This window comes from Thermobia domestica, chromosome 13 (genome assembly GCF_964235325.1).
Source record: "Thermobia domestica chromosome 13, izTheDome1.hap1.1, whole genome shotgun sequence".
Classification (NCBI taxonomy): Eukaryota; Metazoa; Arthropoda; class Insecta; order Zygentoma; family Lepismatidae; genus Thermobia; species Thermobia domestica.
This window is the reverse complement of record NC_137466.1, coordinates 204,268,429-204,340,517: the sequence shown is the minus strand read 5'-3', so window position 1 is coordinate 204,340,517 and position 72,089 is coordinate 204,268,429. Positions and strand designations below refer to the sequence as shown.

General features: G+C 37.4%; 1 protein-coding gene across 1 annotated transcript; it reads left to right on the top strand.

Annotated features, from left to right (window-relative positions):
* Nucleotides 1-15,224: 15,224 nt before the first annotated feature.
* Nucleotides 15,225-48,908, top strand: LOC145667943 (uncharacterized). The gene is made up of 4 exons (XM_081735369.1): nucleotides 15,225-15,269; nucleotides 17,195-17,300; nucleotides 18,153-18,286; nucleotides 48,747-48,908. The coding sequence occupies exons 1-4, from the start codon at nucleotides 15,225-15,227 to the stop codon at nucleotides 48,906-48,908; spliced, it is 447 nt and encodes a 148-aa protein (XP_081591495.1).
* Nucleotides 48,909-72,089: the final 23,181 nt, after the last annotated feature.

Below are 72,089 nucleotides of genomic sequence, written 5' to 3'. Positions count from 1 at the left end.
AATTCAAGGACAGAATTCAAGAAATTGCAGTGGACCATTTAAAGCCATTTTACGAAGACCAAACTGAGGGAACACAAGATTAAGAAGAAAAAGGCACAAATCCAAAATATATATACATAAAACAAATTTTGAATACTTACCTAATAAATGCTAAAGTGAATTACCCTCTTCCCGTTCACAAATTTTTTGTTGACCCACACTGTAATTTCACTTCCCCTCTTCCCACGAGTGGCCCGCTTGTACTCCTTTACAAAATTCACTATTAATTTGTCTAATTTTTGCTCCTTTAACTTTTTAATATAACGTAGACCACTTAAAAATTTTTTTCGATGGATTTTTTTCACTTTATTTTTCTTAGAACCTTAATTACTTTCTTCGTTAAACGAGTATTCACTAGCACCATTGTCACGATACTAAATCAATATAATAACACAGTGCTTTTGGTTTCTTTCATAGGATGAACCGAATAGCCAGATCAGCGATTTACCTTTGCATACTGCTCAGCTCAATAACCTGTGGCAATGAACTGATATTTAGCCAGCTGGGACTTACAGTAGCTCGATATAAACCAATCATCAATTACGACGACACCGAATTTGTACCTTATCGTCTACATTTAGATTTTTCCGCTGTACGACTTAAAAATGAATCATGTTCCGGATATGAAAATTTAATAACTTTACTACATAAGAAAGAGGCACGATTTATTTCTAAAATCAATAATATAACACTGGCTTACAGTGGTTTTGGTGCCGGGTGTTTCTTAGCTGATTTGAAGTAGAATTGGGACGCTGAATCCAAATATGGCGTTAGTTTTCCCCTAACAGCTTTAGTTTTTGAGATATAGGAATTGCAAGACTGACCTGCTACAACGTTGAAAATTGCATAGGTGCTGTTTTACTGTAAGTGAAAAGAAAACTATGACATTTAAATCTGTTATTTGGAACACTTTGAAAATAATGAAAACCATATAAACACAAACATCAAGTACATAATAACTCTGTAACTACATTTTATAATAGTTTTTATGAATAAAAAATCAAATAATTTGTTCAAAACGATCTATTCAACACTTCGGAAGCTTCGTTTTCGTGACATCCTTGAATGTTTCTTTGCACAGTCTCTTTTTAGGTTCCAGCAGTAATCTGCCATCATATGGGCATCCCATCTTCCTTGGTAGCGGTCCTCCATTGTTTTAATATCTTGGTGAAATCTTTCACCTTGTTCTTCACTCAGACTGCCTACGTTGTCTGGGAAACGGTCAAAATGGCTGTGCAGATAATGAATTTTGATACTCATATTACATCCAAGTTTTTGGAATGCATTAAGCATCTGGTTCACTAGCTCAACATAGTTATCAGCTTTATTATTGCCAAGGAAATTCTTGATAACTTCTACAAATGAGGTCCAAGCTCTACGTTCAGTCTCATTCATGGACTCCACGAAAGCCGGATCTTTCATGAGTTGTCTTATTTGGGGACCATCAAATATTCCAGCTTTTAATTTTTCTGTGCTGATCTGAGGTAGCTTGTTTCCCATGTAAGCAAAGCACGGCCCGTCCTTATTTAGCGCCTTTACAAACTGCTTCATCAAACCGAGCTTGAGATGTAGAGGTGGCAAAATGATTTTGTCACACTCAACAATAGGCATGTTAATAATATTTTTCTTACCAACAACCATGTCGTCTCTCTGCGGCCACTCTTTTTTTGACCAATGGTTTGCTTTGTCTCTGCTATCCCACAGACATAGAAAACAAGGATATTTTGTGTAGCCACTTTGCTGTCCAAGAAGAAAGTTCACCATCTTTAAATCCACACAAATCACCCACTGATGGTCCTGATATTTAATTTTTTCCATAACCAAAGCAATTGCTTCATATTCTTCTTTCAGTCGTGTTGAATGAGCGATTGGAATTGAGCCATATTTATTGCCATTGTGTAGAAGGACGCATTTTAAACTTCGCTTGGAGCTATCAATAAACAGGCGCCAATCATCTGGATTGTATTCTGGAAGACCCATGTGTTCTAGGAGACCTCTAACATCGTGACAGAATACGAGATTTGTGTCTTCAGTGAAAAATGGTAAAAACTCCTTTTCCCTTGTTCGGTAGAATGTGATTTTAGTTCCTTGTTCTAGTACGTTTTTCTCCTTCAATCTGGAAGCAAGTAATTCAGACGATTCTTTTGAAAGATTAAGGTCCCTAACTAGATCATTTAGCTCATCTTGATTAAACTATTGAGGAATTGTTGACATTCCCTCATAATCACTGTCACTTCCATCATCCATGTCACAAGAATGTTCACTACGTTCGTTTTCAGTCTCACAAAGCTCTGGCAAGTGGTGAAACGTTGGGATTGGTATTTCATCGGAATGAACAACTGGACGTCTTGCTGAAGGCAGATCAGGATATGTCCACTTGTTCCGGTTATTTCTATTCATACCCGTAACATTTACCAGGCAGAAATAACAGTCATCAACATGGTTTGTGGGTTCCCTCCAAACCATTGGAACACCAAACTTAAGACTTTTTCTTTTTCCAGTTGTCCACTGTCGCAAGTGTTCAGTACACATTTTACACACAATATGTGGAGACCACGTTTTATCTTGGTCCCCTAGGCGTACACCAAAATATGCATGATATGCTTTTTTTTACAAAGTCACTGATATGTTTTCTATTGTCTTTAAATGTGTACTCACCACATATGTAGCAAAACACATCAGGATGGTTAACACAACTTCTTCGACTTGAACTCATTTTATGTTCAGGCCACTAACACGGATGTTAAATATAAAGCCTTAGTATACGCGATACAAGTTATGATTTCAGAACAAAACTCACATGTTCCAACATGTCACTCCACCTGCAAGACAACAACTACGATCCACTAGCCAAGTAGAATACCAATGCAATCTAGTGGACGTTCCTGGAACTACTATATGACTAGTTTCCGTTTAGTACCGACAGATAGCAGCACTAATGAGAAAAGAGCGCCGTTCTTCCAAATAGAAATCTCTATAGAGCACAGTAGGATTTATTTGAGTTGCAGAGTTTATAAGATCATATTCAAACTTGTTATTACGAGAATATTTGTATTTCTTTTGCTTATTTTGTATACTATTGCAAGAAGCATGCAGAAATAGTGGTTACATCATTTATAATTTACATATTTATTTTGGATTGTAATATTTCTTCCACATACATTGTAACGTAAATAACACTACTGGTACAGTAGCCTGTATCTACCAAAGTAGAGCTGATAGAAAAAAACTGCTTACATTATTGGATTCAGCGCCCCACACATAGTTAAAATCAGCTCTAAAATTTTAGGCACCAAGAAAAAATTTTTTTCTGTAGGCCTGTGTAATCCCATGCGATTTTAGGCAGGGATGCTCTCACAGGCCTAAACGGATGATTTTCAGTCTTCTAATCGGGCTTACAAATTTGGCATTCAGTGGCTTCTCGCTGTACGAAGTACACAAGTTAAAAAACCTATAAACCTTCTTAAGGACCAAACAGATTATCTTAACAACCAGATACAGCAAATTAAAGAAAGTCACTTCCAGCTAACCCATATTGTTTCTAACCTCACTGTAACCATTGAGAAACTAGTCTCTCAGACACACCACGAGATTCTACAATTAATGTGCACCACGGCAAAAAATGAACGATTTCTAATAACTCTCTTAAACTTTCAACTCATAGAACAGCACTTCGACTTAATAATAAAAAGTATATTGGATAATAAAATTAACGACGCTCTAATTAAGCCAGCACTTGCTAAAAGTATTATACAGGATAACACAAATCTAAGAGGCACTCTAATGGAACAAAACTTAGGACTTTTCTACCAATGCTCCAAAGCATATCTTGTGTCATTTGATTCCAATAAAGCAAATTTAGATATTATATTACAAATCCCTATTATAAGGGACAATAATTACTATTTTCTTTATAAAGTATTTAATAATGGATTTTTGACAGATTCTTCATATCTCCGCTTACAAACACCTGAATTCGCCATATGGACACCATCAAGAATCTTCTAATTCGACGTTTCACTTTGTCAAACACATCGTATGTTGGAAATTTGTAAATTCCAAACACAAGCTAGATCCCAAAAAACAGATTGCTTATATGATCTTATCTCCCGAAATATAACAACAACATGCCATGCTAAACCTACATTATCTAAAGCAGAAGAATATTATTTGTATACAACAACGGGACTTCTACTTACAACACGAAAAATAGTAAGAATAGCTCATCAAAGAAATCATATAGTTGTTACAGATGAGATGGATTACTCTTTAACTTATTTTTTCCCATATGAAGATTATGAGTACATTAAAACAGAGACCCTCAATTTACCCACTAGACATACGGCAAACGTTACCATAGAATATCGCACACTTCCGACTAACTATAACTTTAATTTCACCTTCAATCTTCAAAACATACAACAAACTGTAACATCCCTTCAAGCTCTAATACAACATGAACGTAGCCATCTACCAAGTCATTTTTCCGAGTTACATTTGCACCATGCTTTTCCATGGACTATTCTTATTATCTCTTGTATCTTATTTTTTCTTCTCCTCGCCATAGGATTAGCTTTACATTTTCTGTATAAACGTTTAAGAACACAACAGCACTAATAACACATTTTCCTTTCCAGAACTATGTTCCAGCTTCTGCTACCGATAATTCTTTTTTCATCGGTCCTAATAACAATAATATCTTATCTGTGCCTACTCTTTTGCAAGTCCCGTTACAAAAACAAAACCTTAGCTAATCGACTCCCTATATCGTTACCATTAGAAAGACTCAATACACCGGAGCCTAAAATCCACACAAAAACTCGAACTAGGCAACCTACACATACAGAGTGCGACATCCATATTAGCACCGAGTTTAATAACCAAAACGTTCAAACGATACCTACAATCAGTGAACTCGTTTACATTTATTAATAACAGTGATGACACTTCTGCCCACTTTGGGGGAAATGATAAACTGTTTTTGATTCTGCTTAGTTGGGATGGAACTACAGTGTTATTACCATTATGTGTATATTTCACAACAAATTTTTCATAAGTGATATTGGTGTATTATAGTGTTTATAGTGTTTTCTTGTGTATAAACAGTATCTCAAGTGTGTCAGCGTTGGTGCAGTTACCTTTTACTAATTACAATTGTGTACTTTCTCAAAATAATCTTCCAGATTATTTTTTTACAGTGTGGGGGATGCAAGGATCCCCACATCACAACAGACGCACGTGTCAACTCAACACGTGCTATTATTTATAAACAACATAGCAGACAGCAAGCCAACGCGGAAGGACACCGAGGAACGCCGAAAGCAGACGGACCTCACGGAAGGACCCGAGGAGGACAAATAAAAGGAGGAACACCGAGGGACCCAGCATCAGTCGTCCAACTGATCAAATCACCTACACCGCCCTGAGGTCGCACTGGACTAGGGGACACCCATCCTTCCCGAGGTCGCACTGGACTAGGGATCCTCTCAACAACAAAGCCTTGCGAAGCTGCCTTGAGCTGAGGGGGCTATCCTTTCAAACTCACCGAACCGGCAGGTGCCTTGGAAACTGCTTTGAGAGAAGGGGCACCGTGCAAAACACCTATACTCCTCTACTTGGACATTAACAAGGAAACAGCATTATTATCTTTGTAATCAAAGACGTTTTGTATTTATCAAATGTTATAATAAATTGGTGAAGGGATAAAAATCTCGGTCCATTATTGACTCTACCAAAACATTACAATATAAACAAAACCCATCCCAGAGTTTGGAGCTCTTAAAAGTAGCTGTAAGTGTCAGTATTACAATCCACCGCCCCCCCCCCCAGAAGTCCGTCCTGGATCCGCCCCTGGTTTCTTATAAGAGAAAAAGTACAGATGAAGTGTAAAAACAAATATTCATGCAACACCAATCATTTTTCTATTCAAGAAGTGTAATTTTATTGGGAAAGATGTATGTTGAGTTAGGAAATTTGGTGGGGGGTGCGGATTCGGTGACTGTGCCTCTGTTTTTAATTATTCAACCCATATATATATAAAGGGTGTAACGGGCGGTAATGCAAATACTGCGGTATGTGATTGTACGTGACTAGTACATGAAAAAAGTTCACATAAACATATATCACGAAATGTCTAGTTTTCGAGTAAATTGGGGAAAACGAGTTACATGTTTTGGCAAATGTCCAGTGGTATGTCCTCAAACGCAGGTGGTAGTGTCTCCAGAAACTGAAGAAAAGTTTGTCCATTCAGGTTATTGTATACGACGATTAAGCCAAAGTGTATGTGCCTCACCATGGCACACTACACATTAACCGAGAATCTGAGCTGAAAATTTATGGAGATGGTGGCATGCGGATAAGCATCACACCAATTACACGCGCATAATTTCGATATACCAATTTCGACTTCTTCTTTTTTTTTTTTAAAAAAAAAAAAAAAAAAAGATACATTCCCGGTGACCCCGTTCAAATTACTTTAGAATCTGAAGGTAATCTTTAGAGCTAAACCGTCAAGTATTTTAAATTAGTACGGTACTGTGTTGAAGTTGGTTAAGATTTCTGTTGAAAAAAATATATATATAATTATTCATATGAAAACTACCTCTAAAAATACTAACATTTCTTCAAACTGTAAGTTTGTATTTTGTTGTTTTAATGTCGGGCGTCTAGGTAGGGCAGTCACATTAGCTTCAATAGAGATACGGTTACTAGAGTACAGTAAGTGTATGTCTGTCGAAATTATTTTGTGTGTGTCCTTTCTAAACTTTCTTACTTTTCCTATGACTTAATGGATCTCCTTTTATCATCTTTAACAGGAGCGTGTAAAAAAGGTTTTATTGTTATTATTATTGTTATTGTTATTGTTATTATTATTATTATTATTATTATTATTATTATTATTATTATTATTATTATTATTATTATTATTAACAATAATTAATAATGGCTTGAATTTTTGGAGCCCCGGTGGCTCAACGGTTGAACGTTTACCTCTGGTGTATGGGTTCCTCAGTTCGATCCTAACTCCTGCCAAGTGAGCTTTGTGGTAGACAAACACCGTGTGCGTGAGTTTCTTCGCGATTCTTCCATTTCCTCCCTCTCTTCATCCCACCATTTCATTCATTTCTCATCATCACCGTGTCCTTTAGCCTAGCCGGCATAAGAGTGTGGCTTAAAACTTCAAGATTTTACTTCGTTTCATTTAAACTTTTGTAACTTAAAATCTTGAAAATACACATGCTTTTATGCCCTAAATATATTCTCAAAACGAAGATATCTTTGGGGTTACAAGAGGGAAGGAAAATACCCTGTCTGAGTTTTCCGGTTACTTGAGGAATAAAATTTTGAAACTCACTTATGTCAGGTTCTATGACAAAAAAAAAAAAAATCTTCTAACGTTTGTCAAATATCTTTCAATCTTTAAAAAAACAATATTCATACGTTCAGTGTAAAGTAAGGAAGAAATAAACACGGTTTTTTATGAGTACTGGAGATGATCTGGTAGCAATCCAGTCTGTATCATAAACTCTATTCATGTTCAATGTGGATTTCAGTATTTTAAGAGTAGACCGGATTTTCATGCAAACGTCCATTGCGTTCGTTGCTTGCGATTTCTATGCGTAGCCAACAGAAAGTTGTGTTACACGTAGAACCATGCTTAAACAACTTTCTCAATTGGGCATTCAGCCATATCGCAAGTAAAGAACACAACAGACGCTTGCATAAAAATCAGCCTTTACTTTCATGTCTCGTGTATTGAAAGTCTCCCCCGGATATGAATGAAAATATTTTCTTCCAATATCCAACTATGAAACTGGACATCATGTATTTTTGCAAGGGAAGAGATAGAGGAGTAGACAGATACAGGCAAAAGCTGAGGTGTCAATTTCTCTTTTCAAAGTGAATGTCAGGGAAACTACTTTGACTCAGGACTGATTGCTTCAAGTCATGTTTATCCAAGGCCAAAATTTTTAAAAGAAAACTGTTCCATATAACCTAGTTGCCAATACTGGCAAATATATTTCTGAGCAATACGTGACATTCCCTTAAAACAATGAACAAAAATATGTTTTTTTAGAATCACTTCAGGCCGAAATACGACCTATTGCTAAAGTAATCCCCATATCCCGTTTTCATATTTTCCTATAATCTCATCTCCTTGATAGCTACCTTTCTACTGAATTTCATACTCACTAAGACCGCAAAACATAAAGTGCCACAAAGAATATAATTATTTGTAATGAAATTCCAGAACTTTCTTGTATATTCACGGTTTGCTTTAAGGAATTTGCACAAAATCCTGGATCATTGTAACCAGTAAAGCAAACTCAAAATTTAAAAATTAGAAAAAGTTTGTAATGCTAACTACACAAATAATGCTAGTTAATTTTGTAGTTTCCGAAAATATTATTCACTGAGATTTAGTAATTACTTTCCTTTCCTCTATTCTTGAAATGATTTTGCCATCTACTGAGAAATAATACAATTATTAAAAAAATATAGCTTTCGAATTTGTATGCAGCAAATCAACTATTCGATGCGAAGGAAGCCAGACGTATACTTTATCCTTCCCCCACTGCACATTCTCCTGTTTGCTCTTTGTTGGGTTATGTTAAGTTTAACAGACACTATAGCATGAGGAGTGATCGGAAAGTAAGCTTACAGTCTGCAGTGAAACATGTATAGGCCTACACCGGGGTATATAATTTCATACAACCAACAGATAGTATCAAGGGCGCCGATTTCTCTGTAAATTTAGGGAGGCCCATTCAGATGCAGAAGGTATATATATATATGAAGATTTTAAGACAAATTGCACTCAAATTATGCCAAATATTGTATACTCATATCTACAATAGGAGGCCTACATGAGCTTTGTGGGGGGACACGGCCCCCTTGGCCCCATAGGAACGGCGCCCTTGGATAGTACATATATTAGGTTATTTTTTGACATAGTCTCCATACTGGTTGAAACATTTGTCGCATCGTGGGTTGAGTTTCAAGAATCCCTCCTGTAAAGATCTTGTCTTTGTGTCTTCAGTCACGTTGCACGTATTGCAGATAATGCAGAATATCGTGCACAATGTAATGAACGCTTCCGAACGACATTTCCAATTCTGCCATCAGATGCTGCACCGTGATCCTCCAGTTGTACTGAATCATCTCCTCCGCACGAGCTATGTTGAAATCTGTTGATGCCGTACTGGGTCGGCCACTGCGCACCTCGTCGATGACGTTTTCTCTACCAGCTGCAAAAGTTTCGGCACTATTTTGCAACACGCTGACGACACATTACACAAGTCTCTCGGCAAACTTCTATCAGTTGACGGTGAATTTCAGCCGCGGTTACATGTTTCGCGCACAGAAATCGAATAACTAAGCGGACTTTTTTGCGAAGCTAGTTTTCCAAACGAGTCGCCATTTGCGTTTACCTACAACTAGCACCGTCGGTGGCTCGTGGCTGAAACCATGAATTAAAATTACGGCACACTCCTCATTCACTATAACAGACGAAATTCTATAAATATCTGCCTTTGTAACCTCAGTTTCTGATCCTTCCTCGTCTTTCACGTTCTATCTCTCTTTTTTTCTTTTTATTTACGGAAATGAATGAAAGAAACTATATGGTAATATAGTAATTCAGCTAGAACAGGAAAATTGTAGTTGGTGTGTTAAACGAAACGTTTTCAAAGAAGGGCAGAATTGTAATTTGTTATAAATGGAGCAAGGTTTAAGTATTCCTTTATTTATTTGCGGGAAAATGGGATAGAGCCGGGTAATCGAGTCGAAACTGAAAACCCTTCTTCAAGGTCTATGCATGCTATCCTCCTTCCACAAGATTTATATTGTAATGATTTTATAGGTCCGGCCTAGTTTTTTCCCCTTCACCAATTTATTATAAAAAATGATAATTACAAATGTCTTTAACTACAAATAGTAAAATAGTGTCTATCTTGTTATTGACCAGATGAGAGGAAATAGGTGTTTTGTACGGTGCCCTTTCTCTCAAGGCAGGCTCCAAGGCACCTGCTGGTTCTTGAAGGATAGCCCCCTCAGCTCAAAGCAGGTTCACGAAGCTTGGTTATAGTAAGGATCCCTAGTCCAATGCGACCTTGGGTTAAGGATAGGTGTACCCCTAGTCCAATGCGACCTCAGGGCAGGTCTTGGTTAGTTGATCAGTTGGTCGACTGATGCCAGGTCCCTCGGTGGTCGGGCTTTTATCTGTCCTCTTCGGGTCCTTTCGTGAGGTCCGTCTTCCTTCGGCTTCCCTTCGGTGTCTTCCGTTTCGGCTTCTTGTCTGCTACACTGTTTACAATCAATAACACGTGTTGTATTGACAGGTGCTTCTGTTATGATATGGGGATCCTCACAATATGTATCTGCAAAATCAAATCTAATCTTTTACTATATACATAAAATCGAACTTTGTATTAGTTCTTTTAAAGATTCTAATGCCTGTGTCTTCAGCCCTCATAATATAAAGCGTGAGACAGGAAAATGTCAGAAAGCGCATCGAATAGAGTGCTATGTTTGTAATACAGGGTCCATTATTATGGGACATTCATAATAATTAAATTGTACGATACATAATTTGGTACCTCATTGAAAATTCCCTGCGAAATCAAATAACGTTTGATGAATAGTCTGTCGTGTAGGACACAGCTTACAAAGTTGCCACCAGTGAGTTCTCAATTCTCTTATAGTCAAATAGAACTCACAGTTACACGGTGACCATTTCGTAAACGGTACCACGCATGAAAAAAGTCCTTATGGTCCTTTCAATGAAGTATCAAATTTCGTACCAGACAATTTAAAATGTTCGAGCAGCAACGGAGCCCATAATAAAAAGTCATGTAGGACAAGCAGAGCAGTTAAATCAATGCACATTCTGACATTTTCTTTTCGTCACTTTTTGTTTGATTCTTTTATATTCTGCCGTTAGTGATACTGCCGGTTTACAACCATTAGATATTTTATTTGACTGTGCAGGGCTTTACAATTGAATGGTGGCTACTTCGTAAACGATACTCACACGATTATTATTATTATTATTATTATTATTATTATTATTATTATTATTATTATTATTATTATTATTATTATTATTATCATTATTACAAAACTTCTTTATTTTACAACGATCTCTTCAATGAATTAAAATATTTCATATGTACCTTGGTATCTAAAAGTTTCGGGAGACTTCTCGGCATCAGGTCATAAGAAACCCTATAATGCCAGAAGAATATTCTATTCGAAAATGAAATGAAATCTTTCAGTTTAACGTACCACGCAGTGGCGGATCCAGGGGGCGATCGGGGCGATCGTCCCCCCCAGAAGAGAATACTTTCTTATTTTATATATAAATAAAACCCATCCCAGAGTTTGGAGATCATAAAAGTAGCTCCAAATAGCAGTATTACAACCCCCCTCCCCCCGCCAGAAATCCGTCCTGGATCCGCCCCTGGTATCACGTTTATGCCTGTTAGGCTAAGAGAGATGATGATTAAAGTACGTGAATGATGATGGAAGTATTGGTGGAATGAGAAAGTGCGAGGAAACTGGAGTTACCCGAGAAAGCCCATGAGCACAATGTTGTTCACCACAAACTTACTTGCTGGGGAGCGAACCAGATACCCCAGGTACCTATTCCATTTGGTATATCCTATTGTTCTCCATCTCACTTTTCGCTCTATCATTTTATCTTCAAATGTTTGGATTTGTAAAGTAATGAGTATTTTATCTGAAACATTGATACATATAAAGAATGTTTTTTTTATGCATATTATGGCTGAACAGATTAAGTAGAAACTAGAAATCGGTTGTAAAATTTGAAACAATAAATACACCGTATGTAATGAAATCGTAAGATTTGAGCAGCAGAAATAATTGATTATATTAGCGAGAGAGTTGGACAAAGTAAGAAAGCGAACTGAATCAAATGGTGTAAGTACTTTAGGATTCTGAAACATGTATTTTTGGATAGCGCACATATTAGTTCTTAAGTGAAGTCTTGACCTGACTATGGTAGGTCCAATAGTTTTGGGGCTATGGACCTTTAAAATTCACTTTCTCATGTTTTCAGCGAACTATAACTTCCAAATGAAGCATTTGTGCACCCAGGTTGGTCTATACATTTTGTCTTATCTTGGTGTCAGGAATCACCTCCCAAACGTTGTCGCTGTTGTTTTGAAACACCATGCATATTTGTGGTACCGTGCCGTAAGATTAAAATCTGTAGGCTACATCAGTCATTACTTTGCTAAACAAGTATAGTTTTACTAAGAAAGTGTACAAATATATGTCGAATAATGACGTTTTTGAGGGGGTCCAGTGAATGTGGCCCGGGCGCCATATTTGAAGGGCGCAAAATTGGGCAAATATTTGAGGGAACGTTTTGGTTTGGTTTGTCAGGGGGCGCTAAGGCGAGTTCTTGCCTCGGCAAACAACTAGCCTAGTTCTTTCACTGAGGAGGTCCGACCCCGGTCAGTGTTTCTTCCAGACATGTTTCTGGGAGCCACTGCCCCCCGTAGCTCTGAGAATGCCCCCCGGATGAAGCCAAAATAATACGTCTATAATATAATAATAAATAGAATAGTACCGTGTGAAAATAGTATGTGCCCCTTCGAATACTAAGTACCCCCCTGAATACTTTTCCTGAAAGAAACACCGGACCCTAGTGGACCCCTCACGTGTGTGAGCCCCTGGTAGTAGTTACAGTACCTAGGTCATTTCACAGCAAGAATTTTATTCATTCAGATGGGAAAATTAAAAAAGAATAACTCAAAATTTCTCTATTCGTTTCGAACTGAATATACTTCTTCCTGATGCTTAAAGAATCATTTCCTTGTCATTTGTCTGCATCAAAAACGAAATCTCAAAAATCAGTAGAATGTGCAAATTTCAAGGGCGCTAATCCTGATGTGGGCCCTCCTTATTGTATTTAAGAATATACAATATTTGGCATCATTTGAATGCAATTTGTCTTAAACTCCTCATATATCCTTCTGCATCTGAATGCCTCCGCCAAAATTTACAGAGAAATCGGCGCCCTTGACAAATTTAAGTGAAGTGCGTACTAGATCAGCTGTTCAATAATGAAATCAGTAAATCTAGTAAGAGTGATATCCCTGGTACACCCCTCGTACTTCGTTTTAAGATTGGCACAACAAAGCACCGGCTTAAAACACCGATAAGTGCTTTTTTGAAAAATAACTATTTTATACAAAGGAGAATACCTTAATGATAAAAGTTACACAGCCGTTTATTATTATCAGTGATTCCTAATTAAATAATTCTGGCAACTTTCAATATACTTGTTGTTGGGCTTTGCATACTACGATATGAGTATAAACAATTCAAAACTATAGTACTACTTAAAATACAATAAAAAGAATGAAAGGGATAGAACACATAGCTTGAAGTTTTTCAGCAAAGATTTCGTATCATTTTTAAAAAGTTGTAATGCCATCTATTGGCAATTGTGCACATACCACTTCATTTCATTTATCCCTTGAATATGCAGGGAATGGGGCTATTAAATGTAATTCATAGCTACATTTTTGTAATTTTCTAACGCAGGCATCCAAGCTTACCTACAATCAGGGGCGGATCCAGGGAAAGTGATCGGGGCGATCGCTCCTCCAAAAGAGAAAACTTTCTTATTTTATATATAAATAAAACTCATCCCAGAGTTTGGAGCTCTTAAAAGTAGCTCTAAGTGGCAGTATTACAATCCACCGCTCCCCCAGGAGTCCGCCCTGGATCCGCCCCTGCCTACAGTTCTTTACATTATTTCCCGGCGTACAAAAAAGCATCATACTCCAACAATATCAGTTTTGCTAAAAATGAAATGAAAATTTTTACTTGAGCGTCTGAGCGTCGAACGTAAAAATTAAATGAAATTTTTCCATTTTACATCCCACGGTTATGCTAACTAACTAACTAACTCTATGGCCTATGGAATCCGGAGGTTCAATGCCGCGTTCACAAAAGCTTTCCACTCACTTCTATCCTTAGCCAATTGGATCCAGTTTCTACTTTGTATTCCTATCTCTGCGAGATCCATCTTAATATTATCCTCCCATCTGCGCCTAGGTCTTCCTAATGGTCGTTTTCCGATTGATCTTCCAGTCAAGACTTTCAAAGCATTTCTACCTCCTTTCATTCTAGCTACATGACCTGCCCACCTAAGACTCCTAGACTTAATGACCCTAACAACGTTGGGTAAACCGCATAAATAAAGTAGTTCCTCGTTATGAAGTTTCCGCCATTCCCCATTCCCATTCCTCTTGGGACCGAATATTCGTCTCAGGATCTTGTTTTCAAATACTTTCAGTCTATGTTCTTCCCTCAGAGTAAGCGACCATGCTTCGCAACCATACAGAACAACAGGCATGATTATCGTTTTGTATATTTTAAGCTTCAAATTCCTCGACAGAATTCGCGACGACAAGAGATTTTGAACCGAACAATAACACGAATTCCCTGCTTTTAGTCGACATTTAATTTCTTCGTGAATATGATTTTCGTCTGTTAATACTGATCCTAGATATTTGAAACTATCCACTTTATCAAAAGTATGATTTAATATTTTAACGCATCTATAATTTGCCGTATTACGGTCCCGACGCACTTCCATGTATTTAGTTTTCTAAATCCATGTCCCTGCAAGCGTTTAATAAGATCTCTGCATTTCTTTCTATTGTTCTCCTATCATCCCCTATTAAATTTACATCATCAGCATATGCCATTTTCCTTATAGCTTATTCCAGCACAAATTAAATAATGATGGCGACAACGTATCTCCTTCACTGTTAAAAATGATTTATTCAAAAATGAATACATTTTACTACTCAAAAAAAATTGAGTAAATTAGTCTCAATTTTGAGGAGAAAATAACTCAAAAAATTAGAATGAGGAAATTTAGTCGCATATTTGAGTCAGAGACTGGTTCTCAAAAACGAGTAATAATGTAGTCTTAAAAAATATTGTTTTATGATATAGATATATCATGGAATATCGTGAGATATAAAAGACAGCTTGCAAATGCAAGATTATGGAAAACAAGTACAAACAAGCTAACATAAGAGCACAAAAGTCCTTTATAATCCTGAACTATATGTTCTCATTTTGGCTGATGGAGGAACTACTTAGCGGATGGATAAAGAGAAAGTTAAAAAGGAAATATGGACGAAAAGTGTTGTTTACTAACAGCATATAGGATTTCGCAGGTAAGTACTGCTAGCAACATGAATTTAGTTTTAAGTGTGAATGCAACATTGCTTGTGTGTGATCATTGTAATCGATTGACGGTTAATCACGACAATCCATTATTTTCCTTCGAAAATCATGAGTAATGCTTCTAGGTACTGGTTCCCAGATAGAATGCCCGGAAGCCTCACTCTATGCTTCTGGGCATTCTATATCTTAGACAAAGTTGTTGTGTTAATGATATGCGACTTTCCAATATATTCAGTAAATGGTTTACTTTTTTTTTTTTTTTTGGGGGGGGGGGTGAATTGGGGCTTGCAGGTTTACTTTTGGCGCTGCACTCTAAATAACTGTTGTTAAAATACAATTCTTTTATTAATTTCCTTCTTATTGTCCCCTAAAAGATTTGTGGCGGGTGACATGAAAAAACTCCCTTGCGGGAAGGTTCTAGATTACTGGTCCCCCATGTAGGTTAGTAGCTGGGTTGGTTTCTTTCTCTACTAAAGTTTATACATTTAATCTACACAGTATTGCCGAGAGAGCGTTAGCGAGTGAAGGCGGTTTAGAGCCCCGCAGGGCACGTTGTTTTCTGTCTTTATTATTGCTCAATGGGAAGGGGGACCAGTAATCTAGAACCTTGCCATCACTTGCAGGCCCGTATCCACGCGGGGGGTCTAGGGGGTCGGGCTCCTAAATTTTTACTGCCGTATCTGTTGCATAAAAGCTACAATGTAAAAAAAAAACACAGGCATTACTCGAGCAGACTGTTTTATCAAGTTTTGACACATTTCTTACATTCTCAGGTTAGGTTAAAGTTTTTTTTTTTTTTTTTAGCAGCACTAAATAACAAGCTCCAGTACTACATACAGATTAACTTCAGAAGGGCTCGATGTAAATACAGTGTGGACGTATGGCATAAACACGAACAAACTTGTGCTAGGTGGCAATAAAAGCATGAATGCTATCTAACCGAGTCAGTGCAGGACGAACCTGGTGGCACTGTTCGTAGGTTTCTTTAAGAAAATTTCCCTCGACTGACACAAACTTTTCACTTTATCAAATTGTCCGTTGTTTGTTGAGTGTCCAATACTTATGACAGAAGTTATGTAATAATTTTAATTTAGCTATATTAAGGGAACTACCACCAGTGGCGTCATTTAGGGGGCAGGGAGGGGTAATTACACCCCCTGATATTGAGATTTATATAGATTTTTTGAGTAGAATAGTAGTCAGTGAAAAACGCAAAATTTTCTTATATCAAGGGGTCTTGCCCTCCCACAAGCAAAATCTCAAATGACGCTTCTGCTACCAACAACATTTGTTTATTCATTTACTTTTTCCTTCTATTTTTACGTTTACGTTTTTTTTTTTTTTTTTTTTTTTTTTTTTTTTTTTTTTTTTTTTTGCAAAAGTATACACACAGCCAACAAAATGAAATATTGTGAAATCTTTCAGTTTAACATCCCATGATTATGCCTTTAGGTTAAGGGAGACGATGATTAAAGCAAGTGAATGATGATGGAAGAATGAGAAAGTGGGAGGAAACGGGTGTACCTCGACAAAATCCACGAACACATTGTTGTTTATCACAAGCTTGCTTGGGTGAAAATCGTACCAAGGAAACCATGCACCTGAGGTAAGCGCTCCCCACTGAGCCACCGTGCACCCCCCCCAGCTAACAATGGGTGCAAATTATGCTACTTGCAGCACACACAAACTATTGCAATTGTATTGGTTTATTTCTGAGTAACAAAGAACAATTTAAGTAGTGATGTTCGTTAACAAGAGTCTAATTGCTACTTCGCATTATTCATGTATGCGCATTTCTAACATTGCAGTAAAACATTATGACAATGAACTACTTTTGAACTTCATGACTAGAAAAAGGTAAAATATATTATTTAATAGAATATATTTGTATAACAATTAAATCTTTATATTTCAGATGGATGCTGAATTTAAAAATTTGTTCGGCGCGACAGAGTCTGTTTTCAATGTCATCTGTTTGGCAGTGATAATTTTCTTTAAGGTTTCGCTAGAGAAAGTTCTTGGTGAGTAAGATCAAGTTTTCGTGTATATTTATCATATTTCAGGTTGCATGTATAAATATGTACACAAGAGTCTATTTGTAATCAACACAACCCTACTTCTGGCAAAGCACCCATTTGTTTTTTTTTCTTTACATTATCTTTTTATAGTGTCTATTCACAAACATCGTTTTATTGTTATAATTCAATCGCAGCAAATAGTAGCTTTTATATGCTTTACTTTGAAAAGTAAAAATAAGTCAGTATTTTGAAACACGTAATACCTTTTAAATAAACGTACATGAACTCAAAATTGCACATCTTTGGCTTATTATCTTCACGTCTTAAGACAGTGATGGGCAAAGCATGGCCCGCGGATTAGATGTAGCTCCTTAAACGTTTCCACCGAGCCCACGACGTGATTCATTACCTGACGAATATAACTTCACTTCTGAGAATCAGTGGATTATACTTCCAGCCAAATTATGAGAAATGTTTAAAAATGCATTCACAATACCATTTATCACATTCCCCTTCATGATCTTTCGAGTATTAATAGAGCTTGGTTTTACAAGTGATACAATCACTATTGTTTTTTTAAAAAATTATATTGGCCCACCTATATTTTTTTTCGTTTTTCTTTAGCCTGCGGCCCAAAATGTTTCCCCATCATTGTGCTAAGGAATATAACAATTGTCTAGGGCTTTAGAAAGCAGTACACTTTACGTAAAACCTTATTTCAACACATGGAAGTAGTTTTTGACTAATTTAGTGTGCTTTACATTGTACTTCAAAAAATATTTTGGCAGACAATAGCAATATCTACTAATTCCAAACATTATTATATACTGACTTAGTCATATTTTCTCTCTATAGCAATCAATTGCGCACTACATTTGCTTCCATTTCTACTACAACAAGGTGTAATCATACGTAAGAAAGGAGCTAAAATAGTAAGGAGAAGGCCGGCACCTTACAGGAGCCACGAATATGTCATTCCAGAGCTACAGGTAAGTCGTGTCAGGTGTTTCATTGGACACATAATTTTTGTATACCTTCCTGATTAGGAATATGTCCATTATCGTTCAATTGTAGTCATAGTTTCATAATTACAGAGTTAATACATTTACTTTCCAGGTTATACGTTTTGGAAATATCTTAATAGAAGGATGGTTTTATAAATAATTTGATTTGCATACTAATGGATGGTTCTAACGTCATCTGTATATGTAGCAGGGTTGGCAAAAACCATGGCTTTTATTGAAAAAACAAAAAAAAACGGGTTTTTTGGTTTAAACCAGTTTTATTTGGTTTAAATAATTTGCTCTATATATTCATATCATATATGGACAGAAATAAGTTTGTTTCGCCTTGATGTTATTATGCAAAGCCGGGTTATGCTGGAAGGGGTCACATAAGCTTAAAACGGAATAAAAACTGCTTCTTGAGTTACATCCGAGAAAAATTGTCCTCCATTTGAACTCGGAACCAGGACTAATTGGCCACAAATGCGATACGTTTGCCGACTCACCCACGAAGGAATCCTGATAAAAAATACGTTGTACTGATCTTTACATGCTTCTTAATATAGCTCTCAAGAGTCATTTCAGAAGGACAGAAAGATAAACAGTGCACAAGTGAAACCATTATACTGAATTACATATGGACAATTTCAAAGTACTACGGAGTACAGACGAACTAATTTAATTCAAGTTAGTTAACAACGACTTTTATTGGTCCAAATTAAAGAAATACAACGACTTAATTTGCACATCAGTAAGAAAAGTGAATAAAGATACGAATTATTTGAGTCCACTTTGGCTCAGACTCATTTATACATAAATAGATATCGAAGATACTTCTCATTTTACTAAATGCCTCTCGTGGGGTCTGTATGACCCTCCTCCCCCCCACACACACACACAAAGTACGGCATTTCGATGTATTTTATCAATAGTAAACAAAACAATATTTAGAATGTTTCTTTGATTGCAATTACATAACAATAATAACTACAAAAAAAATCACAAAACAAACATTTATAAACTTACATAAAAAAAAAGTTGCTTTTGTAGTATAATCTTTTTGAGTAATGAATGGGGAATTTAGGTCTGAATATAATACGAATAATATACGGGAGTGAAACGTGATAGCCCACAAATGTGTGTTCATCAAGATTTTACAAACACTTACACTTTTACGAATATTTTCGTTATTGGGTTTAAACCAGTTGGTTTTTTTGAAAAAAACAGCTGCTTTAAACATTGGTTTAAACCATGGTTTAAACCAGCCAACCCTGATATGTAGTCATTAAGTTTCCTTTCTATGAATAAAGAATCTGTATTCTCAAGCAGTGGCGTAACTAACAGGCTCCCGGTATTTAAGTTTCGGAGTATAACTTTATAATGTTTGAATGTTAAAAGCACTTTGCAGAGTTCCTCCGTGGCTAAGCGGTTAGCGTACGCGTTCTTGGCGCGGGAGACCCGGGTTCGATTCCCGGCGGGAGCTCATGTGGTTCGGATTCCACGTTAATCAGTAGGTCCACGTCTCACATAGCCTCGCTGCTGAAAGGGACGCTAAACTGAAATTCAACACCATTCAAAAGCACTTTGCAGGTTTCATATTACTGCAAGAGTACTCTACTTAGAGGAAAGAGAAATCACATAACCAGCTATAATAGATTTAGTGAATTCTACTCGGAAAATGTATCGCCTTTTGTTGAAACAACTAACAAGTTTCCGATGAGTAGTGAAGAAACAATTTAGTGAAATTTTAACTTGGAATTAATTAGCCAATTATTTAGTCGTAGATAACTTCCTATGTTAGTAGTGTACTTCTTTGCAACTGTATCTCACTTTGCCTCTGACGAAGCCAATCCTGAGCGATCATTCAGTACACTAAAAGCCATCAAACTTTATATTCGTAGAACAAGGTCGAAGATGAAATTGAGCTCAGCCCCGTAACTTGGGCTTTTTCTTGGAAGACCAAACATTAATTAGACCTCCTAAAATGTGTCAAGTTGAGGCCCCCTAGAATAATGATGGCATTTGAAGTGAAATCCTTACTAAACGTGTTCGATAATTCTTGGGGCGCCAGTTGATGGTTTACTAAAGTAAGATCCAGATTACATATATGCTACATCTTAAAGGAATGTATTTCGTTCAGATAGTGGGGCAGCAGAAACATCTTAAATTATTTGCAATGCTTTTGAAAATAGTACGGTGCTTCACAAGTTAACTAAATGAGACAATATGTTGAAAGCCTTACTAAATATATATTTTGTCTGGGGCTCTAATAGGACATATTTTACTGAATGAGGCTCGGAACACATTTTCGTTTCATTTTTTTTTCCTGTTATCTGGTAAACATATTCCAAGCTTTATTTATAAGTTCCTGTTCATATCACATCATAAAAAGCAACAAAGTTTTAACTCAAATGAATCCTATCAAACAACTGGAAGCTTAATTGGGGGGGGGGCAGTTTCCCTATTCCCCCGCAAAAGTTACGGCATTGGTTGAGCCCTTTGCCAATCCTGAGCACTGAAAGCGAAGAATGGCACCACGTTGATATTGAGAAAGTAGTCAGCGAATTACTCTCCGAAAAAAATAATACGCCGGTTTAGAAATATGTGAGCAAGTTCCACAAGTTTTGACGAGTTTTCATATGTTAGTTGTAATGTGAACGTTAGGAAGAAATTATTTCTGCTCTTGCCTTTGAGGTGAGCGGTCCCAGGTTCGACTCCTGGTGGGGACACTCGGCCGAAAGAGTGTAACAGCTTTTTCAGACCTGCCATCTTGAGTGAAGTCTTTCTTGGGTTTCGTTCATTCATACCATTCAAATGCCGGGATGGAGGTACCTAATATAATGGTCCCAGGCTGCTTCCTTCCTTTCCCAATCCTTTCTTCCTTCCCTTTCATCGTACAGTGGGCTGGCTGAGGAACGTCATCCTTTATACGGGATGGGCTAACGTGGCCTTAGATGCCGACAGCCCAGAAATCTAATTCCTAATTCCTAGAAATTATTTCTTTTAAGAAACTTTTTAGTCCCATGTAATTGCTTAATAATAATAATAATAATAATAATAATAATAATAATAATAATAATAATAATAATAATAATAATAATAATAATAATAATAATAATAATAGTAATGTGCAATTTTTGTATATTAGCAAGTAGCGTCTGACTAGATGGAAAAATAACTCTACTACTGTATAAATTGTACGTGTGCCATGAACGTAGAAACAGGAAGAGCCCTTTTGACATTTTCGCGGATGGAGGCTGGCATGCATTCTTAGTTACGTTACTGTTCTCAAAGCATTCTAGTAATTTGTTTAACAATTGCTACAAAAGTAGAAATTGAATAACGGTGAAATTTTATATAAATTAGAATTTGTGGTTTGATTCATTGTTTCTTTCTTTCTTTTTTTTCCTGGAAGGGAAACAGTGAAGGAAACTGATCAGAGGATTTTACTTATGTTGGTGACTCATAGCCTTTCTTAAAACTGTTCGACTTTGATTAAATGTATTAAGTGTGGCAGAACAAGCATTGATTCAGGAAGCTCCGCTAAAAGACGCCACTTGTTTTTTTCCGTCACACATAAGCAGAAATGACTAATTTTCAGGTTTATTGTTTCCTTGTCTTGCATAGATGAAACAGATCGAAATGTTTTTGGTTACCTTTCAATTTCCTTATTTTTATAATCTTATTTCAATTGATATTAATCCTTCCAGAACGTGACAACCCTACTATTATTATAAAGATCGCCATAGACGAGTCAGGTCTTAAGTCTTTCATTTGATGTTTATTAGGATCACGCAAGTGGGATATATATAATATTGTAATGTTAGTACCATAGGTGTTCATTTTACTCCGACCTCACTCACCTTCATTCTCACAGTGAATTGGCCCTCGCCCTCACCTTCGAAGAGAGTTGACCATCGCTCTCGCCTTCGTGTTGGGAATTTGTCCTCGCTCTAGCCTTGACAGTGACAGTTGGCCCTCGCCCTCGCTGTCCAGGCTTGTCATCTCCCTCGCGTCATTATGGTTGAGAGAGAATTTGAGGGTGAGGATGCCCTTGAGAGGGCCATCCTCGCAAGGGTAAACACCTCTGGTTTAGTACGTCCGTTACACCGCTCAATAACTCTTCAACAAAAGATAATTTTAAAATTGTTTTCTGCAATCAACAGCTAGATAATTATCTCGGAGGAGTTCGTTAATGGATGTGATCCACCTACTTGTAGTGATAGAAATAAACCATTTCCGGTTAACGTTGATCACTATAGAGCATAGACAGTAATCTCACATTGTATATTTTTTAATCGATTAAGCGTCCCTAGAATATATTCCATTTCCACTCTAATCACTCTGCTAAAACACTAAATGGTAGATCTACTACAACTACTGGTTTCAATATTAATTGAAGAAATATTGCGTAATTCTCTTTACTGTCTTTACCAGAGTCTATATTATCGTATTTCAATTGATACTAATTCAAATTAGAACGTAGCAACACTAATATTATTCGAGATATTGCCATACACGAATAAGATTTATAAGTATTTCATTTTATTTTTATTTCTATTGTCACTAATTACACAATCTCTTTGTTTCCAGGGAGATAAAGGCATAGACACATTTATAGCAAATAAAAAACTTCTGGGAGGATCTCGAACATAGCCGTTTATATTCTCCTTTGGCAGTCGACACAGACTGTTTTCCAACGAATGCATACATCTGTCATAGTATTTGTAGGCATATTCAGAGGGTTCATGTATCCTCATTGTCTTATGTAAGTTGTTATAAAAATTGTGCTCATGTATAGACTTTGTTTATTATTTGACAAATAAAAAATACAATGTACAAACATATTTTCCTTTAATCAAAATGAAACAAATATATATACATTTAAGTTTGTTTGTTTGTTTGTTTGTGTGTGTGTTTGTATATATATATATATATATATATATATATATATATATATATATATATATGTATGTATGTGTAACGTCGCATGATAAGTTTCAAGGCTAAAGGAGAAGGCAATGATAATGAAGTGATGCAATGAAGAACTAGGAGGAAACGAGAATACATCGAGAAAACCAGTGCACATAAAATTTGTCCACCATATTAGGCTTACTTGTTTAAAACTACGCAAACCAACATAATAAGTTACAAGGAGCTTGTGTGTTGATTAAATTAAAATTCTCATCTATGCTATTTATGGAAACAACAGGTCTCAGCATAAAAATGTAACCTTGCAGATTCAAAATTGAGTAAAAAAGTACTTTAACAATTAGATTATATTAGTATTCAAAAATAGGAATGGGAGTATTTATTCTGCTGCCTTGCAGGCACAGGGAAACTTGCCCAAAATTACAAAGGTAGATGAATTTCACACTGCACTAAAAAATTTATAGTAAGTACGCCTTCTACACATTAATATTGATGTTAGACATTTTCATCTTCAAAGCTGGGAAATAGAAGTAATTTTTGAAGTACTCGTATTTTTTCAAAAACTGATTTCTATTTTCCAACTTTTAAGAGGAAAATGTTTTAACTTCAATATTAATGTGTAGAAGGCGTACTTACTATAAATTGTCCAGTGCAGTGTGAGAGTAATCTTCCTTTCTAGTTCCAGGAAACCTTCCCTGTGTCAGCAAGGCAGCAGAATAAGTACTTTTTTCTCATTTTTGAATACTAATAAAATCTCATTTTTGAGTACTTTTTTACTCATTTTTTTAAAAAAGAAACCTTCTCATTTTTGAGAAGGGTTTTTCTCAAATTTGGGAGGAAATATTCTCAATTTTTGAGAACGTGTGTTTCTCGATTTTGCGGCTATCTGAGCATTTCGAATACTTTTCTACTCAATTTTGAGTATACATGTTCTCAATTGTGAGGAGAGCATTACTAGTTTTTGAACAAAGAATTTCTCAATGTTGATTACATTCATCTCATTTTACGGTTAACTTTCTCATTTTTGAGCAAATGTGTTCTCGTTATTTTTGAGAAATAGCAGTTTCTCATTTTATTTAAGAATATTTTATCTCGCTTTTAAGAGAATTTTTACTCAAAAGTGAGTAAAATTTACTCAAATTTGAGTACATATTGTTCTTATATTTTGAACACCCACACTTTCTCACTTTTGAGAACAATGTATTCGGAGCTATTCTGAGAACACAATGTTCTCAAATTTGAGTCAATTTTACTCATTTTTGAGTAAGTATTTTTAACAGTGTTGTTTCAGGCCATTTTCAACGTGAAAGTTGTGGACCAATTTTTTCTACCCGGACTTTACTTTGGGATTCATTTAAACATATCTTAATTAATCTAATTAGCTTTGTCGGTATTCCAAGTTCCATAAAAACGTTGTATAATGTATAATGTTTCTCTCCTAACTGAGGCTTTATAAAATCAGTAAATAGTTGATGTACCGGGGTATTGTACTCCCACTCTTTTTCGAGTGATACGGTTATAAGCTAAACAAAAGAATAAAATCTTTGAGTTTAACATTCCACAGATTACGTCCTTTAGGCTAATGGTGTGGTTCTCAACCTAATTAATATCACGACCACCACTTTATCACATACTCTTACCAACTGCCCCTTATAATTTCTGGTTTCTATTAAGCTTGTGTGGGATTTTTGATATTCCTGTTGCGGAGATTGCACGATATCCATCTATTTCTATTAATAGTAGAATCCATTTCTTCCATATAGTGCATACAGTAACTTCCCTAAAAGCGAATAGATTAAAACCAAATTTGGTCAGTTCATTCATATTACAAATATTGAATCCGATCTATCATACTGTTTCAAAATGGTCACCGTTTGAAAATTTAGAACTTCAAAACTTCCTTAATATTGGGTCATATGATAAAAAAAAAATTGTCATTTTTTATTTTGGTTTAAAAAAAAACTTGAACAGTTGTTAAAGAAAAGTTATTGAGTATTTTAATTCTCGACAGGCAGGGACTTTGAAAAAAATGAAATGAAATCTTTGAGTCTTACGTCCGACGGTTATGCCGGTTAGGGTAAAGGAGACGGTGATTATGAGAAATGAATGAAATGGTGGATTGAAGAAAGTAGGAGAACCCCGAGGAAACCCACGCACACGATGTTTGTCCACCACAAAGTTCACTTGGCGGGGGCTGGGATCGAATCCGGGACCCCAAGCACCAGAGGCGAACGCTCTATCACTGAGCCACCGCGGCCCCAGGCCTGCACTTTGAGTTACCTCATATTGTTATGAATTTGGTTCTTTTTTGTGTATGTGTTCATATTACCAAAAACTCTTAAAAGCAACTGGTTTACATTTAAAATTTAAAAAAAAAATCCGCACCAAAACTCTATCTTAATTTTTGCCAGCTTGCTGAAAAAATAAAAAAACTTCGCTCACACACACATACGTATCTCATTAGCTTTCAATTTTAATTGCATTTCAATATGCAGGTTTTGTTGCAATTGTATTTTTCTGATATTTCAATATGCAGATCTCATTAGTTTCATATCGTACCTCTTTCACTAAAATTGATTTTTAAACAACTCTGCACCTGTTGAAAATGTTTAGTAGACCTATTTTTTGTTGTTCTTATCAGTACGTATAATAATAAAATATGCTTATCGGAATAAAATTCAAAATAATATTTAAAAATTTTTCAGGTAATAGATTCTACTTCTATTCTATTCTATTCTATTCTGCTTACCTTCGTGACCCCCTAGGTGTCGCGACCCTCGAAATGCGAAACCCTGGGTTAAGGAAACAGGTAGTTAAGGCAAGTGAATTATGGACAAATTAATGGAATGAAAATGTGGGTGTACCTGACAAAAACCCATAGACACGATGTTGTCTACCACGAGCTTACTTGGACGGGTTCGAACCAGGGACCCCACGTACTGGAGGTAAGTGATCTAACATTGAGCTATCACCCTCCTCCCCCGCGTGTATTATAAAAGAGACGGTGATGATGAAAATGAATGAAGAAAGTGTTAGGAAACGAAGAACCCCGAAAAAACCCACACACACGGTCTTTGTCCATCACAAAGCACATTTGGCGCGAGCTTGGATCGAACTAGGCACCACATGCATCAGAGATAAACGCTTTATACTGAGAAACCACAGCCCTTTAACATCTAACAGTTATGCCCTTAAGGCTAAAGAGGACAGATGATTAATGAAGTGAATAAATACTAGTCGATTGGGAATCGAAACTGGGAAACGTGCACCAAAGGCTTACGCGCTAGCCACTGGACCAGCGGGAAGGGCATATTTTTTTAAAAAAGAATATTATTATTAATTATGCAGATCGATAAGAGATCGTCAAGTTTTTTTTTAATATATAAACATTTTACTTCATTTTCTGTGCTCTAAGTGATTCCGTGGATCTTTTGCGCCCTCTTGACAAAAATTCTCTTGGTGTTCCTGAGTAGAAACCAGTGGCATACGAGAGTTTTCAAAGTTTAAACCTACTTTGAGCATACTATTATGGAAAAATAAACATTACTATTTTAAAATATAGGGTCATATTTTCAAAAATCCCGTTTGTTTCGAAAGGATATAAGATTGAGTAGTTGGACACCTTTTGATAAAATTCTGCCTACGCCATTAGGACCAGATAAAGTAGTACAATTGCTCAAGTAGGATACCCAAACTAGTTTTCTCCCTAAATAATAATAATAATGAGTAAATTTACAATAAACCGTAAGACAGGGTGGTTCCGTGGTATAGTGCATTACCTTTGGTGCGTAGAGTTCCTGGGTCGATCCAGTAAGTTCGTGGTGGACAACATGGTGTCCCTGGATTTGCTCGGGGTCCGTTTTCTTCCACATTCTCATACCACCAATTCTTTCATCATCGTTCAATTTCTTTATTCATGGTGTCCCTTAGCCTTAAGGGCATATCAGTGGTTCGTTAAACTGAAAGATTTCATATACAACAGACTGTCATCAAAATTATGTGTTTACGGTTAAAATGAGTGAGTTCATATAAAAGAGAATTGAGAAGTATGTTAATTTCCACTGGCGGAGCATTGCTGCACAAGGTATTTTATGTTTACAAGTGTCAGCTTTTGAATGTCAGACGATTTCAAGTAGTAGGCTATACTACGATTAAAGTAGTTACCTCACATATAAAATGAAATAAAATCTTTAAGTTTTACCTGTCATGGTTATGCCGGCTAGGCTAAAGGAAACGGTGATGATGAGAAATGAATGAAATGGCGGAATGAAGGAAGTTGGAGGAAATGGGAGAATCCCGAGAAAATCTACGCATACGATGTTTGTACACAAAACTCACTTGGCGCGAGCTGTGATCGGACCAAGAACCCCATGCACCAAAGATGAAGGCTCTCCCACTGAGCCACCGCAACCCGTGAGTGCGTATGAAAGACGGCTGTGTAACATATTAAATTGTAGCGACGGACCGTTTCTGCACAATGTAGGGAACGTATATTTTGTTTACAAGTGTTGTTACTGGTTTGAAACTGCGATAAGTGTTCTAGCTCATGTCTAAGATTGTTTAACAAAGTAGGCTCTATCGCCTCTCCGGAGCTCCACTCCAGCAAACCGGTTACACTCGTGGTTTTTAAATGGCAACCTAGCACAAGTTAAAGCTTTTTGCACATTAGTTTTGATAGCATTCATCCGGACACTCACATCAGTTTGCACGCGCATTACCAATTTGTACGCAATTATTTGGGAATGTGGTAAGAAATTTGACGCTAAACTGTAAATATGTACGGAAAACACTAACCGACCTATGCCACTAGAAAGCACAATTAAGGAAACAGTTGAACAGGTGTAACAGCTTTTTCAGATTAGTCATCCTGAGTGAGTTTTCCCCTGGGTTTTCTTCATTCACACCAGACAAATGCCAGGATGATACATATTGCAGACCTCTTCCCCAGATTCCAAATAGTGTGATCGCCGAGGGACGTCATCTCTCATCCAGGCCCTAGATGCCGTTAATACCCCAAAATATGTAGGCCCATAAATACAAATAAATAAATAAATAAATAAAGTGAAAAAGTTTATCAAAGACGGAAGGTCCGCATAAAACGAGGTTTTAAAACAAAAAACTTTATATCGCATAAAAACAGCTTACTTGTATAGGTTAGAGCCCCTGTCATGGTTTCACACTCTATATTTGTAAGCATAAAACGCACGTTCCATGCAAAAATAGTCCGACAGTGGAAATTAATATGTTATACAGACTTCTTTCTCTTGTACGCACTCATTTTAATCCTAGTATAGCACTTGTAAACATAAAGTACTGGTTTTCTACATTGTACAGAATTGCTCGGCCATCGGGAATTTTGCCACTGAACATTAAAATTTCTTTGTATAGACGAGGTCTATAACTAGGGCACTAAAATAGTGGCTGAGATCTTTTTTGAAGAGGATAACTTGAGTGAATCTAACATTCATTCATATATAAGGTCAAACATCTGAAAATTTCAGGGGCACCCCTTGCCCATGGGCCTTGTGTAAACTACAACATACAAAATGTATAATAATTATACCTAGGTAGAAAATGATCCTTTTCATTTTTAAATAAAATTTACATGTGTCTATACTTGTTCTATGTATAATTTTACAGTACTTTACTAGCAAAACTTTAGCTCCCAGAGCTAATTAAATCCTAGTTACTCGGTTCTAGAATTGTAGAAGTTGTGTGGCTAGGAGGTAGCAGTTATAGAAGTCGTTAGGAGATAGCAAATCCTAACTACATAGACAGAGCTCTAAACTGGAGAGAATGACTCCAAGAAATGTGAGAAATAAGTCTTTGTACTCTACTATGTACAAGAAGTTAGCCAAATTTGAGGCGATTTCCAAATATGGCTCACAGGTAGTTGATTTTATTTTGTATGAAATACAAATGACATAGTTCTAGATTAGACAAGTTTTTAATTACTTAGAAATTAGTGAAGACGACAGCATTGGTCTTAGTAGTGCTAATTTTGATACGTCATAATGCTGTCCACGGTTTAAGTAGCATCAATTGGTGGCAAGTGAACCTGAAATTTGTGTTCGATGCAATGTTACAGCTAGTGCTCTCAAACGGGTCGGGTCGGGTTACGGGTCGGGTCGGGTTACGGGTCGGGTCGGCTCGGGTCAGGTCAACCCGGGTTGGGTTGTCGGGTTGGGTCAGTCGGGTAAGCTCGGGTCGGGTTGTCGGGTCGGATCAGTCGGGTCGGGTCAATCGGGTCAGCTCGGGTCGGATTGTCGGGTCGGGTTATTCGGGTCGGGTTGTCGGGTCAGCTCGGGTCGGGTCAATCGGGTCGGGTTATCGGGTCCGGTTATCGGGTCGGGTCAGTTCACTTTGGTCAACTGAGTTTAGGTTGAGCTTAAACTCGGCTGGAGTCGAGAGCTGCTGTTTTTCACTAGCTGCCTAATTAAAAATAGCAATTTTCAATTGATTTTATAGAAGCCATAAATCTATTTTGAACACTTGCAGCTAGTGTTTTTATGGTAAATGCTTATTTTTGTACTTGTGTGTAGTTTAATTTGTAAATGTGGAAGATTGATTTTACCAATCGACTGTAATATTAATATCTACGCCAATATGGAGTCTGGATTTAGAACAAAACTAGAAGTTGTTTAAGCAACGCCAAAAGAAAGATTGGATATGGACGACCAAGCCCAAGCAGGGCTGCGGTGGCTCACTGGTAGAGAATTCATCTCTGGTGCATGGTGTCCATGGTGCGATCCCAGCTAAGTAGGCTTTGTGGTGGAGAAACCCCGTGTAGTGGGTTTTCTCGGGATTCTCCTGTTTCCTCCCACTTTCTTCATTCCACCATTTCATTCATTTCTCATGGTCACCGTATCCCTTAGCCTCGGTGCAGAATCGAGGGACCTTAAACTGAATATTTCATTTTATTTCACCAAGCCCAAGGACATCGATACAAGAACAAGATAAAGATTTGATATGCAAGACGAATTGCATAGTAATCTTGTTCTTGGCCTTGTTTTGGTGATCACCAAGTAGCGATGAGCATATTTTCTTGCTTTCCGTATAGTATGAAATACCATAATCAAAATCACATTTGGTCTTCATTTGTACCGATGAGGCGAGCATTCTTGGCTCCTGTATAGCATGAAAGACCACCAAGACTACGAAATGCAGGACCAAGACTTGACTGCAAGACAAAGAATAAGACGCAATATTGATGACCAGGACCCAGGGAGCGAATTGTTTGAATTTCATTTGTTGGGCTGAAAGTGATGAAATAAAATTAGTACTTTATAATTAAATATCATACTGTATTTTTAAATTTTAAATTACAAAATTCATATTATGTATCTTCTTACTTGCAACTATATATACTGTAAAATACGTTTAAATTACCGAGAAAGAAAAATCAAAGTGGCACGGGTCCCGGAATCATAAGAACCTATTTTGGAATGAAAGTTGAAGGGTTGGAAAAAATCACAGGTGTTCTCCTGTTTCCTCAACCCTTATCATTGTAGTTAAACGATTTCCTTTTGTCTCCGCCAAGAGACTTTTGCTACTGCCTTCCGAGAAGACCCTCTGCCGTCCAAGCAGGTAAGAACACTGAACTTGAATAAAAATTTCGTCACATAGAACTAAAGCAAGAAAAAAATAAATTTCTCCCACGTTGGACATTTTTATCAGTTATAAAAAGAAATAACCAAACCTCAAAAGTGCCAAATATTCATTAAGATGCATATACAAATCCCCCGCTTGATCTAGCAAGTGGTTAACGTGTAAGACTTCGGTACACGTGGTCCGGGTTTAATTCCCAATGTGAGTGCATTTTGGCGTTCACCCAGTGTCGTGACCATAGTGCTCTCAAACGGATCGGATTGACCCGACCAAACCTGATTCGGATCGGGTCAGCTCGGGTCGGGTCGGGTCGGGTCAGTGGGGTCAGCTCGGGTCGGGTCAATCGGGTCAGCACGGGTAGGGTTGTCGGGTCGGGTCAACCGGGTCAACTCGGGTCGGGTTGTCGGGTCAGGTCAATCAGGTCGGATCACGGTTCGGATGTCGGGTTGGGTCGGGTAATCGGGACGGGTCGGTCTTCAACCCGACCCGTTGAGAGCACTAGTTACAGCACCATCTAAAAAAATACTAATTGATGCACAACAACGAGACGTTAATATGCCTGCAGTATCCAAGCCATGAGGATAAGCAGCTGCTTTGTGGAACTTCACTTTAATTTGCCTGATTGTTGAAGTCGCCATTTTTTACGAAATATTCGTTACATTTTGCTTAATATAGGAATCAGAGATTTTCTCAGAATGTAATTTGACTAGAAAACAATTATTACAAACTCAATAAAAAGCTTTTTCTGTGTCGAACAAGAGTGATAATTCCCAGTAATGGTTGATGACTATCCTGCTACATTTAGGTTGATTTTGAGTATCATGAAATATGGAAAGATATTAAGCACTCTTCTGTAAAGATCTCGCAGTATTCGTTGCTAAGCACCTATAATCCAAATTACACGTCCATATCCAATAATTATGCAAGAATTACAAGGAAATAATTGGTAGTTCCACGCACACGCAAAAGGCTAATTACCATTGTTTCGAAGGGAAACATGAAGGTACAGCGACTAGAGATGTTAAAAGTAGCCTAGATGTAATAACGTCCAGCACGTTTGATAAATCAATACACGTCTAGATTCTGGCAATCCGGTTCGAACCCAAACTAAAGAACGAAGTGGCAGGATCCAAAGTACCGTGTTACTAACCATTTATGTAGGATCATGGATTTAGGTCAGTTACGGGCCAGTAACGTTCTTCACTCCGAAGTGGGATAGAACTGGGATTCGGGAGTCATAAGGGGAACTACGTATAGGTGAGATTTGCTACGGTAAAACAAGTATTAATAGGAATCTACAACACGTGTTAATTTATGACGTTTTCGTTGTCGGTAGAGCAGCAGATTAGATGCCTCCAGAATCTTTTTTCCGTCAACAAGTTAGCACTGGCTCAGACGACAGGGAGAAAGAAACATGTCCCCATGCAACAAGTTATAACTGCAATTCTCGCCAACCATTTGGCCAATTCATTTACCTGATAATACCTAACGTCCTCATTCATTGAAGAGCTAACTATCGGTCACTAGTTAATTGATACCCGTTAAACGGCTACCTTACGATTCCACAACTCACTCCAATTTCTTCCCAGATTTTCTGATTTTTCTGTTGATAGAATGGCCGGATCCAGTATAGTTCCTGTAGGGTTGAAAAATCTACACAGGCTGACAGAATTGTATCAGTAATAGTTGCAAACGACCACAGATGCTGACACAATTATATCGGTAACAGTTGCAAACAACCCAAATGAAGTAAGGAATGATTGTCATGAATCATCCACATAACGCGCCCTAAATTTCTCAAATAATATTCCTAATTGCAGTGAATTGACACCAGGTATGAACCTCTTTGGAGACTTTTCTTTTTGAGCGATTTATCTTCTGAATTACTAAACAATGTGTTGCACAGTTAATTTTGAGGTTATAACTGTTCACAGTTAAGGGAGAAAGTAGTGTAGTAGGTATGCACCATTAATTTAAAGACATACGCAAAGTAGCAGTGCCATCTATCAGTAATAACAAAAAAATGTGTAAGTACCACTTTTCAGTATGTTGGTTCAATATTTTATTTTGTTACTACAAATAGCAGCCTTCTGTTGGAAAACCGCACATGTCACACCAGTTCAATCCTACGTGTTGTTAACTTTTTTCAGTTTCCAGTAAGCAGCAGCTACATTGTGACCATTCCAGCTGTGTGAAAGGTCGGAGGATGAGACAGGATCTGCTACAGAAAACTCATTTTCATGTCTAATCCTAGCTTAACACAGATTATTTCCACCGAAACTAAATGGAAAGAGTAATTTACATCCAACAGACAAACGCCATGACGAGATTATTCTGTTTTTTTCTCTCCTCCCTTTTCCAATTTTGTGTTAAACACGAACAACATTCTCTCCTTCTATTACTCTCTCTTTCTGTCTTCCACACCATGGTTGACAGTGTTCAAATTTCAGTGACACTCACTACTCTACTTCTGTGGAGAAATGGTATAGAACTATGATACTGAAGCTTTTACATTGAAAACTAAACTGACAAAAAAAAAAAAAAAAAAACTCTTCTGCCATGAAACTAGGTAATGGTATTGATGTAAAAATAGCTCAATATTAACAACAAATATTCCCAAAAAGATTATGTGTAACTGTCATTTAGAAACAACATACAAGACAGTCGTTTTCAACTGAGTGCTCTGGGACGTCACAGTTTGAGGGGCTGGCAGGAAATCTTATATTGATAAAAAAATACGTTAGCGACAAACGAAATAAGGATATCGATAGCGAAGTCGATGATTTTGTAGACGCGAGGACTATTTTTTCAACCTCCGATGGAGTATAATGCAAAAAAAAAAAAAAAAAATGTGAATCACAAAATCGTTTTATTATCCAAAGTCAAGCAGGCATTTATTCCAAAGTTGGGCGTCCACTTTCGCCACGCATTTTCGCTGTTATCTCCTTTCCATACTTTCTACAATTTGTTATTAGGTTCATTAACAAACTGATGCGTGGCGAACTTTTAAAAGATTTTGCTCGTAATCAACGTATTGCTTCACAAATGTTAAAACTTTTAATTGCCCTTGTACATTCGCCATGTTGATAACATAAATGCTCGTTTCTTTCCAACAATGCAACTGTTTGGTTACCTTGCGCCAAGTAGTTCCCTCCGCTCGCCGTATAGTCCCATGTTTATAACCTCTTATATATAACAAATAAACAGATTTTTCGAGACTCTTATGTATTGTGAAGCACACAAACGATCAAATTATCCATATCTTTCCTGTAAATTATAAAAATTTTGCTGGAAACGGACGCCCAACTTTGGAACTTAATCCGTCAAGCACAATTACAGTTACTTCTCCACATAGTCACCATAAAGATTTTAAGATATTAGTCATATCGATGAACGAGCTTTCCAATACCCTCTTCATAAATGAAATGTATTGTCATTTCGTCATTCTTTATTATAATTCATTTCCCATTATTTCCTTTATCCTAAAGGGTAAAACAATGGGTCGTAGAATCTCACTCATAATCTCACTCACTCTCACTCATAAGGGTAAAACGAAGAATCTCACTTATAATTAATTAGTACAAAAGAAACAAGAGCTAACTTGACTATTTTGTATGTATAACTAGGCTACTACTATGCTATCTCAATGCCTTCCGCGCTCTTGGGGAAAGTTTTGGAATTAAAGTTTTAGTTAATATGTTACCGGAATCAATCATGATAACTTAATAGGAATAAGTTTATTTTGGTTGGATTTTTTAAATTAATTTTTCGGAAATGGATGAAGGGAGTTACTGTTCAATTTTTTAAAACATTAATGGTATTTTCCACTTAATAATCCACAGCAAAAAAATTCTCCAGGGCATGGCCAGCAGATATAATGAATTATAAATAAACGTGGAATCAGTGTCCATTACGAAGACCTAGCCGCAGATGGGAGGACAATATTAAGATGGATGTCGCAGAGATAGGAATACAAAGTAGAAACTGGATCCAGTTGGCTACGGATAGAAGTCAGTGGAGAGCTTTCCTGAACGCGGCATTGAACCTCCGGGTTCCATAAGCCATAGAGTTAGTTAATTAGTCAGTGGAATCAGTGTTGATTGTCAAATTTTGTGCAGATCTTTGCTTTGTTGTCGAAATAGTACGGAGGTGTTTTGATTGATGATGACTGCTGGGTTGAAATTTCAGCGTCTCGTTTAGCATGTAGCCTATATTCGAAACCATAGCTTATTGTGATATCCGAACGATATGAGCCCCCATCGTGATTTATGGAAAGCGTTTTGTGAAGTAAGTTTAATCATGGTGATACTCAAAGATCAAGGTCAAATAGGAACGCCCATTGCTTTTTTTCCACAGAGGCTTAAAGACTAATTCACAAGTCAAGTCGCGAATATATAATCTTGATGCACATAATGCGTCATGTAAAACAATTATTATTGACTCGCATTGCAAAACAGGGCCGGATCTAGAAGGTAAAAACTGGGGGCAGAACGAGAACCCAGTTTATGATAGGTATATGATGAGTTTACTACAAACTTTCAAAAATATATAAATAATAGCTTCAGTAATTTTTGTTACTCAAATAACTGGAGGGTCCTGTCCCCCCGGCCCCCTCGCAGATCCGCCTTTGTTGCAGAGCTTTCTTACCTACAGTAAATATATCGTATTATATTAAAATGTTTTCGGTAGAGTGAAATAAAACGATCCGGAATAAGCCTTTCACTTATTTATTACAAAAATAAATTTCTATAATCAATTTACAAGTTACTTTGCAACACAATAATAAGTGTTTCCAACTTTAATGTATCTTCAGCACCCAAAGCTGCTTCGGGTAATATAGTATTCAAGTTTGTACACGAACCCCTTATCTTATTGCAACCTCGGAGGATTTGTTCGAAGAAGTATCCTTTGTCCACAGTGACCCTGGTAGACAGTTATTGGGATCCTCCGTCGCCCACAGCAGCCTCAGAAGGTAGGTTGTTATTAGAATGTCTTTCGCCCACAGCAGTCTTCAAACATAAGGTTTGATAAGTATTCTCCTGAGCCCAGTGCCGCCTCCGGAGAAAGTGTTGTTAGATTAATGATCAGCTATAAACTGATGCCTCTGCTCTCCTGGCCTTGTCCTCTGCAAGGGGTGGTAGTGAGAAGATGATCGTCCGTCTTTGGTTTCCCTACCGAACCAACTTCGTGCCCTCCTGGTGTCCTCCTACTATCGTCTGCTGGTGACTGTGTTTGTATACAAAAACATGTGTTTACAATCAAGACATGTGTCTGTACTGTAGAAGTAGCATACACTAGATGGTGAGGATCCTTACAATATACTCTAGTGAGTGAGTTAACAAATCGAACATGTTTTGACATGTATTTCAAAGGATTGGACCCAATTGTCTCCTGGGGCCGCGGTGACTCAGTGGTAGAGCGTTCACCTCTGATGCTTGGGGTCCCGGGTTCGATCCCAGCCCCCGCCAAGTGAACTTTGTGGTGGACAAACACCGTGTGTGTGGGTTTTCTCGGGGTTCTCCCGTTTCCTCCCACTTTCTTCATTCCACCATTTCATTCATTACTCATCATCACCGTCTCCTTTAGCCTAACCGGCATAACCGCGGGACGTAAAACTCAAAGATTCCATTCCATTCCAATTGTCTCCTCTTGCCCTCACTGCCGGCTCCCATGACGTCAAGGAATACAAATTGTGCTCTAGTAAATAAAACAAATGAACTAATGAAAGAAAAAGGAAGCCAAGTAAACTGCTAAAAGAGAAAAAATCAATTTCCGAAGCATTCCATAGTAAATATGTGGAGAATAAAGGCTATCTACTACCGTTATCTCAGCTGTCTGTAAAAGATATACTTGTAAAAGAAAGGCATGACAGAGATGCTGTGTTTCTGTCAACAAAATATTCTTATTTTTGATTATAGAAAACCATTGTTCTTAAACTATTTTCGAAATCGATTCTTTGGATATTTACTCAGATTAACGAAAGAGAGTAACAAATAATAATTTGTTCATGCATTTCATTGTTTTACTGTGATTTTTATTTATTTATTTATTGTGATTAGTACTGATATAACGTGAGAGATCCAAAAGCAAAATTGAACATTTTTGCTCTGGAGATGCGGTTTTCTAATGTTTCAATTGATGTCACTCACCGGGATCGAGGCTTTAGTTTCAATCGCGTATTGAACCGGATATACTGAAGTGTATAATCAAGGTATACCTCTAAGTTAACTGTGTCAATGTTAATATTAGGGTGAAAGCAGAGGAAACATTAGGTAAATTTTGAATACATTTATGAATTTGAGATGTATTAGGTTCGTGTGAATGAAATTTCTATCCCAGGTGCTTCATTTCCAAAACACTCCCCAAATGAAAAATATGTTAATCAAAATATATAGTTACCCTATGAAACACCGCACACTTTTATCATCGCTTGTCCAACATTTCTGGAATCTGCGATGCGGAATAGTGCCTAACAGAACGTTGTACTGCCCGACTATTCCGGAATATTTTTCCTCTCAAGAAGCAATTGAGATACGAGAAGAAGTGCTAGTCAGTGGGAGAGATGTGGGAGAGATAACCACGGCATTACTCCTCATGCTCTGCTGCCTTGCGTTATAGGTTTTAAACCATATAGTACTAGTGACTTTTTCCGAATTATTGTATCTCTTCCAAACTCAATTTTTCTCTTCTGTTAATGGCAACACTGTTCGGCGGATGCTTCTAGACTTAGTGTCAACGCAAACAATTCTTGTCAATATCTGATTTAAGGTGTACAAAACGTTAGTACCTCACTCCATGTGTGCGCCAACACATATTACACGTTATTGCTCGAAAAGTTTGCAACACTGATCTGCGTTTACAATGTATTTTGTCCTTATTTTTATTGCTGCTTCCAATGATGATATCCAATTAAGATCATCCCATTTACAAAAACACAACTTTGTCTTGGGTTGGCAACACTGTTCATCTGATGCTATTTATCAATAAACGAAGAGATGTCGCTTTCTCTCTAGTCGCTTCGTGCAAAGTTTCGTTTCTCTGTCTCTTTTAGTTTCTCCATTATCACGGTTGAAAGTTTTAAATTATAATCTGAAAACGCCATTTCAAGAATTTGTCGTCAAGTCGGCACGGGTTAACATTCTCGTAGAGAGCTGCTATTTCACTAATGCGTGTTTATGGTTACATAGAATACATTTCGGGTGTGTGCGTATCGCAACACAAAATTAGTCAAAATAAGGGACACTCTAATATATATAATAAAAAAACAAACAAACAAAAAATAGAATAAAAAATAACTAGCAAAACAAAATACCAAAAAAGAAGGTTCACCTCTCAATACATAATATTCTCTTCAGTTGAAATGAAATGAAATGAAATCTTTTAGTTTTACGTCCCACGGTTATGCCGGTGAGGCTAAAGGAGAAGGTGGTGATGAGTAATGAATGATATGGTGCAATGAAGAAAGTGGGAGGAAACGAGAGAACCCCGAGATAACCCGGTGTTTGTCCACCACAAAGTTCACTTGGCGGGGGCTGGGATCGAACCCGGGACCCCTAGCACCAGAGGTGAACGCTCTACGGCCCCTCTCTTCAGTTGAGTTCTGAAGTTTCGTTCAGAAGTAAAAATGTTAAGATCTGTTGAAACAATATTGTAATCGTGCGCTAGTCTGTAAAACAAGGAGCACTTAACAATTTATAACCAAGGTGTCTTGTGAACTAGCAAATTAAGAGAGGAGTTATCCGCGGAGGAACCTGTGATAGTAAGAACTCAACCATTCTCAGAATCAATTTTACCAAAATCAGTAGCGTGGCGTCATTTGTCAGGGGTACATAATTTCATTAAAGACATTGCTTCCTGTCTCGAGTGATTACGTAACTCAGGAATTCTAAATCTAACTATGGCAAGAAATGTCTACGTACCGAGTCAATGCGAGGTAGATAAGTAGTTACAGCCATATTTCAGTGATCGGGAAGATGAAAGCCTTATAAAACATCATAAGGGCAGGGAGACTTTGTATTTCAGGAAATCTAAAAAGTAGACCAAGTAGCTTCATAGCTCTGGATGAAGTTGATATGATGTGATTCGCAATGGAGAGTTTTCCATCAAAGATAACACCTAGATCTTTTTGAGATACAAACGCGTTTTATGGGTACGTTGCTGACATTATATATATGTGGCGAAGTACATTCTTTTTCTAAAGAGATACAAAGGGTAGAACGTTTGTTGGAGTTTAAAGACAGATTCCAGATAGAGCACCAGTTACTTAACATATCTATGTCAGTTTGCAGGGAAGATGTACCGCCTACAGAATTAATGACTCTAAAGAGTTTACAGTCATCAGCGAAGAGCAAAATACTTGTTGAAGAGGACGAAAAAATGCTAGGTAAATCATCCACGTACAGTAAAAACAAGAGTGGACCCAACACACTTCCTTGAGGCGCTCCGGATAAGACAGGAATATACTGAGGTAGGGATCCAGAAAGAGTAATGTGCTGTTCTCTCCTTGAGAGATAACGATCTATGAATGAGAGGTTCTTGCAGGAATGTTATATCTATTAGAGAGTTTGTAAAGAAGTAGCTCAGCTATATATTAAAATATGGTTCACTACAGCTACAATTATTCGAAAAAGTTTAGGAACATTAACAACTGCCTATGACTTAATACAGGGTGCGGCCCGTAAAACCGGCCCGTAAAGTGAACACATAAAATGAAATGTAATGTATTGAATATGATTAACTACAACACATAAATGAAATGTAATGTATTGAATATGACTACTCACCTTCACAGCAGCCTTCACAGCAGGTGCTAAAAGTGTCCTCCGCCCACTTCAACACACATGTGAGCACGATTGAGGAGATTCATATATACCCTTGCCAGTTCTTGTGTTGTAATGCTATTGGTGACATCCTGGATCCTGGTCTTGAGTTTTTCAATTGTGTGTGGATTTGTTTCGTATACTCTTCCCTTTAACAGTCCCATAAGTAAAAGTCACACGTGGACACGTCTGGTGACCGAGGAGGCCACAAGCCTTTGCTGATTGTCCTCTTTGGTGTAAACATCTCATGCACAAGGGACAATGATGCAGCTGATGTGTGGCATGTTACACCGTCCTGCTGAAAGTAACATAACTGACGCTCCTCTTCGGACAAGTGTGTATAAAACTCCTCCAGGATTCCCATATACACGTCACTGTTCACTGTCGTCTCAAAGAATATGGGCCCAATAACGCGTGTGGCGGAAATGGCACACCAAACACCAATCTTCTCATCATGCAAGGGTACCTGGTGGATTGCGTGTGGATTTTCTGTCGATCAATACCGGTTGTTTTGGGAATTTACGTACCCAGACAGGTGGAACCACGCCTCGTCACTCATGATGAGTATTAGTGGATCCAAGAAACCACTGTCAACATTGCTCAACAGCCATGAACAGAAATGCACCCTCTTCTGCAGGTCAGGCTCCTTCAGTTCTTGCACAACACTTATCCGGTACGGTTTTAACTTCAGTCCCCTTAAAACACGTCTGCAACTTCTCTCACTCGCATGAACCTGTTGACTCAATCTCCTGGTTGACTTTCGAGGACTTCTTGTCATTATCTCCTCCACCTGCATCTTTAATTCAGGTGTGCAGACAGATGGTCGTCTGTTTCTGGAAGCATTTTGAACCGATCCTGTACGCCGCCATTTTTCAATCAATTCCTGAATGGTGCTTTTTGCTGGCACAGAACGTCCTGGAAATTTCTCCCGAAACAAATTCTTTGTTTTCACAAAAGATCCAGTGAGAATGAACCCTTCAACAATGGGAACACGCTCGGGTATCGAATACTGCATTATCACACTCTGACACTCACCCGGCTTAACACAACGAGGCCTTTTTCTCAACTGGTTTCGACAAGTTTCACTGGCTGCGGCTGCACGTGACTGCTGCAGGTCACGTAAGTCGACCCGGCCTCGACACGCCATCTCTTGGTAGGAAGGTAGATTATTTAAGTGTTGCCAAAAACACAATATACCAGAATATTACGACGGGCCGGTTTTACGTGCCGCACCCTGTATAATTACGTTTCTAGACAGGAGAGGAAGATGTGATTGTTTTGAAATGATAACCACAGAGCTGCATTTTATAGTGTAACGGTACTTCAGTTACTATTATTTTCTAATGGTTTATTTTGGCGGCTCAATGGTGGAGCGCTCACTTCTGGTGTATCGGGTACCTGGTTAAGTCCCAGCTCTCGCCCATGGGCTTTGAGGTACACATGTGTAGATTTTCTCAAGGTTAGTTCGTTTCCTTTCAACCTTGATTGCACCATTCCATCTACCTTAGCATCGAAATACAATCTTAGGTCTTTAAACGAAAAAAAGTAACTATCATTATTTTTATTAATTATTAAACAAAGCTTTTCCTTCCCATCCGGGGATGGGTGAAGAGGAGTAACAAGATTGGAGAAAAGATAGAAAGAATCAAAGATACAAGTTTATTCTGGATGCTTTAATAAGAAATGTAAATAACTGCCTAATTCCCTGGAAGTAGATGCGTTTCTTTAAGTACGAAAGTCTCTAAAAGTCCTATCCAATAAAAAAACGTAATCGATTTTTGATCGTCTACATAATGGAGAAAATTCTGAAGTCAAGATATATTTGTGAGCCACCTGGAATGATAGATATATTTTCCCGTACAAATTTATTTCTAATTTACAGTACTGACATCTGTTCCACTTCTCTCTAACTTTGCATAGTTACCTCTGTCGTTTCTTTTTCCTGTTCTCACCCTAGTTTCCAGATCCTACATCTTCTATATCCTTTCCTAAAGTTTTGCTCTGTTTTGCTTCTTTCCTGCTATCAGTATCTTTTAGATTTTAGTAGTAACTTCGTTTTAGTTGTCACAATGTCCGGAAAACTGAAGAAGTTCTTTCGGAATTTCTTATTTTCCCACTTTGGAATAATAAGAAAGTCATAGCGTCTTCAGTTCATTGCTTGCAACAAACTGATTTCATTGAAATATTACGAATATAGCAAAACAATATCTTAGCTAAGAGCTTCAGACAAAACGAAAACGAGAATTAACTTTCTGAATCATGGTGTCAATTACCGCATTGAAAACACTTATTTCAAACTGCTCGTATTTCCATGATAAAGAAGTGTTGCTTGCTTAATCATTGCACCAAATTGTAAAGTTTATAGGCTATAGGCATTACTTCTGTACAACAATAAACTTATAAACTCTTCCATACGGAAAGGAAGGATATTTCTATTTTGTAAAGTTAATATTAACTATGTTTTGGAAGTAATTAAAGATAGCAACATACACTAACTTCTTTGTGTTCAAAGATTATTTTTATTTCTTGAACAACTTGTAACGTCAATCTAGTATACCATGTAGCAATAAGAAGTATTCAATTAGACTTCAATTTGTGTTTAAATTATAACCCATTTGTCCAGCTGCTCAGGATGGGATCGACGGCTTAATGTGTGGTGCAAACACTACGTTCAATGTATTCACTGGGAGCCGATTGAAGAAAAACTCACGCAGAGGAGAGATCCTTAAACATTCAGTTTTAAGATGGCCAGAAACATTCAGTAAAAACCTTCCGTTTAGTAGTGATCGGGAAACTTTCAGTAGTACATCAGCAATTTTAGTAGCAGGTCTGCAACTTGTAGTAGTAGATTTGATATCTTAAGAGTAGTTTGGTAACTATTAATAGTAGAAATAGTACTTTTAAATAAGGGGAGAAAATCATGACAGATATTTCTCGTCCTTCAGGTTGAAAATTCACGTCAGGTGGGCAGCCAGTTGTAAAAAAAATGTCAAATCAAGAAGGAAATAAAAGTGAGAAAAATGTTAAGGCGTATCCCAGAAACAACACACGGACAGACCGCCTTAAGGCCACGAAAAGTGAGCAAGGACTACTCCCTTAACAAAAGAAGGAAGAGTCTACAGAAACCAGTGCAAAAACAGCAGATCAAAATAGAAACATGAAATGTTGGGAATTTAAGTTATCGGTGACGTTGTAAAAAAAAAAAAAAAAAAAAAAAAAAGAATAAGCATATCATACATCCATGAGACTAAGTGGAAAGGTTCAAGATCAAAGGAAATGGGAAATGGATACAAGTTTATATATACGGGGAACAAAAACGGAAAGAATGGCGTTGAAATTGTTTTGAATAATATTATTGACGAGAAATAGGTAGAAGTGAAGAGAGTAAGCGACAGAATTATTACAGCCAAGCTCGTGCTAGGAGAAAGAAAAATATTGAATGTAGTCAGCGCCTATGTCCCACAAGTTGGGTGTAATGGAGAGACAAAGCAAACATTTTGAATGCAACTAAGTAGTACTTTGCAGAATTATTAATTACAAGAGAAGTTTGTCCTAGCAGGAGATCTCAATGGCCACTTAGGACAATCAAGATCAGGATATGAAAGAATACATGAAGATTATGGATTGGAAAACAAAAAAAAGGAAATGGAGGACATACTACAAGTGGCAGAAGCATACGATCTGGCTAACCTGAATACCGTCTGCAAGAAGAAAGAAGATAAGAGTCTAACGAAGCAACACCGTCTGAAAGTAGCCGATATCTGTATCAATAAATAAAATAGGAAGAAAGTGGCAAATTGTGCCTGTTCGAAGGAAGTGGTGCAAACTAGATAAGAAAACTGCTGAAGATATTCGAAAGGAAATTACCACATCCCAAGTACTGCAAATAAAAGATGAAGAGTTGTTCGTGGAAGAGTCGTGGACCAGAGTGTTAGAAGCACCCAGGGAAACTGCAAGAAAAGCTATGGGAGTAACAAAAAGAAAAGATCTCATTGATACGGAAACGTAGAGATGGAATAAAGATGTTCATCCTGCTGTGAAGGAGAAAAACTAACGGTACAAAAATTGCAGAATTTTGGAAATTAACAAGATCTGATGGGTTACAAGCAAGCGAAGAAGAACGACAAGAAGGCAATTAGTGTAGCAACAGCCCAAGTTTATGATGATGTGCAGAACTACCTGTGAACAAAATAGGAAGAAAAGGTGATTTTCAAGCTCTTGAAAGTAAGACGTCAAAAGAAAGATATTTCGAATGTGCACTGCACCAAGGAAGAATAATAACGGGGTTCTGACAAGTGAAGAGAAGATAAAGAAGAGATGGAATGAATATTTTCAGAAACTTCTCAATGAAAAACTCCCGAGGGAAACTTATAAAACTCTACCGAAAAATCAGAGATTGATTATTGGTCAATGACTATTGTATAGCTAGAAAATGCTATGAAAAACAATAAAGAGTGGTAAAGTCCCAAAACCAGATAATACTCCTATTGAAGCATGGAAAAGTTCAAGTAAGGAAGGAGTGTAATGGTTTACTCGACTTTTTAATAAAATATTGGAAACAGAAGAATGTAGAAACACCTACGTTGTGGTGACCATTAAAACAGAGGAAATGTGCAAGAATGTGAAAACTACCGGGGAATAAAACTTATAAGCCATGAAATAAATTTCTGAGAGAGTGAGTGATAGAAGAATAAGTGAGGGAAGAGACGAAAATAACAGAGGACCAATTTGGTTTCATCCCAGAGAAATCTACAACCGATCCAATTTATGCACTTAGGATGCTAATGAAAAAGTACAGAGAATACCTTTACATTATTTTCATCGACCTAGACAAAGCGTATGATAGAGTGCCACAAGATCTTATTTGGTGGGCACTGAAGAAGTGTGTTCCGAACACATATATCTGTATAATTCAAGATATGTACGACGGATGTAGGGAAGGAAGGAAAGTGCGTGTGGAGTAATTGAAGAGTTAACAGTTAAAGTGGGAATTCTTTAAGGATCTAGTCTTAGGCTATACCATTTTGCAGCTGTCATGGACGAACTTACAAAGTATGCTCTAGAGTTAACACCTTGGAATATGACATTAGCTGATGAAATTAGTGCTAGTGTGTGAGACCACTGTAACACTGCAAGAGAAATTAGATGCCTGTAGAGAAGCATTTGAGAGCAAACGGTTTAGAATTAGCAAAAGCAAGACAGAATATTTGCATTGTCCCTTCAGGAAAAAATATTATCAAGAATACAAGAATACGGCTAGAGAAAGGAAATGTGGTAATGGCGAAGAAATTAAAGTAATTGGGATCAATACTCAAGGAAAATACAGGAACAGAAGTAGATGCAAACAATACACTCAGCAGCTGTTGGACAAACTGAAAGGAAGTGACAGGCCTATTGTGTGAGCGTATGAATACACTTTGAAGGAAAAGTTTACAAAATAGTAATCTGACCTGTCATATTATACGGAGTGGAATGTTGGACAAAGGACAGAAAGAAACAGAATTTGAATGTTGCGGAGATGAAGATTCTGTGGTGGAGGTGTGGAGTGACGCAGAAGAACTGAATTAAGAATGAAATGAACCAGAGAATAGTAAAGGTGAGACACGTAGTAGAAAAGTTACAAAACAAGTAGACTGAGATGGTTTGGGCATGTAAGAAGAATGCCTTTGGAATACGTACCTCATCAAGTGGTTGCTATAAAACTAAATGGGAAACGAGAACGTAAGGTGTAGGCGGTGTGGTGTCACAGTGGATATGACACAAGGCAGAAACAGATGGAGGACAACAATCGAAAAAGCTGACTGGAGAAAAGGCTTAGAAGAGAAAGGAAATTAATATACATTCACCAAGTACACCAAGAAAGTTATAATCTTGTTTATCTTCACTTTGTTGGAAAAAAAAGCACTTCGTTTTATGCATAAAACAGAAAAGGGGATGATAAATGAACTGTCAGCATTTATGGTAATTAAGGCTTTTCATCCGTTGACTTTGAGGGCGCGGTGGCTCAGTAGTAGAGGGTTCACATCCGGTGCTTGGGGTCCCTGGTTCGAACCCAGCTTGAGCCTTATGACTTTGTGGTGGACAAACACCGTGCTCGTGGGTTTTCTCGGCGTTCTCCCGTTTCCCCCCACTTTCTTCATTCCACCATTTCATTCATTTCTCATCATCACCGTTTCCTTTAGCCTAACCACCATAACCGTGGGACATAAAACTTAAAGATTTCATTTCATTTTTCTTTGACATTTAAATAGCAAAACCATAGAAGCATTTTAGGCTGCGTAGCGCTAAAAAATATTGAAAGCATTTATCTAGGTAGCATTAGTAGTTATAATAAAATTTTTAAAATATTTTCCCTAGATATAAGTTAAGGGAACTGCAGGTATATACGCCAGTGCAACTAAATACGCCAAGTGTTCAGTCCTGAGACGTTTCCGGCGAAATCCGCTAGAATGCGCCTCCAATATGTACCACGGTCATGGTCAAGTCTGATTTGACGAATATTCTGGGAGACAGCGCAGAGACCCCTACGCCGTGTAGTGTTGTTTGCTTCGGGAAGGTTCTGTGGAAGGACGTTGTTATTTCAATAGAGTTAAGAATCCGTTATTAGTACCGCGCTAACATAGATCATTACCGATTGTTTACAACAATGTACACCTTATTGCGTGTTCGTCTAGGAACACTCTGTTTTGTAAGTGTAATTTCAATATTTGTGATTCCATGGCTGGTAAATCAATACCAAGCATGGTGCAGCCAAATACACCAGGACTTGTGCAGAACTGACTGTAGAAGATAAAGAAGTTTCCATTTGTCCCACATGTTCTATGTAATATGGGTGTAGTTATTTTTAAGTCATAGTACACTGACACTGTTTGTTTATCTTCTTATGAACCAAAAGTTTACAGTTTGGAACTTCATTTCAACTTCGGAGATTATCGTTTCTGATTTTTTATCCTTTTACAGTAGAGCGTCGATTATCCGAAGTAATTGGGGGACATGGGTGTTCGGAAAACTGGTTTGTTCGGATAATCGAACTGTACTGTACTGTACTTCTACAGCCAGTGCCAAACCGACAGAAGTGTGCTGATTGTTGAAACACAGCGACTGGCGGCTTGGCCGGTCAGCAGCGCCTTATGAAGGCCCCATTAGAAGCAATGTTCCGCCAGCGGTGGCTCAGTGCGGCGACTACTGTGGGAAACTTGGTTTGGGAGTGAGGGGGATGATGGACGGTACGGTGGGAGAGTAACAGGTGCGAGCGAGTACACAGTTCGGTTAAGCGGTCGTTCGGTTGACCGACGTTCGGATAATCGACGCTCTACTGTATCTTCATCTTGCACTTTGGTTATCCTATTTTTTGCTTTAGCCATGTTGTGTAGTAATATTTGAGTTCGTATAACACAGACGAAGTAAGTAGTTGTAAGATTTATTACAGGTTTTAAGTAGTACCCTATACTTGGCGTAATTAGCTGCACGTGTAGGTAAATATGCCACTTTGAAACACTTCTTTCTTTTACCCTGGGGTGCAAAACAGAAGTGATTCGGATCATTACCACATTTTTTTTTTACACTCGGAAAATGCTACACTGCAATGCGCATGTGTTGTTCTTTGTGTTTTATGAAAATTAAGGCCATAAAAAATGTAACACCCTTAACATGGCGTATTTACCTGCATCTACCTTTTTCTACTTTATCATGTTGGACCACCCAACAAGGTTAGTTCAACCAGTCTATCCCAGATATCAGGGGTTCGAATTCTTGTCCTTGAACTGGAGGGGCCCTTGAAGAGGAATTATACTGAATCTAAACATCAACTTCGTCCATTGAAACATGCAGGTCTAAATTTTGACTAGATTTCTCTTGGAACATTCTACTGAAATGACAACGTATCAGTAACTTAAAACCAGGATAATTTCGGTGCAAATTAAGAATAATCCACCAAATTTAAGAAGTCTTTTTGTTTCATTTCACCTGCTTAAATAATTCCTTAAGACGTTCTGCCTTTGCTTTACCCTGATGCATGCCAAAATAATTGCGTGCAGATTGATAATGTACGTGCATACTGGAGATAATTACAAGTTATCTTATTGGATGAAATAATTTCATCATAAAATTCACTCTTAATACATTTAAAAATTATTTCTTAGGGCAGGAGTTGCCTTCTTGGGAGAAGATTAACTTTACGAGGACTTTCCCCCAAGAATATAAATAAGTCTCCGGGCGTACGCTTTAAAAACAGTAAGAAACTCAAAGCACTTTTGCGAGGTGTCCACTAGGCGAGTCAGGGCAGGCTCGCAGCAAGGGGACCCGAGCAGTAGAACGAGGGTGCGTCCACAGGGAGCAGGCGCGTCAGCGACGGGAAGGCAGAAGCGTGGACAAGAAAAACTTCATATTGGGTAAAATCACATATTTTAGAGCACTTGTATGATTTCACACATGCAACTCAAGATCTCTAAACATGGATTACAAGTTTCTATATCGTGCATAAATAATCCGTAGATGGAAATTAGTATGTTATACAGTCGTGTTTGATATGCACTCATTTATTTTAACCCTAGTGTAGCACTGGTAATGATTGTAGCATTGCATTTGTAAACAGGAAATACTAATGTCCAGCCTTGTAAAAACTTCTTTCGATGTTTGATCTAGTATTCTACACAATCCTCTATCAGATACTCTTACTGATTTTAAAGCAAAATTACCATTTCTGTGGCGTATTATTCCTAATTACTACCATAATTTCTTCCGGTTTGCACTTCTTTACTGCTCATATTGAACACTGCATTTATTGCTGAAAGATTAAAAAATGTAAAATGCATTAGATTTACATCAGCTGATCGTTACGATAATCATTTCTAACATACTTTCCAATTAATGGTAACGAAAACGTCTACAGAAGTACTATATCCAATTAGTATGGTGATCTTAGTTTTTTTTTTTTTTTTTTTAACTGCAATTTCATTCCCAGTCGAAACTGGGTAACGCCTTCTCCGGGGCCAGGAGAAAAACAGGATTGTTAGAAGCGCCTGAGTATAGATGGGATACAGGAAGCTATTGTTTGTGGTGATGCATGTTCATCGTTATATCGTTAGATGTTTCAGAAGAAGTGTAGAGTAGGAGAGATTATGGACTATAGATATGCAGATGGCTTTGATAGATGCGACGACGTGGGTTATAGGTTGCCGTGGCCTGGTCAAGTTCATGCAGTGCAAGTAGATGGTCGACTGGGGGATAGGCATGCCGTGGTCGTGTAGGAGTCTGATCGAGCAGAGCACCGAGAATTGGATGTGCCTCAGCTATACGGCTCTGTATATAGCGAGTGCGAAGACGATAAAGATGTTGTAAAAGCGTGGGTATGGTGGTATGCCGATAGACCTCCCTGGTGGGAGTGTTTGCCGGTAAGAAATAAGCGGTGCGCAGAGCATGACGTTCCAGGACTTGCAATTTGCTGTAGAAGTGCTGTGGAGCAGACAACCAAGCAATATGACCATGAGTAAGAGCTGGACGGACAAAGACCTTATACGTATGGAGAAGGAGCCTGGTGTTGAGACCCCAGTTGGTGCCGCAGAGGCTGCGCAACAAATTTATTCGGCGTCGTATTTTAGTTTGTGACTGAGAAAGTTGGGCTCTCCAGGTGAGATGTTTATCAAAAATGACGCCTAGATATTTCACACTGTTCGATAAGGTCAGCGGTGAACCGAGAAGCGTAAGATGGAGACGCTCAGGATTTCGTGTTAGACAAAATTTGTTGCGGCTGCGGGCAAATAAGGCCATTTGGGTTTTGGCGGGGTTTAGTTTGAGTTTCCACTTCAGACACCAGGTGACCAACTGATCGATTGCTGGTTGGAGAGTAGTGTTAATACGATCCACAGAAGAGCACAAGGCGAGATAGGCTGTGTCGTCAGCAAATTGTAGGGCATGGATGGGTGGCCGAGGTTGCGGCATATCTGCAACATATAACGGTGATGATGAGAGATGAATGAAATGGTAGAATGAAGAAAGTGGGAGGAAACTGGAGAACCCCGAGGAAACCCCCACACACGGTGTTTGTCCACCACAAAGTTCACTTAGCGGGGGCAGGGATCGAACCCAGGACCCCAAGCACCAGAGGTGAACGCTCTAACACTGAATCACCGCGGCCCCTACCTATTGCGGAAATCTCACGATATCCATCTATTTTTTTATAACAGTAGAATTCATTTCTTGTATATAGTGGATACAGTAACTTCCCTAAAAGCGAATGAATTAAAACCAAATTTGGTCAGATCATTCATATTGCACATTTGCCGTTTGAAACATGGAGGCCGTTTTGAAAATTTTAAAACTTCATAACTATCTTAATTTTGAGTCGCATAACAAAGAAAATAAAGCGATTTCTAATTTTGGTAGGGGGCGCGGTGGCTCAGTGGTAGAGCGTTCACCTCCGGTGCTTGGAGTCCCTGGTTGCGCCGTGTGGACTTTGTGGTGGGCAAACACCGTGCTCGTGGGTTTTCTCTGGGTTCTCCCGTTTCCTACCACTTTCTTCATTCCACAATTACACTCATCTCTCATCATCACCGTCTCCTTTAGCCTAACCGACATAACCGTGGGACGTTAAACTTAAAGATTTCATTTCATTTTTTTCTAATTTTGGATTCAAGAAACTTGAACAGTTGCTTAAATATTGAGTATTTTAATTTTCAAGAGGCCGCCACTTTGAGTTACTTGTGAAATCACACCATGCTCAGGTGGTTATGAGGGAGTTACCGTGACCCCGCATTTTTCAGCATTTTTGGATTTTGAATGTAGATTTCGATGAGCTGTGTTTAAGGGCACCACTTTTTGATTTCTGGATCCGACCGCTTCGAGGTCAAATTAGGGGTCAAAAATAAATTAAAAAGTGAGACAATTTGGACAATGGGATCCAGTGACCGACTGAAACGAAATGGGTGTCATTCGATTCGTATCCACAAGTACAACAATTGATATTCTATTTTCCCGAAAATTCTATTTTGATCCTGAAAATTAACGAAAATCTGGAATTTTGGGTCTTGGATTTTCATTAATCTTCCGAATAAAAATTGAATTTTCGGGGAAAATGGCATATTAATTCTACAGTATATTAATATGCATAAATTCTATATTATTATGGCATATTCTGTACGTATGAATATAAATGGAATGACACAAATTTTGTCCCAGTTGATCGCTGGTCCGCATGGCTCAAAATCACGGTTTTTCATTAATTTTCGGGGTCAAAATAGAATTTTCGCTAAAATCGCATATCAATTATTCATGTATGTGTAAATACGAATCGAATGACACAATTCGTCCCAGTAGGTCACTGGTCTGATTTTCCATTTTTAACCCCTAATTTCGCACTGAAGCGGTCGGTTCCAGAAATGTAGTGCCATTGGACACTGCTCATCGAAAAGTACATTATAAACCAAAAAAAGTTGAAAAATGCAAGACCATGCTAACTCACTTTTAACTTGCTGAGGTATCTCATTAGCTTTCAATTTTAATTTATTTCAATATGTAGGTTGTGTTGCAATTGTATTTTTCTGCTATTTAAAATGCAGTTCTCATTAGTTTCATATCATACTTCTTTCATTTAAATTGATTTTTAAACACCTCTGTACCTGTTGAAAATGTTTAGTAGTCGTATTTCTGTTGTTGTTAACAGTATGCACAAAATAAAAATATACCTATCAGAACAAAATTCAAAATAATACTTAAAAATATTTTCCAATATTAGATTCTAATTATATTTATCTCTTCCGCTTATCTTCGCAACCCCCATGAAACCCTCTCGTGACCCCCGAAGAAGTTGCGACCTCCAGGTTGAGAAACCTTGGAGTAAACTATCTAGTTCTATTCTGTTATTTGAAAAAAATAAAAGTGACTTACTCATTAACGCGCAGAGCATATTATAATTGCTAGAAACGTGAATTTTGGACTGAAAATTCTTCTTGTCACGAATACAAAGGATAAAGGATTATATATATATATATATATATATATATATATATATATATATATATATATATATATATATATATATATATATATATAGTATTTACTTTTAAAACTCAGTTCTAACACAGAACAAAATGAATTATGTTAATAACTATACGTTTTTTGTTACAGTTTCAAGGACCTAACGTCCTCTTCATCAGACATTTAGAAAAGACAAATGACTGCAAATCTTATTTCTTCCTCAGCCGTTAGTTACCGAAGCATATTCATTTATATAATTTTAATTGTTGTTTTTATGTATAATTTTAAATTTGTAATATGTAACAATATCATATAAATACATTGTTAATACATGTTAATTCTCAATGCAATTTTATAATTATATTGATCTTTATATAGAATAATATAACAGAAATTTGGAATTATTCAAATTGTATTAATATCCTTTATGTAGTTTTCTTTTTACTTTTCTTTAACTTCTAATAATTTCTTCCATTGCTCATGTATATTTATACCACTTGTCCAGTTCACTAAGTTCTCCTCTTGTTATTTCTTTATTCTTCTTGCTTCCTTCCACTTCCTAATAATCTTTCTTTTTTCTCTTTCTAAACCTTTAGCCCCTTCCCGATCTATCCTATGTCCCGTTTCTTTCACATGTTTGTAAATAGCATTATTTTCTCTTTTCATTGGAACATCATCTTTATGTTGTTTCAATCTGTCCATGAGCCTTTTTCCCGTCTCCCCTATGTATTTCATGTCACACTCACTACATTTCACTTGATAGATAACTCCTTCTTCTTCTTTCTCTATATTGCTTTCCCTCCTTTTCTTTTTCTTCCTTATACACCTCAACAACGTTTCTCCTCCTTTTCTATATGTCTTAATACCTCCTTCTCTTAATAACTTCTTTATTATTTCCGTCTTTTATCCTATGCTCTGAATTCCATACCACTTCTTATTGTCTTCTTCTTCTTTCTTTTTATAATTTCTTCTTTTCTCTTTCCTTTTATCTGTTCTATCTTATATCCACTACTTTTAAGTTGTTTATAGAACTTTTCCAAATCTTCCTTCCTTCCCCCTTCTTCACTGTTGATGTTCTCTATCCTCCTTTCCATGTTCCTAATGAAGCTCTTCTTAGTTGCTTTGTTACATCACTTCTCCAGTAACAATAAATACCTGCCCAACACATTTTTTGATACCAACTGTTAATTACTTTCTCACCTTACATAATAGTGAAGAAGAGAGCCACTGTTCGCCACAATTGCTGCGTGAAGATGTTCGTTTTGTACATATGTTGGTCTTCCGGCACGTAGTGCGTCTTCGAGTGTTTCGCCGCCGTCCTTAAACGTGTAAAACCACACCTACACTGTCCGCGTAGTCACGACATCCTTACCAAAGGCCTAGCATATCTTGCGCCCCTCTGCAGCGTCGTTTGACCCCAGTTTGAACTCGTACAGCATACACGCTATTATGACACTCTGTGGAGGTCCAAGGTTCATTCTGTCCTTACACAAGTTCACGGTGTAACTGAACTGCCACAACGAGGTAGTATGTTGGAAATACCCACACTAACAACTGACATTCGCCTGATCTCCATTCGCATTCAATTCAATGTGTGAGCCCAAATGGAACACATACCTCACGAAAAGCAACAGAACATTCTTGGTCACCTTCATATGATAATTCAATACTCAAACTTCAAGCAGTACATCTATAATATTACTGGCTACAATATACTAACAAATCAAAAATAGAACCTGTTCCTTGGACTCTGAATTAATATCAAAAAGCTATTACTTCTTATGTCTTACTCTTTTTTGTTCTATGGCAATAAACGTTGAAAGGGGAAATCATTCATTATTTTTAACCACTTCCAGATTGAAAGATGGTTAAGGGAAGTGATGGAACCTACTCTTAGAAAACTGAATCGACTGCAAAAAAAACTGCATCTCGATATTAATAACCCTTTTTGCTCTACTGAATCAGTACTGAAACCGAAGTAGTAGTAAATTTCAACAACTTCAGGCTTTGATAGTGTGTTGTGGATTTTGATGGTATATTCTCCTGAGACCCTCAATCGAGTGCAAGAAACCGCTTGTCGCTCTATATTACCATTTTTGCTCTATGATGATAAATTATAAAACCGGAAATCGTTAATTTGAACCATTTCCGGCTTGAGTTGAGTTGATTTTGAATTTAACGTCACGTTCAGCAGCGAGAGAGACGTGGAACTACTGATTAACGTGGAATCCGAAACACGTGGAACCCGAAACACATGAGCTCCACCCGGGAATCAAACCCGGGTCTCCCACGCCAAAGATTTCCGGCTTGAATATAGAGTGAAAAGAAGAGAAAACCTATTCTTGGGAAGTTGAATCGATTGTAAGAAACCACATCTCGATATTTCTAACCGTTTTTGCACTATGGAACCGGAAGTAATATTAAATTTGAACCATTTTCGGTTTTGGTAGAGTATTCGCGAGTTATTGTGCGTTCTCTTGAGACGCTGAATCTTTTGCAAAAAGAGAAAAATGCTTATCGCTATCTGTTACCGTTTTTGTCTATTTTGACAAAAGCTTTGAAACAGAAAATGACAAATTTAAACCACTTTCCGGTATGAATAGAGAATTAACACACGATATGAAACCCATTCTTCAGGTGCTGACTCAATTGCAAAAAAAAAAAAAAAAAACATTTGATATCTCTTATTGTTTTTGCTCTTACAAACAGATATGTACGACAACATTATATCCGTAATTTTTCGTTATACTCCTGTTTCCTCCCGCAAAATAATTCCACCAATTCGTCCTCCACCATTCATTTACCTTAGTTAACCCTCTCCCTTAGTGTAAAGAGCATAATCGTTATACTAAAAGATTTCAATTCTTTTCTTATCGACAGATGGACGGGCAAAGTATTTCTTTGTAAGACTTCCGACACTTCTGCATAACATAGTTTGGAAGTTTAAATCTTAAATACATTATTCCTCATTTTAGACTTTATCCAGCACTTTTATAACGTTAAGCAGCAACAACCTTGATGACTTATTTTTTATTATAACAATTAGAAATGGTATTAATTAGGCGAAGTATACAGTATTATTGCGGACATGGAATCCTAGCGGGGACAAGTTCTAAACGGCGCAAGACCTAAAAATCATTTCGCGCAGTGGCATCTAATATTAGTGTTGTAGGATTGAGCAAAGGAAGAACAATCCGTCACAGAGTCTCTAATTTGCATTGCGTTGCAGCGAGCACACAATGACCAGATTTCTACAGCGCGGCAATTGGAGCGAATGTTGTCTCTTTTCCCCTAACTCAGAAGTTAAAAGGCTGTGGTCATTGCAGTGCTTCTGCAGGCGGGTAGACGGTTTTCAGTGAACGAGAAGGTTTTTCACGCTAAATAAGATTTCTGAATTTTATTTCACTACCAATTAGCAAATCGAATTTAAATTATTAATATCCTCATTTGGTTTTTGAACATTTTCATGTATAATTTTCTATAATACAACATAAGGGGATATTTTTTCAGAAACTTGGAGGGGATCAAAGTCTCTCCATGCTCGCCTCCCCGCAGACAAGCTCTCCAATGATTTGCAGTCATTATATAAATTTAAATACAATCTTTTAGGCAACATATACCCTCACTGCTTTTCAACATTTAGGTACCGGTATGTCAAGTCAAAATCGTAGTAAAACATACCGCCTCTGTTTTTCTTTTTTCGACTTCGAACACTGGTAATTCATATATAACTGCAGAACAGATAACGATAATAATAATTTTAGTAGTGCAAATATAGCTGTTACCGTTGGAATTACTTACGTTCTTAACATTATTACGAACTAGTTATTGTATCGTCCGCAATTTCGTGCGGTGGTGGCGAATTTCAGAACTAAGGCAAGTGAATGAAAAAGGCACAAGACCTAAACGGCAGAAGTCCTGAACAGCATAAGATCTAAAGGGCACAAAATTTTAAATTCCGGACTAGTGCCTATATTTTTAGGTCTTGTGTCGTTTAAGACTTATGAATGTTACTCATCCTAGCCAGTATACTTACCTGGTTGGACAAGAAAATATCATTTCCAGAAACTAAGGTATAATCTTTGAACTAGAGTTCTTTCAAATGTTTTCCTTGATATGAGGGTAAGTAATGTTGTTAATTCTGTGAACTCAGATTGGTAGAATCTTCTCTTGGTTTCGGAAATGCCAAGGAATTCGATGGATTCATTTATCATAGTTTTCAGTTCAGTTACAAAATGTTACGCGGACCACAGTTTAAGAAAGAAAGCGAACCACGGTGTTGCCTTCAATGCTGTCCCACCGGGAATCAAACTCAAGACCACCATCCACCAAAAATACACGCGCTAGACATTAGTTGAGTTGAGTTGATTTTGAGTTTAACGTCCCGTTCAGCAGCGAGGCTATATGAGACGTGAACCTACTGATTAACGTGGAATCCGAACCACATGAGCTCCCGCTAGACATTAGTTAACGGGGAAAACATGTCAAGAAATATGTTTTTTTTTATTCACTACTAGAAACAGAACTTATAATGTCTGCGAGCCATTCATGTAATGTTTAAATGTTTAACATCATTATCCATGATGCATTGCGTTTCATTATACAGCGCTTGACGAACGATAAGGGATAACAGTAAAGAGTTATTATTCAAAGTTAGAAGGCATGAAATTCTGTGTCGCTGGAAGGTGTTCTTTGAATGGGATCGTCGCATCCTCTCGAGAGACACAGTCTAACGTAAGTCCATTCCGTGACACGGCTATTTCGTCTAAAATTTCCTTCCCTTCGCTCAACCTGTCCCTTGACGTTTGCATAATGCTGTAATGAAGGGAAAAGACCCCGGGTAAACAATAGGGCAACGGGGATTCGTTCACACTGAGAAACGGAGTAAGATATATATATATATATATATATATATATATATATATATATATATATATATATATATATATATATATATATATATATATATATATATATATATATATATATATATATATTGTTCTATACTTCTATATATAAACAATACTATATAGCTCGTTTACTATCATATATATATATATATATATATATATATATATATATATATATATATGATAGTAAAAGAACTAAGGTAAGTGGGAGAGGTGAACAGGTAGTAGATCATATTCAATAAAACTGAATTTTACGTATCAACATACGAGGAGTAATCAGGAAGTACGGTTACAAACCCTGAAGTGAAACGTGTATTTATTATTACATTAGCTTATTTTTGGAGGTACATGCATACAGATTGGTTGAAGTACTTGTCGCATTGTGGGATGAATTGAAAGATTCCTTCCTGGTAAAAAAAAAAAAAAAAAAAAAATCCTGTCCTTGCGTGTTCAGATATGTTGTCACGAAGTGTTTCACCTAATCGTCTGAAGCAAAGTAGTAAGGGAATGAATAAGTGAAAAGTTGCAACCCGTAGGCTTTTCTTTGCTACAAGTGGCAATCATTGTTTTTATGGTTCCTGAAACTGGTTTTAACAGAAAATTGCGTTTGCCACCCGTCAATTCCTTGGATTCACCAGAAATCAAAGATGGCGGACAAGATGGCCACCTAAAGAGGAAGTAAGTTCATATTAGCATATGACATCAAACATGGTGTCGATTTTTGTGCATTTTTGACTGTTGAATTAAAAAATTATGTTGAAGACGTTATCAGGGATATACAATGTAAAATGTTTATGTGATTGACAAGGACATTAAGGAAATTAACGTATATACACGCGAAAAATATGATCACATTTCAGCAAAGTGGACTGAATATAAGTATTTAAAAACATCAAATCTCAGCAATAGCATGTATTCCAAATCTATATATATAAAAGAGAACGTACAATTCTTTGTCCGCTCATCACGCTAATACGGCTGAACCAATTTCTTTCATTTTTGGGGGGTTATTAGGATTTGGACCCTAGATGGTTTTTATCATATCACTTTAATTTTTAATTACCAGTGTCTTGAGATAATTGACCATTCAGGTGTGCACAAATCCTTTGTTAGTTCATCATAGGTAAAAATAAACGTATTTATATGCAACCCGCATGACCGTGTCACTCGGCGGGTTAACATAAATGACAGGCGATATACAGCGGAAAATAGCTTGAATCTTCTGTTTAAAATTTTTTAATTGATTTGCTTATTTTTAGAGACACTTTTACAATATGCCAGCACCGGGATGACCGCAGCGAAGCGGGGCGGGTTAACATAAATGACAGGCGATATAATGTTAAGATTTACTGCAATCTTCTATGGTTTTTATCATATCACTTGAAAGCGAAAAAGTAAAAATTATCTAAGTAACAAAGTTTATTGCGTTCCGGGGTGACCGCAGCGAAGCGGGGTGAACGCTGCTAGTACAATATAACATATTTTCTTCAATACAAGAAATACTGTAACTATGTTGTTTAATCTTAACAATGTTTCAAGTTCTAAATTTCCAATATAATACATATATTGTATATGTAAAGACAAACAGAGAGAAACATTATACAACGTTCTTACAGAACTTGGAATACCGAGAAAGCTAATTAGATTAATCAAGATATGTATAAATGAATCCGAAAGTAAAGTCCGGGTAGGAACATTTTTGTCCACGAGCTTTCACGTAGAAAATGGCCTGAAACAAGGAGATGCGTTGTCGCCATTATTATTTAACTTTGTTCTTGAATACGCTATAAGGAAAATCAAAGATAGCAACCAGGGCCTAGAGTTGAACGGCATTCACCAGGTTATGGCATATGCTGATGATGTAAATTTAATCGGGGATAATAGGAGAACAATAGAAAGAAATGCAGAGATTTTATTAAACGCTTGCAGGGACATGGGTTTAGAAGTAAATGCAGAGAAAACTAATACATGGAAGTGCGTCGGGACCGTAATACGACAAATTATGGATGCGTTAAAAAATTAAATAATACTTTTGATAAAGTGGAGAGTTTCAACTATCTAGGATCAATGTTAACATACGAAAATCATATTCACGAAGAAATTAACTGCCGACTGAAAGAGGGAATTCGTGTTACTATTCCGTTCAAAATCTCTTGTCGTCGCGAATTCTGTCGAGGAATTTGAAGGTTAAAATATATAAAACGATAATCATGCCTGTTGTTCTGTATGGTTGCGAAACATGGTCGCTTACTCTGAGGGAAGAACATAGACTGAAAGTATTTGAGAACAAGATCCTGAGACGAATATTCGGACCCAAGAGGAACGGGAATGGGGAATGGCGGAAACTTCATAACGAGGAACTACATAATTTATATGGTTTACCCAACATTGTTAGGGTCGTCAAGTCTAGGAGGCTTAGATGGGCAGGTCACGCACCTAGAATGGAAGAAAATAGAAACGCTTTCAAAGTCTTGACTGGAAGACCAATCGGAAAACGACGATTAGGAAGACCTAGGCGCAGATGGGAGGACAATATTAAGATGGATCTCGCAGAGATTGGCATACAAAGTAGAAACTGGATGGAGTTAGCTAAGGATAGAAGTCAGTGGAGAGTTTTTGTAAACGCGGCATTGAACCTCCGGGTTCCATAGGCCAAAGAGTTAGTTAGTTAATTAGTTTTCTTCGGACTGTCATATTGTTCGTCATCTTGAATTTTTGGTGACTCCATGAAATTTACGGGTGGCTAATATAATTTTCTAGTTTCATAGGATATGAGAAATAGAAAAACAATAGTTGCCGCTTGTAACAAACACAAGACTACGGATTGTTTTTCGAAGCCTTGTTTTTGAAAAAATTACCCTACTAAAATGACGACCTCTTAGTTGCTCCTTCAAGTGCAAGAACAGGTGAAGTCGCTTGGAGCGAGGTTCGGGCTGTAGGAAAGGCGGTCGATGATATCCCAGCAAAACAGCTTCAATAGCCTGGTGGTCGTCGGGTGATATTTTCTCTATCAGATGCAAACTTTCAACATCATTCTGTGACACGCTGACGAGACATTACAGTCTTTAGGTAAACCTCTACCAGCTGTCGGTAAATTTCAATCGCGGTTACATGTTTCGGCCCCAGAAATCGAATACATGAGCGGACTTCTTCGCGAGACCAGATTTCCAAAGAAGCCACCATTTTGTGTTTGCGTACAACTAGCGCTGTAGTTGGCGGATGGCTGAAACTCTGTACAGTTGCCAATTCCATGAATTAAAATTACCGCACACTTCTCATTTCTCTATAACATACGAAACTCCAAAAACATCGGCCTTGTAACCTTAGTTTCCGACCCTCCCTCGTAGTGTTGTTATAGCATTCTCGTTAATTTTCTTTTAAATATTTTTTTATCACCCATAATAGACAAAAGATAAAGTCTTTTATTTAGTGTCCAACCTTTAATTTATGATCTTTAGGCCAAAGAAAACGGATGAATAATAAATGCTATTACTTGAAACACAATAATTCTAAAACTGAAAGTATATAAGTCTTATTCGATTAACTCAAATTCTACTAGCATAATCTGTGTAGGCTTAGCATCCTTAAACACTCCAAGTATAAATCCATCAAGATCCCTCAATTAATCTGCACTAATCCCTCTAATATCTCTTTGTATTGTGCACACAAAGTGTCCAAATTCCTCTTATTACATCTCATCATAATAACCAGCCATACAGGTACCATAACTTCTCTGTAGTCCCATTTAAACCTCCAGTTTACAACTCACTATCCAGCCACACCAAGTTATCCTCTCTAAGTTACTGCGTATTATCAGCTGCATACGTATTCAAGCACAGACGTTCTATATGAACCTTTAGGCTACCACTCAAACTTTTTATTTACAATTCAAAAATTAATTTACAGTCATTTGCATAAAAACAATCGAGTATTAAGGAAAGGGTTGGTCCATCTAAATCTTGGCCTAGTATCACACTCCCTTAATACTCCCTGTCCACAACACTAAGGGCGGCCACACTTTGAATAGAGGTAGAGTAATGAAACTGAGACATAGGAAGGCAGGAGAGGTTGAGGAGAGGTCTCAGTACATTGACCCCATGTATCAACAGCAACGTTGGAGAAGCATGTGTCTTGCATGTTGTTGAAGTAATACTCGGTATGAGGCTTTGTTGCATTGCTCATAGTATACTCTAGCACGTGGTCAAAAGAATGTGTGGTATTAGGCTTGGTTGCATTGCTCACAGTACTGTCTATCACATGGTCGAAAGAATATGTGGTACGATGCTTTGTTGCATGGCTCACAGTACTGTCTAGCATGGGTCGAAAGAATGTGTGGTATGAGGTTTTGTTGCAGTGCTTACAGTACTCTCTAGCACATGGTCGGAAGAATATACAGTATAAGGCTGTGTTGCATTGTTTACAGTACTAACTAGCCCATGATCGAAAGAATATTTGGTACGATGCTTTGTTGCATCATTTACAGTACTGTACTTCGGTTCGGCAATGCTGTCCTTTGATTAATGTGAGACCTGCCTAACATCTATTATATCTTCTACTAACAGTACAAGAGAATGATTTTGAAATAATTTGTGAAATGAGGATGTGGGAGGGAAGGAAAAAAGCAATAGAAAGCCGAAAGGCACAATGTTAACCACTCATTTGTCATGTTTTCAAACGAGAGACCTCAAGTACCAGAGGTTAGAGTTCTACCACTGAGCTACCGCGCCTTCCTTTATAGCGGAATAGTGACCGTTTGGTTCTGATAGTGCCGAATTTGATTCCTATACAAACCTAGAATTTTCGAGTTTCATCCAGTATTGTTAGATAATCGCTGTGCCCTTAGATTATAAGCAATGGCGGATCTAGAAGGTAAAAACTGGGGGGGGGCAGCCAGAGCCCAGACTATTATGGTATATCTTGAGTTTACTATAAACTTTCAAAAATATACTATATAAAAAATATAAAGAATAGCTTAAATTATTTTTGTCACTTAAAAAACTGGGGGGCCTAGGCCCCCGGTCCTGACCTAGATCCGCCACTAATTATAAGGTAATGAATTCCGATAAAGAAGGAGGGGTGTGGTGGCTCAGTGGTCTTGCATTCACCTCTGGCGCATGGAGTCCTTGGTTTGATCCCAGCTTGTGCCAAGTTAACTTTGTGGTGGACAAACATTGTGTGCGTTGGTTTTCTCGATTTTTACGTTTCCTTCCACTTTCTTCATTCCACCATTTCATTCATTTCTCATCATCTCCATCTCCTTTAGCCTAGCTAAATCAGAAGCATGGGACGTAAAACTTGAAGATTTCACTTCGTTTCATTTTTTTCCGATCAAGAAGGGCAGCAATAAATGATGAAAGTACATTTTGGCCGCATGTCATCCATCAAAATGCCTAATCTTCATGGGCTGTAGAGTCAGATAGTTTCATCTCGTTATTGCATTTGCTACCGATAAGTCAATAGGTTTATCTAGTCGCTTACATGATATTATGACAAGGCGGCACAAGTGTCAAAACTAGGGATGGCCAAATTTTTCCGGAATCCGGATTCCGGAAATTTTGTTTTCCGGAATCGGAAAATTTACTTTCCGGAATTCGGAAAAATTCCGGATTTCGGAAAAATTCCGGAATTCGGAAAAATTCCGGAATTCAGAAAAATTCCGGAATTCGGAAAAATTCCGGAATTCGGAAAAATTCCGGAATTCAGAAAAATTCCGGAATTCGGAAAAATTCCGGAATTCGGAAAAATTCCGGAATTCGGAAAAATTCCGGAATTCAGAAAAATTCCGGAATTCGGAAAAATTCCGGAATTCAGAAAAATTCCGGAATTCGGAAAAATTCCGGAATTCAGAAAAAATCCGGAATTCGGAAAAATTCCGGATTTCGGAAAAATTCCGACATTCGGAAAAAATCCGGAATTTAGAAAAAATCGGAATTTTTCCGAGATCCGGAATTTTTCCGATTTTACTTTCCGGATTCCGGAAAGTAAAAATTCTGGAATTGGCCATCCTTAGCTAGTAGCTGTTAAAAGAGAAACACAATAATGAATAGGCTATATATACTGTATTAATTTCTTGTAGTTGGATATGTCTTTATCATTTACGTAGGCAATTGCTACTGCAGTTATTTACTACTTTATGAGAAAGGTCTTATTTTCACACACAAAAAAGTCGCCGGTATGTCTCAAACATTATCGCGTTCCCACCTGCAGCTGCTCCAAAGCACTGCAAACTACTTTTTAACGAGACGAAAGGCAGTGAAAGAAAATAAATCTCAACAAATATTCTAATAACAGTCGCTTATTGTCAACATACCTACAGGGAGCGCAGAAAGTGTTCGTACACCGTGCATACTTTATATTGAAAACAGCTAGCATGAGAACGGGAGGTGGAAAATATATATATAACCAGAATTAAGACTACACATTCATACATTTTATTTCTATATACAAGAGAAAGGCCAAACAAACACAATCACTGTTTTGTTCAGAAGAAAAGAGAGAATTCCTTTTTTGTAAACGCAAAAAGTCACCGTACACTTATGCTTGAATTAATGCTTATAAAGTATATTACGTTATTTAATATTTTGTGAGATTACCCTGTGCGTTAATGATTGTCTGTAGTCTTCCTGGCATTGATTTCACCTGTAGTAGTTCGTAGTTCTGTAGCTTCGGGACTGATTATGTCCCATTCTTCTTGAATAGCTTTTCTTAGGCCTTCTTTAGTAGACAAGCTGTGCCTTCTGATTCTTGTCTCCAGAACAGATCATAGATGTTCTATGGGGTTCATGTCTGGGGATTGGGGAGGTGTGCGAAGCTGTTTCAAGGTATTATAGAGTCAGGGGCGGATCCAGAGGGGGGCGATCACCCCACCCCCCACAAGAGGAAACTCTTATTTTATATATAAATAAACCCATCCATAACAAGTTTGGAGCTCTTAAAAGTAGCAGTATTACCGCCGACCGCCCCCCCCCCAGAAGTCCGTCCTGGATCCGCCCCTGGCAAACCTTGCAGACAGGCCTTGTTCAACAGTACAAACAATAATTGCGATGTATAATGTTTCTATCACTGTGCGAAACCATAAAAAAAATAATAAAAATAATAATAATAATAAAAAAAAGAACTGAAAGACCAAGAGTGTTGAGTGAACAAGTTAAACGTTACATTATTAGGGAAAGAAAAAAGGTTCCAAAAAGTAGTGCTGTGCAATTGGCAACATCTGGAAACACGCGGTGGCGGAATATTTGCAGGGTATCATGGTCGGATAGCCAGGAAAATGTTCTGGGTGAACAAGACAAATCGTATAAAGAGACTAAAGTTTGAAAAAGAGTATAAAGATAAGGGATCAGGCTTCTTTCTGGAATAGGGCCATATTTTCGGACGAAAATAAATTTAATTTTATCGAGTCCAATGGGAGGCGTATGGTATGGCGCAAGGTGAATACAGAGATGAATCCTCAAAATCTCGTCCCTAAAGTAAGACATGGAGGAGGGTCCGTGCTCGTCTGGGGTTGTATGAGTGCCTCAGGAGTGGGTCGTCTCCACCTTATCGATGGAGTGATGATCCACAAAGTGTATATTAACATATTAAAGGAATATCTCCATACTAATGCCAGAAGATGGTTCTTGAAAACAATTTATTGTTCAGCAAGACAACGACTCCAAACATACAGCGGAAAATACTCGGTTGTGGCTACTCTATACAGGGGCGGATCCAGGACGGACTTCTGGGGAAGGGGCGGTCGGCAGTAATACTGCTACTTTTAAGAGCTCCAAACTTGTTATGGATGGGTTTATTTATATATAAAATAAGAAAGTTTCCTCTTGTGGGGGGGGGGCGATGGCCATGATCACCCCCTCTGGATCTGCCCCTGAGGTTTGCTATCTTTCTCAAAGACTTACCCTTCTTATGCACTTTAATAATTACTTTTCTTGTCTCCTCATTTGTTTCTGTTCGGTTGCTTCCCATTTCGACAGCCCACCGTGCAGTTTTTTCACTCCTATTCACAACTAAACTCATTTTGTTACTCGTCATGCTATACAGAGGTGTATACTCAGGTGAATACTAGTGAACCCCAGTTGTGGTATCTTTGTTTCGTATTCGTACGTCAGGTGTATGATCACTTTTTGCGTCTACTCTATACATTTTCTACGGAATTTATTTACTTTCTGACCATTAAACTTGTCTTTGTGGTTCTTTATTGATATATTCATAAAGCTTAGTTTTCATTATTCATATTGTGCGTGTTATTACACTTCTTAAATTTTCTGTTTCTTTTTCGCAGGCATTCTCGTTTCAATAGCATAGGTGTACGAACACTTTCTGCGCTCACTGTATGTACAGTAAATACAAATTTATAATTTTTGACTTTACGAAGTATACAATGTAATTGTTCAATAATTAACATAAGCAGGCATTCATTAATTTATATTAATATAATAGTTAACAAAACTAATAAGCGGGTGATTGATGACTCAGTGGTATAGTTTTCATCTATGGTATTCTAACCCAGGACATGTGGGTTTTCGATGTCTAATTTTGTGTTCGAAAATTTTCCCGGTGGTACTCTTGGTTCCCTTTCTTATATTTGTTCCATCATCACTCATTAACGAATTTAGTTTATCAAAACTCTATAGCCATATATTCATTCTGTCCGTCAGTGAAACAAACAGTCTCAAGAACTATCTGATGGATTACCAATCAATTTTGGCCATGATGTACAGAGTCAATAGTTAAGAATCGAGTTCCCTGATGAATGTAATATTCAAACCGGAAGCGGTACAAATCAACCATTTCCGGTTTTAACGTTAATCATTATATAGTAAATATGGTAATAGATAGCGAGAAGCGGTTTCCAGTAATCGACATATATAACATTCATGTAGATAGAATGTTACCCAGTTTGTGTATCTGCTGAAAATAATGAGCTTAGGTATTTAGAGAGCATTTTCCGCTTTAGAAAATGTGTGCTTGGTAAAGAATGTAGAGAATTAGCTGAGTCAGGCACGTAGCTAGAATATGGTAATAGGAAGGGGGGGGGATCTGTCACGAAATACTGTGGTTATTTACCAGGGGTTCAATCATTCTAAACTATTTTATTGGCAACATATATTGGTTCGTTTAGCCAAGATTTCTAATGGGTGCATGATATGAAACACTGTGGTTACACACCAGAGGCTCGATCAATCTAAATATTTTACTGACAACATACCCATATTGATTGGTTAGGACAATAAAATGAGGATATATTAGTAAGTATTTTAATAAGAAGCTATGAAGAAATCTCGAGTAAAAGAATATAAAAAAAGTATTGAAAAAGATATCGTCTTCCGAGGTCATTCGAACGTTGTCGAGAATTTTGCGTCTGGGAAATTTGCGCCCTACCTCAAGAACAGGGAAAATTGCGCCTGCGATGTACCTCCACCGGGAAGTTTGAGCCCTGCGAAATAAAAGAAACTATTGGAGCTTACGCATTTCCTCGGAGGGGCTGACATTACAGCATAAACAATCCTCCCCCCACAACCATGCCATTTGTCACTTATTTTCATTGTGGCTATATAAGGGAAGAATAAACTTCAATATAAGCCAAAAGAACACAACGGATCAACGCAATCACTGCTTCTTCCAGAGATGATTTTGGGGGAACACTGGCCTCCCCAGAGTTCTCAGAGTGCCCCCTCGGAGGAGACCAAAATAATACGTCTATAATATAATAATAAATAGAATAGTACCAACAGTGACCCCCCTCCGGAATACTAAATGTGCCCCCCGGAACATATTTCCTGAAAGAACGACTGAACGCAATTGTGTGTTTAAAGTGTAATTCCAGCAAGTAAACACACTGTACATAGTTTTCTTGATAATATTACTGAACTGATTTTACATTCACTTTACATTTTCTTTTCTATATTTTGTGTCCTGAAAAGCCAAACAACTCGCAAGGATTGTGAACAGAGATATCTGGGTAGAGCCAAACAGCCTTTTGTAGATTAAATTATACTCTTTGATTATATTAATAAATAATTATATATCAGTCATTTATACTTTTATTGTAAATTTTGTAGTATAATGAAAAATTGTATTTGTATGGATTGCCCTTTAATGAACTAAAATTGTATTTTTTTCGTTTATTCGGAATATTATAACGGATGGAGTAACTCACTGAGACGATGAGAGGCAAGCCTAGTTCAAGTGCGAGTGGAAGTTACTTTACACAATACAATAATAAGTTGAATTGTAGGGCGCTAACATCCCAGTGCAAATATATAGCCGGCGCATTTTCCCCTCTTTTTGGGGTAGAGCGCAAACATCCCAGTGCAAATATATTGCGAGCGCATTTTTTCCTATTTTTGTGGTAGGGCGCAAAATTCTCGCATTCAAGGAAAATATAATGTCCGTGAAGTTGACAAGCCACTTATGTCAGACTCCAATTTCGACTTTAAACGTCGCTAGTGCTACGTTAGTGTTCGATAGTGACGCAAATCGTTAGTACTCCAACTGCATGCCAACACGCCCACTTCTAAGAATCATCTCAAAAATGAGGTTAACCGTTAGAGCAAGTAAGTGCTCATTGGTGCCATTAACATTAACGTTAAAGCCTCCATCGTACGGCCCTTTGAGTAATAATAACACCACGTTTTTTGCTAGTCTCAATGCGTCCCTATATTCTCGCGAACATTCTGACGTGCCCAAGTTAGTTACTTTTTCTTTTGGGGGGGGGACTATTGTTTATCTGTTATTGTTTATTGTTTATTGCTAGTCTGCAGAGTAGTCCTTACATTAATATGCCATTGTCCTTGATAATCATTGCGTATTTACAAGCAATTTGTTATTACTGTTAGAAGATATCAAAAAACAACAGATAAAATCTACTACTTAACGGTTCATATTTTTCTTTTACAGTACATAAACGATTAATAATAATAATAATAATAATAATAATAATAATAATAATAATAATAATAATAATAATAATAATAATAATAATAATAATAATAATAATACTATTCCAGCATAAAAGTTATCAATTGCATCACACTGGCAACAAGCGACGCATATTTTAACTTCATAAAAAATCGTTTCTCACGATTTTCTGGAAAACTACGTATGATAACATCTTCATTATGTCAAGTTGTTTATCTCAGTGTGATATATGTCTTACCTCTGGACAATATCCCAGTAAAACAAAAATTAAATATTAGGAGTACATCGTACTTTTGGACTACATCTCATTAACCATGGGAAGATTGAGTAGTGTATACTTTAGGATGTAAGTTTCAGCTTAACTTGCATCATACATTCTTAGGATTACAAAAAGGAAATTTGTTCGTTTGCATTTGAACAAAATTCTTAGGATTACAAAAAGAAAAAATAATTTTTACGAATTCCGGAATTTTTCCGAAATCCGGAATTTTTCCGAATTTCGGATTTTTTCCGAATTCCGGATTTTTTCCGAATTCCGGAATTTTTCCGAATTCCGGATTTTTTCCGAATTCCGGATTTTTTCCGAAATCCGGATTTCTTTCGAATTCCGGAATTTTCCCGAATTCCGGAATTTTTCCGAATTCCGGATTTTTCCGAATTCCGGATTTTTTCCGAAATCCGGATTTTTTTCGAATTCCGGAATTTTCCCGAATTCCGGAATTTTCCGAATTCCGGATTTTTTCTGAATTCCGGATTTTTTCCGAATTCCGGAATTTTTCCGAAATCCGGAATTTTTCCGAATTCCGGAATTTTCCGATTTTACTTTCCGGATTCCGGAAAGTAAAAATTCCGGAATTGGCCATCCCTAGTCAAAACTAACAAATCCCCTTACCCCAAAACTCCTTAAGTATAACTCCATAACATGACAAATCGACTTCTCTTTATTATTTCATTTCAATGTTAGCAAGGGCGCCGATTTCTCTGTAAATTTGGGGGTTGGGGAATTCAGATGCAGAAGGTATACGTATGAGAATTTTAAGACAAATTGCGTTCAAATTATGCCAAATATTGTATATTCATAAATACAATAGTGGATACATGAGCTTGGGAAGACCCGTGCCCCCCGGCTCCCCCGGGATCGGCGCCCTTGACTGTTAGAACGTTTCTTCATATAGAACAAAATTCTCGATCAATGACCAAAGTATGTGAATCGGAAACCATGCTGTCTCATGGGTTCACTTTTCCCACGCCTTAGGTGCTGGAAAGAATTTATTTTCAGACAGACGTTTACTCGTGTGGATACTGAATAACTGTTGTTTTCGAGAAAGGAGAAATATAAATTATTATTGTAGTAGTATAAATTTGCCGAGTAAAACTCTTGAGCAAAATTAATTTATAATTGTAGTAATATTTTCCTGTGTAAAGCTCAATAACAAGTAATATATTATAATATTGCTTAATGTTGACAATTATTTTTAGATTTTATAACACAATATTACCAGAAATCACCTTTAGGAGTTAATGCCTGAGCGACAACTTTTTCTCATGTAATGTTTCAAGAAAATAAATTGACAAATAATTTACATGAGAGGATCATAATCTAAATAGTTCTCGTAATTATTTTCGTAAAACGAGGAATATACAGTTCTTGGCAAGTAATTGCTGTAATGTGTTCTAAGCAACATCTATCGATTACTGTAACCAACGCGGTGAAAGATGTTTCCCTAGATAAAGGTTGTGATTAAAGAAAATTGATAGGTTTATATCTGATGTTTTGACAAGGTTGTTGTCATTTGTATAATTGAACCAGAACGCATATATTTTAATCATGATCGACCCTAGCAATAAGACACTTCTGAGTGTTTGGAATTATCCACTTCTCGCCACGTAGCATACATATAGCACAAATAAAACGTTAACTGCTGTTGGTCCTCGGGGATGAGCATGCAAGCGAACAGGCTAGTAATGAAAATCGCTTTTGGCGTGGGTTCAAACCCAGCACAAGGAAAGATTTTTTTTAACTTTCATAACCTTCTATGATTAAAGTAAGATGAAAATAATATTCGTTTTCCCTTGTAAGTAATATAAAATGCATAAATTGTGCTTTTTCTACGATTTACCTAGAAATTTCTGATAGCCCTTAGAAACAATGACGTTATAAACCAACATGAAGGTAAGAAGTGGGGCCCTCGCGAAGCGAGGGGTACTGGGGGTAGTGGAAAGTTAGAGAGAGGGGATGTCGGAGGCACCAGGAGGGAGAAGGTAGGTATACGCTTCTTGACTTCTTTGGGATGTAGTTAAATTTACATTGAAGTTGCATCATTGGATTGTGACCATTGTGAGTGGTAATTAATCCATTTTGCACACACAACTTTATCGATAAAACATGGCTAAAGTCACGGAACATAGCTGAGCAAGCGTCAGAGAGCGAAGGGAGTTAGAAGTCCCTTAGGATTCGTTTTATTCCACTTTTACCCCCATCATAATACCACGTGACGTTACGTCATATTCGGTTTCGATTAATGTGTACTACGGGGGCGGGCCAACAAATAACTCCAACCAATCAGAAACTTGTATTTAGTTTCTATGGCTAAGGTCGAGCGCGAAACAATATGCAACCAGGGCCATGAAACCTATGTTATTATCAGTGTAGCAACTTAGTTTCTTATGTGCTGGAGTTTCGTGGTACTATTAGTAAAACGCAGCCGAAAGAAAGCCGTTGTTGCGACAGGTATATCATGAATCGTTTACACTCAATTTTTCGTACAACCGAATAGCGAAACAGTGTCTGAGAAACGGTTTAACCATTAGAGTGAACACAAATAATGTTATTGTAATCAGGTAAACAAAAATCGCAGAAGCACTTGCCAACAAATGTTGTACGTTTGAGATTATCAGCGAAAGTACCTCCTGAAGTGATTGGTGAAATTCATCGACTGGCAGACCAGGAAAATACAGTACACAAATGTGGCATGGCTTAGAGATTAAATCTCGCAGACCACTGCCACTCACACATCACTAGTCGCCATCTTGGATCATGGCTTGTAAGTAATGGTTGGTTTCATGCTGAACGTAGGCCAAGGTAAATTGTACAGAAGACACTATTTGGGAACAAAATAGAAGGCGTGTTGGAGAGGCGGATCAGGCCCGGGGCCGGGGAAACTTAACCCCCAGTTTTTTTTGAGTGACAAAAATAATTTATGCTGTTATTTATACATTTTTGAACTTTTATAGTAAACTCGATATATATATCATAAACTGGGTTTTGACTACCTCCCCAGTTCTTATCTTCTAGAACCACCACTGGGCGGTTGTCATATTTGATGAGGCCTGCATTTGGCTCACATGTGATGGCAACATTTCGGCAATCGTGTAACGTAACTTATCTAGCAAGAAAGGTACCGAGTTTTACCGCAGGTGCTGAAGAAATTTTCTACATTGAATCATGATTGTCGTCGCAAATAGTTTTGAGAAGAAGTTGGAGATACATAGGTAGGGTTGCTATATGTACGTATTTTGTACGGACTATTTGTTTTTTTGGGTCCATGTCCGTGTTCGTATCGCACTAAGCATAAAATAGGAAAATGTCCGTATTTGACAGTTTTTGGAGCTGCCCGAAAATTTCCGAGTCGGGAATCGCTAAACTCTCGGGGAAAAGGATTGTGTTTTTATCATATAACTTGTATTTTAGTTACTATTCATAAAGTAGGTAATGTTTTTAAAGTGTCTCATTTTTCCATTCCAAGTTTCTTTTGGTTGGATTTAATATACGAATTTAATTGCATGATTTATTATATTTATGTTAATGAAAAATATAAAATATGTTAGTTTCCAATAGTGTTTTAAGTATTACAGTAAACAATTGTGTGATAACCTAAAAAGATTATATTTAGGTAAGAAATTTCAAAATTTTATTCTGTGTTTTGGCACCGTAACTGATGGGTCGTCATTTTAAGGCTTGTTCGTATTTTGGATCAAAAAATATGGCAACCCTATACATAGGTGGACAAAAATACTGTATGAAGGTAATAATACATACTTCCAGTAATCCCACACGATTGTAATCTATTAATCATTTGTATTGTTCCAAAAAGAACCGGGTGTAGGTCATTATAGATAAAACCTCTAGCCATACCGCCAGATTATCTCTCTGGCTTTATCATGAGATGCAACAGAAAATGGGAGTTTGTATTATTCTCTTTCATGCAATGACAACCTTAGAGGGGGTAAGTAGGGCAAGCGCCCCGTTGTAATATTGTTTACCCCCGGCTGCCCCAGATATGTTGTAATGTAGCCTATGTCAAGTAATTTAAACGTAATATGTCCAGTAATATTATTTTTAAAAAAACTCCCCTGCCTCAAAAATCGTTCTGTCCTTATGGTTGCTCCCTACCAAGAAATTAATTATGGTGTCCTCACTGTGTCTCTATGATGTTACTGTAAAAAGATCTGATTCCAGCCCAATGAATTCCTCACGTTTGGAATATTAAGACATCGTCTACAATTTATCTTGATATCCTTTAATAAACCTGCAAGAAGGAGTGGGATAGAATTCCTATATTTGTGCTAAAATGTAGTTGGTTGCTGCGAAAATTTGGATGTGAGACCAAGAGTCCATTATTTATCATT

What these genes read in the sequence shown, in the direction of transcription:
- LOC145667943 (XM_081735369.1), top strand. Translation starts at nt 15,225, where the DNA reads ATGGACGAAAAGTGTTGTTTACTAACAGCATATAGGATTTCGCAG. An exon ending in TTCGCTAGAGAAAGTTCTTG is followed by an intron (nt 17,301 to 18,152) that starts GTGAGTAAGATC and finishes TTCTCTCTATAG; the next exon opens with CAATCAATTGCGCACTACAT. An exon ending in ATGTCATTCCAGAGCTACAG is followed by an intron (nt 18,287 to 48,746) that starts GTAAGTCGTGTC and finishes TTATATCGTTAG; the next exon opens with ATGTTTCAGAAGAAGTGTAG.